Source organism: Lutjanus erythropterus, chromosome 10 (assembly GCF_056507025.1).
Source record: "Lutjanus erythropterus isolate fLutEry1 chromosome 10, fLutEry1.hap2, whole genome shotgun sequence".
In the NCBI taxonomy this organism is placed as follows: Eukaryota; Metazoa; Chordata; class Actinopteri; order Lutjaniformes; family Lutjanidae; genus Lutjanus; species Lutjanus erythropterus.
In genome coordinates this window covers 12,573,626-12,634,596 of record NC_139326.1, presented here as the reverse complement: position 1 = coordinate 12,634,596, position 60,971 = coordinate 12,573,626, and the positions used below count along the sequence as shown (strand labels likewise).

Below are 60,971 nucleotides of genomic sequence, written 5' to 3'. Positions count from 1 at the left end.
GACTTGTTTACTACGACTACTATTAAGCTGTTTTCCTGTGACCCACCTATCAAACAAGCTGTTGACTCTCAGACACCTGTCTTGTGATTCTGTTGTGGCTTTGGGTCTGCCAGACCTTTTCCTGTCAGAGTTTCCCCCAGTTTCTGAGTGCCTTTTGATGGTGAAGGAAACTGTACTCACTGACACCTTGACTTTCTTCGCTGTTTCTCTGTAGGAAAGACCTTCATTTTTAAGTGTTATGATGGTCTGTTTCTCTTCCATTGTAAATTGCCTTTTTCTCATCATTTTTATAGCAACACACTACTTTCTGCAGAACAATACCGTTCAAATAATGCTCATGAGGGTATGGTACCATAGTGTGTTCAAATACTACTTTTACGCAGACAGAGGGGGTTGTAAAGAATCAAGAAAAGTTGGGACACCTGTAGGAATTGGTAGCAACAACTTTCAAGACTTGATCAGCCATCATTGCTACAGAACACCTTTCAGTTGTGTTGCTTGAATTTAAAAAAAAAAAAAGGAAAAATTTGGGTGTTCTAAAACTTTTGAGCAGTAGTATATATTGATGCCAATACTTTCGTATTTTTACTTAATTTCTTTCTATTATTTCTATGCTGCAGTATTGCTACTTTTAAAAGAGTAAAAAGTCTGAGTACTTCTTCCACCACTGCAGATTTCTACAAAAAACAAAAACAAAAAATCAAACAAACTAATGAACAAACAAACACTGGGTCATATAAGTACAACTGAAAACCTCTAAAATGACTTACTGCACCGGTTACAACCAGACTGACATTTGGGAGATTAGTAATAGTTCAGTTATTATGCCGTTATCGTATCTTTTTCTTTCAATGTGATTGAGTAACTTAAGTCCTTGAATGTCAGAGTGGCAGGAAGTAGTCATTGCTGTAGTCAATGCTGTTATGACTGCTGTAAGAAAGAGGCCAATCCTCAGATGATCTCATAGCAAAACACTGAGAAAGTTTCATTAAAACAAAGCAAAGGCTTTTATCATGATGGGAGCTTTTGATATTTGGACTTTTACTTTGAAAAGCAGAGAGAAGGTTGTCTACCAAGTTATGCAGCAAAGAGACTTTATTCACCACAGGAGTGTGGGCAACCTAAAAGGTCTGATAAGTAAGATCACAGCTGTGGCATCTAAATTTGTTTTTATTGACAGAGTTGTGTTTTTGTGATTTGGGTGAACTGACCCTTTAAGCTAGTTACTGGCTCAGAGCCTCTGCTGAATACAGTAACACGACTCGCCTGGTACATACAGTGTTCATTCATCTGACGTGACTCTGAGACGTCCTTGTTCAGACGACATAACAACCGTTATACGATGCAGACAGAAAGTCAGTCACGACTGCAGCTGGACCCAAACACAGCTCAACACCAGCACCACGCAACGCCGCAAAGTAACTCAGTACATTCACTCAAGTATTGTACTTTAGTACACTTTTGATGTACTTGTTTGTCCTTTTTTGAAGTATTATTATTTTAAGGTTGTTTATTTAGTTCCACTCCACTACATGGCAATTAAAATCAGCTTTAAATAATGAAGTATATGATTTGATAACATTACAATAACAGAGGCCATTCTGCTGCCTCTTGCTGATCCTCATGTTGTTATTTTTATTTAAGTCAAAGATCTGAATACTTCCTCCACCACAGGTACCAGAGCAGAAGCAGCAGCAGCTACTGTTTAAAACTAAAATGATCACTTAAAGTCTCAAATAACTTGGACAAGAAACTTAAAAGGTTTAACTTCTTAAAGTTTGTTGACATAGAGTAGATATTTATAGTGATTTATGCAGTTGTAACAATTACTTCCTAGGTTGCGTGCAGACACACACACACACACACACACACACACACACACACACACACACACACACACACACACACACACACACACACACACACACAACTAAGGTGATAGTTTATGGTGTTGATAATACCATTATTCCCAAACTTCAGTTTTGGACTGTACCCCCGTAGGTACTTTAAAAATACTTTATTTCTCTTTTCTTCTAGTTTCACATAGTCTTGTTTAATTCTGCTGTACCTACATCTAAGTACCAATAGGAGCCAATAAGGATAAGTGTTTTATTGATTTCGGATTCAAACAACAAAATTACACTGCAAATTGTGGGCTGTATTATAACGTGTCATCGGATTTTCTTTCACAACTTCCCTTACTTCCAGTGTGCATCATGCAGAAGAAAGTCTTGCTTTTGTGGTCTTAAAAAACAGTTTTTAATTTTATTGTTTGTTTTTTTTAAGTTGTTGAACGGATGCAGTTTGTCTGCATCTTGTCTGGGAATGAAAATAACTTTTTAAATCTCAGTGAACCTATGCAAAATAAAGTTGACGTGCCTGTGTGCTCAGTTTAGCTCGGTTGGTGTTGGGATGCTTGTTCACCAGGAAGCGTTGGCAGGAAATGTTGCAAGATGTTGACAGCCCTGCACCTCCACCCACGGAGCCCAGAGAGTGATCGATGCCCTCCTGCTGTGGTAACATGTTTTCTTCCTCTATGTTTCTGTGTTTTAAAGGAGAGGCCAGATTCACCATAATTTATTCTTTCATCTGACAGGGAGGAAAAACAGAGAGAGAAACACGTCAGCAGACACACAGCAGCAGCAGCAGCAGGAGCAACAAGGCAGAAGAGTTCGCCTACACTTAAATGAGTTTTTGTCAGTTTTCACTCAATTTTTAATTAGTTTTTTTTTCTTTTTGAAATTCAGAGTAACCATCACACAAATATAGATGCATAACAATTCAACTATTTTAATTATGTACTACACATGAGCAGCTTTATTCCAAAATTATATTGTCATTGTTCGACAATGACTTTATGAAAAGGCTCATAGTGGAATAAAAGGTTTTATTTATTCCTGCAAAAGTGATGCGTTACTTTCTTGGGTGACACATTGATCGCAGCTTTACAGACGCAAATGTAGATAAAATTTTGCTTCCAGCGAGAACATTTCTTTGTTCACTGAAAGATGATGTTAATGCATAAATAAATGCATAAACAGTATAAATGGATATACATTTTGTGCAGATTATTTTACAGACAAGATCCTCGACCTCAGTTTTTTTTCAAAACTCTTTTGTCAGTGATGGATGTTGTCAGTTGAGCTCCACCCAATGATTTTAAGAACTGAAACAGGAAGTGAAATTGTCCTAATGTATATTAATGGCTTGTTTGTTCTCTTTTCATTATTGCTATGCTTTTTTCCTGTGGATATTAATTTCATATTATTTTCTGAACCATAGTTTTCTTTCCATTTTTGTTTTGACACTCAAGAAGAACAGATTTTGCTTTGTGAAGATAAATAAAAAATATCATTATAGTTCCGACCATATGGGAGTTAAAATTATGACTCTTCTCTTGTAAAGTCTGGAAAAGGACACAAATATGAAAAATATGTTGTTGGTCACGTGCCTGTGAAACTCATTTGATGAAATAATATGTGACATCTTTTTTTTCTTTTGAGAAATTACATATTTTATACAAATAAGCTCTAGTTCTCCCTTCACTGGAACAATCTGTGCTCATAGATCAAATTCACCAAACAGACTTTGCTTTCAGAAACAGGGAAGTTTGACATTTCTAAAAGAGCACCGAATGATTAAATGGATAAATGAATGATGAACAATTACATGTTTTTAAATCAAAATATGTCAAATTAACACAGCAGTTTTAATGTGTTAACAGTACTTTTGTGTCTGACCACTTCATCATACTTGTACAGTGTTTCATCAGTAGCATGTTGTTGCTGTCAGCGTCCTTGTTTCAGTTCTGGGGAATTTTTGGCTCTAAGATCAGCTATTCAAGCTGAGTAAATTTCCTTAAACCATTTATTTTTATAAATGATGACAAATCATCTTAGTGTTTTTAAAAGTCTTGTGTTATTGAGATACAATAACATGACATTTTGAACTTACTGCAAGCTAAAAGTAGAATCTGAATCTGCGATTTGAACTGCAGCCATCAGATGTAGTTGAATATAAAGTAGAATATTTCCTTTTAAAATGTGACATTTTAAAATGCAGATTTTTTGGACTTGCATAGATCTCAGTTTCACTACTTTTAATACAAAAAAATACTAAAAGAGTGATGATTTATTCACCAGAATGTTCCTGGCATTGTTAAAAAAGTTGATAAATGAACCGAATCTTTAAAATGTCAAACCTTTGATTTCCTATAAGTCCGTCTTTTCTGAAAAGTATGAGGGGAGTGTCTGCTTTGTGGAGATTCAGACTAATGCCATGAGTATTTCTAAAATCCTGTCAGCAGACCTGTTAGGTCAAAGCGTCAACATGGGTTAAATTTAGATGAGTGTCCACTTTTGGTCTTACTTTCTCTTAAGAACTGTGAAAAAAAAAAAAAAAAGAAGTTATTTTTCAGTCCTTCAGTGGAAAGTTTAAACTAAATTATGTCAAAATACTAGTTTCTGCAGAACCTCCTTCGTTAGTGCCTCCTCCTGACTGACACACATTTCCAGAGTGAAGACAGAAAATGACTTGTCACCTGATTGCATCAACATAACATGAAACTGCTTTGAAATGTTCTTCCGCTGCTCAGAAGACAGGAAGCAGATTCATTCTGTTGAGTAAAGAGCATGTGGCTCATTATCACACTGCCGTAACAAGTGGAAGATACAGTTTTTACGAGCGCTCTCTATGTGTGAATGTATCAGGAAGTCTTCATATACAACGTCTGAAACATGAACAAACGAAAACTGAGTAAGTTATATTTTACTTTATGATGCTGTTGTGCAGTATTTTTGGTATTTGTATTTCCACTGAAATAATCATTAAAGAAACCTGACGTCCTTGTAAAATAATATATAAAATCTATAAAATATATGTTGTCCTTACATAGACAACAACAGATAGTGGACTGCTTTATTTTTATTTTATTCATCATTTTTATTTGTTTGTTGTAATAATAATAGGCCAGTCTAGAAAATTATGAGAAGTAGACTATTCACTAGCTGGTACCAGAACTTTAATGTAAAAAAATAAGCCACTTCAAGTAAAATCTCTACATTTAAAGAGTAAAAGTAGCAGCGTAATGTACTCAAAGTACTGTACAGTGAAGCGTACTCTAAGTGTGTCAGTCATGTCTGTTTGTGGTCAAGTTACTTTTAACTAGGCCAACTTTATACATAACAGCTGCATACAGCACTGGGCCTGATAATATACTCTAATTTTGTTTATTTGACAGCTTTGGTTACTGTTTTTTTTTTTTTTTAAAGAGAGATTATATTCTATTCTGTTGTGTTACTCAACACATCGAGATTAGTCTTATCTTGTTCCATCTGTTAGGTCTTGTCTCACAAAATAAAATAAAACAAAACAAAAAAATAGGAAAATTCTTCTTCCTCTTCTCTTTTCTCCTCATATTTATCTTGTGACCCAATCTGGGGGTTGGGAACCACTGGACTAAACTCTTTAACCGTGAATAAAATGTTTACACGCTGACGCATAGCATCATAATTTACTAGAATATATCACTCACTGAGATTTTTAAGATCGTGATGATGATGACTTTAACACTCTTGGATCGGTAGCGTTATCACTAATTTTCATACTGTGTTGGAGGCTCAGTAGCATTTCCACCATAATAGCCACAAATAAAACCTCAAAAATAAAATTATCTAATTATCTAAAAGCTCTTCCAGTCATTAAGAATAACTACATATAAATAGCCACATGGATGGTATGATTGCTTACCATCGCTTGCTTATAGAGGCATCAGTATTAAACTGAGATTTTCATAACCAGCTCTTCTTCTTTGACGATGTAGCAGAAAATGGAAATACTCAAGAAAAAGAGCCTCAAGTACCCTGAAAATGTTAAGTACAGTACTTAAGTAAATGTAATTAGTTACTTTAAACCACTGGAAAATAAATCCTAGTAGAAAGAGGCGTAGGGTTAGATAATGATGAGTCAGGGAAAAGTGGCTATTTAAGTTTATTTGTGTAAACGTATAAAAGAATGTGATCTATTGACACTTGTTTCACCGAGAGTGTGTGTTTGTGTGTGTGCTGGCTCTTTGTTCACTGTTGCACTCACAAACAGTTTTCGGTCCATTGTAAATCAAGCATAGACGTGTCTTTGTGCAGTTTGAATGGACAGCGGCCCGGCTGAGTGCAGAGTTTAGCACAGAGCTGAGCTAAGAAAAGACAGTGAATGTCTGAGAGGGACAACAGCTCACTGTGCCTCTCTTCTTCTGCTGTTTGGCTCGTTAGTTGTTCACAATTTAAGCTGAATTTCACCCGTGATGCATCTGAAGGTTGGTCATTCAGTTCAGTTAGGCCTTAAAAAAAAAGCGCTGTGCTGCTTTTGTGTGAGAGGATGTCAGTGCAACAGTTCGGTTTGTTTGTGTGATCAACAGCAAAAGAAGTTTAAATTTTAGTCCAACGTCAGCTTCTTTAGTTTTATGTTTTCCTTGAAAAGTGACAAAAATATCTTTGAATCACAGCCGTGATGTGATTCTCTGGAGGATGGGTGGAGGTCAATTCAAACTTATTCCTCCCAAAAAAAGATGCACTCTCAGCACTGTGTGTTACTATTTTTGGATTTGTGCGTCAGTTAAGGAAAAAGTAAAACATTTTGGGAAATGTTTTCCTTGTGATAGATACTGATTTACTCACTGTGGGTAAAGTACAGAACATTGTCACAAATAAATATGGACACCGTGGCTCCACTTCCTCCCATAATGCAAAAATAAAGGCCAAATATCCCGGATATGAGCGCAGCCATCTTGTTCTGGTGACATCATTTGGAGCCCTGCTTTTGAGTTCCTGTCCAGACAGCGATCCAGCTCAATCACGAGCAGAGCTCAGCTGTCAATCATGGCCTAAAACCTGCTTTTTATAGCATCTAATAACTAATTAAAACCAAACTGATCAGACTGTTGTGGTAAAACTTAGTTGCACTGGGAAGTGGCATAGCTAAATGAATCGCTGTACTTTGCAAAATATTTGATTGTGGAAACTGGATTAGCGGATGAGGTAACCACTTTAGCTTAGCTTGGGTGCTAACAGGACAATAAGTTCACGTGGTTTATTCAGAAAAACATGTTTGTACTGTCTCATAACTGTGTATAAAAATGTCTCTGTTGTGGAGCAGTTTAAACTTGGTACTGTAGCTTCCTCCGTTTTTGGTCTCTGTTCCCTCAAAGATCAGCTCTGTCAACGCCGCTCACCACACTCAGAGGGCGGCCATTTTCTCACCCAGTGGTTCCCACCAGTGTCAATGGCACAACTATGTCAGCAACAGGTCAACCAAGTTGAAACGGATATTGGTCTGCCAATTGCTCAGAATGGGCCCTAACTGGTCTGCAGCCACAAGCTGGGAACCACAGCTGTGAACTTAAACAAACCTTAAAGACAGACACTCTAAATGTAGTAAAGTAAGAGCTCTCTTATTTGGTTTCTGGTCAGGAGTTACATAAAGCCAGCAGCCACATGAGTTTAGTTTAGCATACAGGCTGGGGGAAACAGCTAGCCTAACTTTGTCCAAAGATAAAAAACTCCAGCTTCCAGCACCATAAAGCTCACCAATTATCATTTGGTGTTTGTTTAATTAGTTAATTCATGAGCTAATCAGCTGGCTGAGGTCTTGCATCTATTTAGTGGACAGATATGAGAGTGTCATCAACCGTTTTATCTGTCATCAACCAGCGAGGAAGCAAATTAGAAAACAGCATGCGATTAAGTGTGTAACCACTATTTTTTTCAACTTGGAAATGAAAAATATGTCTTTTTTTTCTTTTGGCATCTGCACCTCCACCATCTCCCTCCTGTCTTTCTCAAAATCATTAGTCTATATTTAGCTAGGGAAATAAATATCCATCAGTGTTTTCAGAGTCTAATAGGTCCCTGGGGCAGAAACATAATCAAACACTGCTGAGAGCTCGAGAGACTGCAGTTCAGAATAGAAACGATGAGAGTTTCAGCAGACGAGGGTACAACAACATTCCTCAGATGACTCTGAGGCAAAGAAAACTTTTTTTTTTTTTGTTATGCACAGGACAAAGTGAAAATGAAATGCTTGCAGCTGTGGGTGACTTAAAGCTCCCACATTATTCTGCAGTTGTCTTTAAAATGTATTTTAAAATGACTTCATCTCATTGAGGAAACAATGAATAAGCAGGCGGATACAATAATAGACACCATGTCAGATTAGAGTGATATAAATATTTATAATTGTCTTATTTAAACAGTTCTGATAACAAGGTTAATAGTCACATTCTGTGATCCCCTGTTTTACTGAATAAAACATGCAAACTTTTGAAAGAATGGAAGGTCATTTCCTGCATTTCATCATTCGGTGTCACAGCTCAGAGTGTGTCATCATTCAGGTCCGTGGGACAGCCGGATGTATCAGAGGCGATAAGAGATATAGTTCAAATTTTTTCACATTTGTCCTGAGGGTTTCTTGTCAGGCTTGGCTCTGCACTGTCATTTAGCACGTTAGCATTCTGTGTGTGAAAGGGTCTGTATTAATGTTTGGTCTCTGACTGATGTCGAGATTTACCAAGAACTAAATCCTTTTTATTACACCAATGTAAAAAAAAAAAAAATTATCATAGCGGACACTTCAGAACTGATAAACATGAGTGATGAGAGATGACTTGAAATGCTGAGTTGAATGAATGTTCTGTACAGAGTTCAATCAACTCATTAAATTGTGTTTCAATAGAAACATAATCAGCTTGCATTGTGTGACCCTTCTTTTGTTGAAAAAAACATATACGGTGAAACTTGCGGAAACGCAGACCATCTGATTTTAGATTTCTAGACTCGAGGTAGGCCCTGGGTATCCAGGGAGCATGTTAGATTTTTGTCACTTAACACCATGTTTTCACCGTCCAAGTGATGGCAACGGGCCAGGGCAGGGATAACACAGCAGCATGGGTGTGGGAGTCACGAACTTGCCTGCAATGCATCTTGCTACATGTGGGCACTGCTGCATGGCTCCATGAGCAGGAAAACTCAGTTCTCTTGGTGCAAATAGCGCAAACTGAGGAATTTATTGGTTCAATTGAATACCATGAGCTGGATTTTCCCTTAAAGGCAGATATCTGTTTTCCCTTTTTAATTTTAATAAAGTCATTATGTTTTCATTTGTATACTGAGATTCAGATTCATTATAAGGATGTCTCATGATGTTGACACAAGAACATGATTAACCACCTCCCACCCTGCAGGTTTCAAATGGTTCGGGAGCCTCACCAATCTCTCTCCTCGGCGCCCATCAGAGAAGGCCCACATCAAGGCAGCCCCGGAGCATGATGGGATTCTTGCCAATGCCAAATCAGCAGTGGCGTGCCAGTCGGTTGACGACATGGAGCACTGCCTCCACAGCCCCACTTATGCCCACTCTAAGGAGATGTACACACATGTGGGCACTGTGCCCCGCAACCAGAAGCAGAAGAAGAGCTGCAAGGGGTTGAAGGAGAAGAAGAAGAAAGAGGAGGAGGAGGAGGAGGTCGGGGTGAGTGGAGGGCAGAGCCAGTGCAAGGCGGGGGATCATGTCCGCGACTCCCCTCTGCTCAGTGCCCTGTCCAGCCTCAGTTTGACCAATCTTGACCGGTCTCTGCCTGTTTCTGCACCGGCCCGGCCGCTGCCCTCCACCCCGGTACCCAGCTGGGCTTCACCTTTGACCTCAGCACCTGAGACCTGCATTGATGATCCTTCAGCAGACCCCATTAAGAGCCAGGAGGCGTTGCCAAGGAGCCAGGATGCTTTAGGAACTGACAGAGAGCCTTCAAACATGGCAACTAATGGCCCCAAAGTGGTTTCACCGCAGGATGTATACGTGCCAATGGACCCGATAGCTGAAGCAGCTCACAGCCACGTAGACAAGCAGACGGACTGGCGGCGAGGCGTCATAAATAAACAGGAAACCACAAAGACTGTAAATGGCTTACAGGAAGCAGAGAGCACTGACAGGTGAGAAAGTTGACTTTTTACCCTTTTAGAAGATACAGTGATGATCCCAAAAATAGTCTGTGGTTTGGTTTCACAACCTGCTCTACAAACTTCAGTTTCGAAGGATTTAAAAATGCATATCTGAAGCATCACTGCAAGACTTTTTAGTCATTTTTTTCTATGAATCTGCCATTGTGGTGAGATTATTTAAATTTGCTCGAAGAATTTTCAGGAATTTTCAAAATACAACAAACAAAAAAAAATTGAGGATTATCATAGACAGGACTTTATTAATCCATAGGGTAAATTCACAAGCTACTAGCAGCATAAAGACTTGAATAAATACAGTTTTAAATTTAGCTTCATCTTTACCAGCTGCAACATTGAGTGATGAACACATGAAGTCATTATAATTTGTGACATATTGTTATGTAATGTTTCATATTTTTTAGATTTCCTATTGCTTATATTTTTTTTGTATTTTTCCCAACTGTGGGACCATTAAAGGAATATCCCATCATCTTCCACCACTAATCTACATTTTTTTCAATAATAAAAATAATAATAATATTCATAATCCTCTACTTTTTTAATAGCATGTAAATCATATATAAGTGATTTAACAGTTATAAAAATCATTGATCGTTCAAATTGTTCGATTAGACTTAAAAATGTAACCATTTTAATCACAAAAAAATAAAAATAAAAGTCTATTGATTTAATTTTAGCTATTTATATATTGATGACTTCCTTGTATATGTATTCTTTTTGTGAGCGTGGCTGCTATGTTGTGAGATGGGGTCTTGGCTTGTGTACCGTGTTTATAACAATATAAAACAACGATATGTCCTGTCATAGGATGGTTGTGGATTGACAACCCAATATGCGATTTTTTTAAAAAGTAAAAGTCCTAATTGTATGAGATTAAATTGTGTAAACTTACTGAAAAAGTTGTAATATCACAAGAAGAAAGGCTGTTGACTGATATTTCGACGGTAAAATCGTAATATTGCAGTGAAAAGTCACGATAATGTAAAGTTGTTGTGGCAGCGCGCATGCGCAGTGGCTCCCCGCCTGCCCGCTGTGCTGTACTTCAGTCAGCTGCTTGAACTCAGCGGCGGTGCGTGTCGGACTGTACGGGAGGAGATGTGCGAAGTTGGGGACGTTAAGTGTGGGCCAGTCCGCTCCGGGGCGGGACAGAGGAGGTGAGAGAACCCGTATTAATCACTAAACTAATTCTTGTTAATGTGACGTCAGTTGTTTGTGTTGAGGTTTTAACTGAGCAGCTCCTGAACTGCTGAGACAATGAGTGTCAGAAGAATGTGCGGTATGTCAGTGTCATCTGTCATCTGTCATCTGGTACACTGCTTCAAGAGACACCTACAGACGGGACATACAATCATTTCTGATGATATTTGAAGTATAATCTGTTTTTCCTGCATGTGGTCTGTGTTTTCAGCAGACACGTGTTTTAGGTTAGTTTGATGCCATAAAACATGAAAAGCTTCTGAGTTGTTAAAACATTTACAACAACTAGTTGACTTTGAAGTCGGTGGGTTACCAGGCTGGTCTACATGTCTGTCTGTCTGTCTGTCTGTCAGTCTGTTTGTCTATATGGGGGAGTGCAGGCTGAATCTGAAACTGGACTGGACTGTATGTTACATAAGAGGAGGAATTTGATCCTGCTCTGGTTTAAGTCAGAATAGTGATAAGTTTTTTTTTTTCTGGCAGAGATGCAGCAGCATGTTTGACTTCATCCTGTCTGTCTACCTGCTTCAGTCTGACCTGGTTTACACCTGACTTTGACCTTTGACTCTTCTACCCTGCAAGGGCTGACAGGCATTAGTCTAATTACAGAAGCAGTGAAGTTAAGAAAAAAAAAATCATTATTGTACCCACACAGTAGACTACCTAAAAAAATGCAAATACTGCACCCTGGGTTTGAGTCTACTTTTGAAGTGTTGCTGCAGAATGATTTTTTTTTGTCTGCTGGTTGGGTGGACCTATTTTGCATGCAAATTGCATTGATTATATCTATAAATACAAATCCGTATTAGAAATGAAATAATTTATTCGTCCAGATCAGCACAGACACACACCTGGCACAAGACCTGGCATAAGTCACATGCATGCCCACGTAAACACACATAAATACAATGTGCCTATGCTCTTGGTTTTATTGGCCGTTCGGCTAGTTTTGTCACACAGACTTGGCAACCCCCAACGAAGCTAGCCACCTCTATCGTAAGATAGCCACCTAGCAGGAGTTTAGATGTTTTCTTCCCCATCTTAAACTGATTTAGCTGCTGTCTTATTTAATTATGTTTAATAACAAAATGAATAATAAGCAGAGCACCAATATCAGAGGAAAGTATTTTAATTTTGTGAAATATAACATCAGACTTAGGAAGTTTCAGGTGACCAGGGTGCTTTATCTGTCATACACCAAAGACCATTTATTCATGAAGTAAAGTGACTGTAAACAACACAGATGACAGCAGTAAGCTAGATTTGAACATGTGCAGCATATCTATAAATGTAAAGAGAAGATGCATCAGGACTCGCTTCAAGAATTTTCTGATATAACAATTTAAAGTGAACCTTTTCTTGTAGTGTTAAATGAGATCTTGTCATTGGAAAAATAAAATCATAAAACCATGATATGCTCAGTCAAAGCTGGCTCTTCTCAACTTGACATGAAAGGCTTCACAATCAGTCACTTTTGAATTCTTCAACAGATATTCTACTGACAACACAATGCACAAGATATCTTGGATTAGGGTTGCAAATTTCTTTGAATTTTCCTGCAAAACGTGCATCTTTTTCCAGTTTAAGTTGTATTTAAACAGTTCCAGCAGCACATTAAGCTTGTGAAACATTAATTCATGAAGCACAAACAATTTAAATGAACAGAATAATCAGGCTCTTGTGCAAAATGGCTGCTTCTGTCCGCTTGTCCTTATTCAACAAATGGCGCCGCCAAACAAAACACCATCAAATGGGGCAAAATTACTGCCATTGACTGAGATCTGTGAGAAGAACATCTCTATTTGAACTTTCGTAACTTACTTGAGGGTATGAGAGTTCAAGAAGTGCCAACAAAAGTGAAAGTAAAGCATCCTTGTGATGGTCAGACATGTGTTATGTAATTGCAGTGTAAGGGTTTGGACTTATACACTGTCATCATTTTTACTGTCTCCCTGTATTTCTTCCCAGTAGCTTCTAAACTTTCAAAGGAAAGGGAGAAACCAAGTGGTTTTAGTTGTGGTTAAGTAACCAAACAAGCTGAGATGTACTGCGAGTGATGGTCGCTGCCTAGATTCTGATGAGCAGCTGGTGATTTCCTGACCAGATTCGCTGTAAGTGAGGCAGTTCTATTTTCTAGTTTATGAGCCAGTCAGAGCAGAAGTGGATATTGAGGTTAACCCTGACCTTCATTTGAAATGTCACACAGACTTACTGACTGTGTTTCTTTGTGTTTGTTTCTCTGTAGTAAACCTCAACAGTCTCTGGTCCGCTCCACGCGGACACATGTAGGTGGCGTCGCATTTGTTTTGGTTATGGGAGCTTTGAACCACAGCTAGTGTCTCTGTGTGTGTCTGTGTGTGGATGTTATGAGTGTGTCCCACACAGTGCTATCAGAGTTGCTGGCTGAAGGAGCAGGAAGTGCTGTAAAATTTGATGCTGGTTTGGGGAGCGCAGCCCCCAGGCAGAGGGAGTTTCCCCCTCGCTGGGCTCTCAGAACAGCCATGACATCGCTTCAGAAACACACAGTGCAGAGTTTTGGTGACTGTGGTCTCAGTCTCAGTGTCAGTCTCAGTCTCATATACACAGATGTCCTTCACAAAATTCTGAATAAGTTTGTCTAAGGGCTTATCCAGTGATCAAGTAGTCTGCTGAAATGAGACACTGTGAAATTATCCCATCCATGTGCAGATGGCTGTCCGTTTGCACAGACATGATGCCAAACTTTTAAGGCCTGGTCACACAAGTGTTTTGTAAAATACTTTGCTATGGAAGTAGAATTCTTCCAGAAATTTGGCACACAGGACACTGCTGTGAAGAAGCAGGGTCATGTTTTGAGTAGGGCTGCAGCTAGTGATTATTTTCATAGTCGATTTATCAGTTGATTACTTTCTCGATTAATCAATTAATATGTTTGTCTTAAAATGGCAGAAAATGGTGGAAAACGTCAGTGTTTCCCAAAGCCTAAGAAGACAAATGTCTTGTTTTACTCACAACTCAAAGATATTCCGTTTACAGGAGAGTAAAGAAACCAAAAAATATTTGATTTTAAAAAGCTGAAATCTGAGAATTTTGACTTTTTTCTTAAAAAATTAATGAAACAAATCAATAATTTAAAATAGTTGGCAATTAATTTGATAACCACTATCAACCCTATCTGGAAACTAGCTGTCTAACTGCTGTAGCTGGCCAGCTAACGCTCTATCAAACCAGGAACATGCCAGCACTAATCAGTCACAAAAACTCCCTGATCCATCTGTTAATTTTCTGCCACTTATCCAGGACCAGATTGCAGTAGCAGCTGGCTAAGTGAGGTAGTCCCATTGTCCCTGTCTCCTGCTTCCTTTGTACTGTGCCGTCTACTCCTCCAGCTGGTATTATGTCATCAGGATTGTAGGCTACGTGATTATATTCAATATTTTATTAATTTTATGGAGGAGGGTAAAAGAACTTTGAGCTAACAAGATTGTGTCACTCAGCATGCCTGTTACAGTAAGTGTTCTTCACTAACAGGGTGCAAAGTTCAAACAGTTTTTTTCAAAAAATGTGTGTCTCATACCTGTCTTTAAAGCACTTCTCTTTTGTGAAGCAGTTCGTACTCCCACATAGGAGTTGAGCTGGATGGTGTGACACAGCTAACTGAGCTTAGACTGCCTCCTCCATTTAAGACTCTTCGGCTCTCTGTTCCCTCAGAGTCGCGCTGCTTGCTGTTGGTCAGTGGTGCAAATTCACCTGTCAAAGTTTACAGAAGCTGAACTGCGATCGCAGCGATTCCATGAAATTCTTCCTACAGTTATTGACAGTCAGTCGCTGCATACTGCCACCAGTGGTGGGTCTACGTTCAGCAACCCACCAATGGCAGCTGAACTCATTTATTTTATTTGCCAGCGTAGATTTTTACTTGCATTTTTTGAAAGAGGCTTGTGCTAATTTTGATCCAATTTGCTTTTAATGCCAGTAAAGTAAAAAAAGCTTTTTTTAAACTTTAAACATGGCTACTGTTTTTGACAATATAGAAACATAACATACTGTATATATACATACTGTAACATACTGCAAGCCAATAATAAACTGAAAGTCTATATTTTATGTGCAACCATATTAATACCATCTGAGAGTAAATACTCTATGTTAAACCAGTGCGTCACTTGTAATGAGGACCAGATGATAAAATGTTTTAAGATATTTTCTCATGATATCAATAAATCAAGCTTGTTTTCTTTAGAGTTCGGATTGTTTAACAATCTATTTTCTTTTTTCCTGATGAAATAATTATTTCATAATCACAAGAACAGCAATACTTGTTTTGAGAAAACAAAATGTCAGGAATAACTACATGCACGTCCTCTCCAGCCTCACAGAGAGTAACCCAGGGTGTACCCCAATCATGAAATCATTTTAAAAATGAGCTCCATGCAGATACAAGCAGCAATCCAGGAAAAAAAATCAGCAACATAAGGTTTGTGACCATGGCTTTTGACTGTTGGGGAGTTTCTCACGCAGTGTGTTTAACTTGTGTGTTCACATCTGTTTGTGTGTGTGAGTGTGTTTGCTGTCTTCTCTCAGAGTTTATGTTTGGGAACAAAAGGTCACCTCCCCTGACTCTTAAAAATATGCAGCATGTTGAGGAAGAGCAGAGTGACCAGGAAAAAAAAGCCATTGCCAGCGTGCCGTTTCACTGACACAACACATCACTGCTGTCAGACAGAAACTGCATTTTGACTGTTTTTCTCTTTTTCTAACGTCAGTTGAAAGTGTCTGTGCTCCCCCGTGTGTCGAGCTCAGTTTTATGACTCCCAGAGCCGTCAGACTTGACGCCAGCTGCTGTGATTGCTGGATGGACATCGGGGAGAAAGGAAGTTTCCTTTGCTCCGGTCCAGACTGTTTTGCAGATAGGAGGTTTCAAACAGCAGTAGAAATCTTCCCTATCCTCCCTGGAACAGTTTGTTGTGTTGCAAGCTGTTGCTGGGTGGTGGCGGCTTAAGACACTGATGCTGTCAGAGAGTTGTGCAACAGACAGACAGGAGATACAAAACTGTACTACTACTGTTACTACCGCTACTACAACTACTATTAGTAGGGCTGCGTATCACACCTCATCAATACTTCTTTGTTATGAACCAAAATGTGTCTGTAGAATATCAAATATCTCAACAACTGACCCCAGTTGAACAGACTTGGTACCTCACTAAACTTTCTAGTATTTGTACACATCTATAGTTCCCTAATTTGAAGAAAACAAGCAAAACCCTAGCTAACTAGCTAGTTAAAAATGGTGTAATCCATCTTTAAATTTTGGTTTTCTTCTCAATATAGCATGTTTAAGTTAACTGTGTGAGTGCTGATGTAGCTCAGAGGAAAACTGGCATTGGTGTCAGCTAATATATTTATACTTTTTTTGTAGAGATGGGCAACATTTTACATAGAAAAAGAAGCAAAGACTTCCACATTCTTATATGACTCTGGGGGTGGTTATTGGGTAAAGTCAAACATAAAACCTTGGAAGTCATTTAACATTATTTTAACAAACTGTGTTCCCAATCTTTTTGGGTTTTAGTTGAATCCAGTTAATATCTAACCCTAAGGTTAATGCCAGTGGACATAAGTTTGATTTTCCTTCTTTGATTGTTTGATTTGTAGGATGTTTAGCAGTGTTGAAAGTGTCTAGTAAAGAAAAAAAGCAAACTAATAGAGACAAACCTCAAAACATAATGACAGGTTTGGTGTGACGTGGGTGCAGTTGGAAAAGGTGATGTCAGAACTTCCCACACGCCAACCAGGATTGAGTAATACAGAAATCTGATTAAAGTTGTGTTGCTTGCTTGTGTTACTAGGGGGACGTCATCGTCCATCTGATCAAACCACACCCACACAATCAGGACGATAAACTCTGACTAAATCATTTTTCTAGATGTCTAAATGTGATTGTTGCTGATCACTGAACTCAACTTGACTTTGTTTATGTAGCACCTGTCATACACAATAACATAACATACTATTTTAAAGGAATCACATAAATATTTTCCCTAGAAAGTTTCCTGGAAAGATTTACTGTTGATATGATTCTAAATAAAGGCAAATTAGGTGTATATAAAACTTCACTTTCAATTTCAGTTAATTAAAATCATTGCTACTGTGACTGTGAGTCTTTTAGTCAGTGCTCGATAATGAATGAATAATGAATGAATATTGCTTTTGGTTTAATTAGAACTGTTCTCTCGAGTAAATTATTTTCATCATAATTAGTATTTACATGCTCTGGAGGTAACTTCCCTACGAAATCATTTTCTTTAACCTTTATTTAAGCAGAAAAGTCCCACTGAAAAGGAAAAATTATATACAAGAGCAATTTAAAACAATAACTTTATCAGACAAAAGCATCACGATTCTAAAATTCCACAGCGAATCTGCAGCCAGAAGAAGAGTTCAGTTTCTGTAGTGAATGCTCAGAAGAAGACTTCATGCAAGAAATTACAAAAGGTTCCAGGGAGGGAGCAGAAAACTGTTAAAGCTCTTACATAACCTGGATAAAACACATCAGATAAGATAGCATTACAAGTGACAGCGATTATGCTGTTGATTAGGGCTGAACAATTAATCAAAATTTTATCCAAACCCAGTATGGCTCACTACAATTTCCAAATCGCAGGGGTCACAATATTTGTAAGAGGCAAAATGTGTGCCAAAATACCAATTTAAATTAAATATTGTCACGCTGCAGAGATGTGCTGGCCTGCACATCATATTCTATAGACTTAAGGAAGCATCTTTGTTTGGTACAGATCCCTGTATAAATCACAATCACAATAAATCACAGTCATTTGAATATGTTTTCCAATGAAAATGAGAATAGTGAAAGTAAAAAATCATCATTCCCTCTATTGCAAATATAGCTAGACTGCATATACTTACACGCCAATACCTGATCCAACATTTTAGGCATTTATAACAGAGGCATTTGTGATGCTGGTATTGGTATCAGGACAATACTATTCAGTAAAACGGGAAGTGTGTGCCAGTGCTTTAGTGTTTGGTACAGGGCCAGTGCCAGGGGTGGAAGTTACTAATTACAAATACTCAAATTATTATAATTAAGTAGTTTTTTGGGGTACTTGTACTTTTATGAGTAGATTTTCAAGTCTGTACTTTTACTCAAACTTAAGTGTGTCACTTTTCATATGTTTCTTTTGTTTTTCAGCCTGCAAGACTTGAGAGATAGCAGTGGAGAGTACGTGAAGGTAAGCTTCCTCTCTACATGACATCAAAACTATTTTCATTTCACAATCTTATCTTGTTTATCTGTGACTTCCTTTTACTGCGATGCTGCTTTTCTCTCTTCCTCTTGTCAGACAAGACACATTTTGTTTCCAGCAGCAGCAGCAGCACCACTTTCAGTAAAGGTTAAATTAAAACTCTGCTGCTGTGATCCTCTACACACGGCACTCAGCCCCTAATTCAATCAGGACGGATGACAGAAAGGACTCAGGGAATGTGGCCCTCTGCGGCGAAATACTTTGAAGCTGCCGCTGTTGCCGCTGGTAACCGCAGCGGCCTCGATTCGGCCCAAAGCTCTGCCTGGAAAAGGTGGAAAGAGACACAGAGAGCGAGAGAATTTCCAGTTCATTGACTTATAATTGGATACTTGACAAACACACTTGTCTGAATGGGACAAGCTGGCAATGAATGATAATGCTAATGAAATTAAGGCTATTCATTAGTGGCTTCCAGGTCTTTTCCCCCTCCAAAACACACACACACACACACACACACACACACACACACACACACACACACACACACACACACACACACACACACTCACTCTCCTATTTTGTTTTGAAGTGGTCCTGGCCAAGTGCCCAGCTCTTGATTCACAGTCCAGTGGGACAAACCATTCTATCAAAAAAGAGAGGGGTGGGAGTTGTCAAGGAGAAGAAACAACATGTCACCTATATAACAGTGTAATAACAGTAACCAGTGTGTGTGTGTGTGTGTGTGTGTGTGTGTGTGTCCCAAAACAAAAGCATTCTCAGCCCGTCATCAGTGTAAACTCCTGATATACAGTATCTTCGTTTTTTTCTTTTGTGCGTGCGTGTTTGTATAAAGACGTGTCAAACAAAGCACCACTGAGTGATGACCCCCATAGCACAATGACGTTGCCACAGTGATGAGGCCAAGACTCCAGCATGGGTTTGGGCCTCGGGCCCCTGGTGCCGCCAGTGTGGATGCCAGTGTGGGAATGCCAGAGCCATCCGTCCTCCCTCCTCATCCCCCTCCTCTGTCCTCTCTTAACGCACACACACATTCACACAAAAACAGAGCTGAGAAGGCTGCAGTTTGACTAGATTTACCCACAATGCTTTCTCTTTCCAGAGGACCAACATTTCAAGCAGCTTTTTTTTAAGGAAACATAGGAGTCTGATTTGCTTTTAATGAAAGAAGCAGCAGATTTGGGATTTGAGCCCAAAGTCAGATGTTACATGATGGTCTAAACTTGTTGTTATTGTTTTGTTTGTTTGTTTTTTTGTGTCTGACTGTGCGCCTGTGATGCCCTTTAAGTTCTGCAAAGAAAAGTTCTGGTTGGAGCCGCCAACGGAGAAACTGAAGAAGCAGCTGGAGGAGGAGCTAAAGCTGAGCGGCACCAACCTGAAGAGCCACGCCTGGTACCATGGACGTATCCCCTGGGAGGTCTGTCTCACACACACACACACACACATACACACACACACACACACACACACACACACACACACACACACACACACACACACACACTGAGCAACACTAAACTGTAGTTACCATAAAGCGCATCCTTGTTTTTTCAAAGTTAGGAAAGTGTGAAAAGTCCCAGGAATTTTTGTCATGCAGTGGTTTAACCAGAAGAGGGAGCTCTGAACTCATTCTTAGTTTAAAGGCAATTCATGTTGAGTAAATCTAGTCAGACAGTCAGAATTACAGACAAGCAGATAAATAATTTCATGATGCTATGATGCAATATTACAGCTGCAATTATCAGATTACATAGCAGGTGAACGCAGATGTAGCTGGAATAATCTAATTACTCTTTGATCATCCTGTGATGCCCCAAAATCAAACACATATTGTTTCTCTTACCTGTAGTGCTATTTATTCATCTGGATAGTTTGGTGTAAGTTGCCAAATTTTGGAGATATCGGCCATAGAGACATCTGACTAGTCTCCAATTTAATTGAACAAGATGACACTCAAAAGCAATTTGTTTCAGAAAAGAATAGCTGCTGCTATGCAGAAGCTAACTGGGATCTTAATAAAGAAACAAACAAACACTGGTGTTAATGTTTACGTAAAAATGCCTCATAGTAATTTCAGTAACCAAGGAAGATTAAAATGTCTCCTCAGGTGTCAGAGAGCCTGGTGGTGAACCATGGCGACTTCCTCATCAGAGACTCTCAGTCCAGTCAGGGCGACTTTGTCCTTACCAGCCACTGGGAGCCGAAAACACTGCACTTCCTCATCAGGAAGACCGTGGTTCAGTCCAGTGAGACATACACTCGAGTCCAGTACAGCCTGGAACGCGAGGCCTTTGACTCGTTACCAGCTTTAGTTCACTTCTACGTGGGCAGCAGGGCGGCTCTGACCCAGTGGAGTGGAGCCCAGATTCACCGGCCGGTGAACAGGACGCTGCCTCTTAGCTACCTGGAGACAGCCTTCTGCACAGCCATCAGCCCGCCGTCCTGCCACAGAGGGCTGAAGAACAGCAGCGTGAACGCAGAGGAGAGGGTCTGTCCGAAAAGGTGAGTTTTCACTTAACTTTAAAATGAAACTGTGACATTCAGGCCTCTCAGGAGTATCCCAGTAACATCTGGTCACGGGAGATTTCTAATGACTCATATGTTGATATTATTATTAAACCTTTATTCAGTGGAGCTGAGATGTACAACAATGCATGCAAAAAAACATAAAAAAAAAAAAAATGAGTGTATAATAAATGGCCAAATTAATAAATGTGTCATGGACCAGAAACGGTTGTGAAATCCGCAGTTTGGGGTGTTGCCAGTTTGGAATTAATTTAGGTCATTTCAAACAAAGGACACATTTAACACAGCAAATACAATACAAGTATCTCAGTTAGTGTAGAAAGTGTTTCAGTCTGTTCAGTTTGTCATACAGGCCAGTAGGTTGTATTTTTTTCAAATGCTACAGTAATAAAACTTTGGAAGACATAACTCTCTTTGTGTTGTTTTATTAGTCTGAGAAAATAAACATGATGATGAGGCAGAAAATGAAAATGAAATACTATTTCCTGCATCATGATAACCATCTGCCATTTCTCTCTGTCTCTCTCTCTCTCTGTCTCCATACAGTCCTTCCTCTCTCCACCACATGGAGGCAGATGTAAACAGGGAGCAGGACGACTGGCCTCTGCTGACTGCTGGAGACTCCTCTCTCTCTACTCCGTACAACAACAGTGAGTTTAAAACTCTTTCTCTAGCTCTGTCTCTTTCACTAAACTCTTTCTACTCTTTGTTCTGATGCTTTGCTTTCTATGTTAGCCAATAAAATAGTTAAACCATGCATAACCAAGGAGTAGGCGCTTTAATATTTGGGTGGATCATTGTACATTTATTCCCCAGGGGCAACAGGATACAGGAAGAGTTAATCTCCAAGTCTAAACTTGTCCTTTGTCTGAAGTCTGAAGAAATGTTTTGGTAGTTTTACTTTGGTGGTGAAAAGTAACAATCCAGACCAGTACAGAAATGCCACATAAACAAAGCAGACAACACAGATAAAACATTAAATTTAATAATGACGCTCACACTACACAAACAATTTCATCAAATGTTTGCATTTTTGATTTTGGGGCGAACTGTCCTTTTAAATTTCCATTTATGGAAATTGTTACCATTATATTTGCTGATAGTGTCACAGTTTGGTTAATTTATATGCCTCTATGACAAGTTTGCAGGAGAATGTTTTCTAGTAAATTGGAGTCATAGATTATAATATAGGTAAGTGAGCAGGTCATGATACAGGTGCCTCATGCAAAGTGTGCAAAGTCATTCAATCCCCGTTCAAATTCCATACTGCTTAGAAAGTTTCTACACCCCGCACAGCCATTATCTGTTGAATGGTATGGAACCTGTAGCCAGATTAAGGTGCACCTTTAAATTGCTGTTGTTTTCCTTACTGGAACAATACGTAAACAATCTCTGAAACCAAATGGTGTCCTAATGGTTAAGGTGTATTAAACATAATGCAACTTTCTTGCATTCTCTTTCTCTGTATTTTGTGTCTTTCTACACTGTTGGCTCTCTAACAGTTATCTTAAACTGGACAAGCATCAAAGCATATACATACAAAGATACAAAGTCTAAACATGATAACAAGCTTACTGGGATGTAAAATGGTATTTGGGGGCAGTGGTGGCCCAAAGGTTTGAGAAAACAAGCTTGTGACCAGAAGCTCATTGTATGAGCAGCAGAATAAACCTATGTTGGGAAAGTGAAAGGCCTTGAGCTAGAGTGTATATGTGTTACTGTGTGAAGTTGATCAGGGTGTTCCTGAAGAACAGAGCATTGCTCTCAGTGAAACGCCCCTAAATAAGTAAGTGAAAAAAACCCGAACGTGAGAAATTAACAGAAACACAATGGCAGTGTACTACAAGTGCTATCTGATTACAATAACCCAGAATTAATTCAACAATAGTGTAAGAAAATACCAATAACCTGATAAACTTTGATAATTCTCCTCATGATACCACCTGCTTCAAGGCACAGAACAGTAATTTAATATGCCACCAATTATTTTATTTATCCTTTATTTAACAAAGACAATGACCATTTTAAAGCATTTACACAAAATGCTCTTGTTGCTGTGCCTCAGTGTCCTTCCAGTAAACACACACAGGTAACACTGTCATTATGTTTGTATGCTGCATACAATGTATGGTCCAGTGGTTATATATTACTGTCTGAATATATTGTCCAGGGAGCAGACTCAAAATATGTAGACTGGTGGCACATGATGATGCATTTATTGAATCCTTAAACTTGTGCAAAAGTACATACAAAATGATCAAATGTTGCAGTACACATGACCAAACTGACATACAGTGCACAACATACATTTGTGGAACAATAACATGACAACATCATATCATCATTAAATGTCATTAGTAACATTGCCCAGGGAGACAATCACAAGATACATGTGGCAGTTTTTTTTAAATAAAAAACTAAATCAAAGACCTGCAAGAAATCCTTCACAATATTCCTGGATATGGATTAAAAACAACTCTTTACTTAAGGTCAACTTCCACCAAGTAGCATGTTTAATTATTCACAGATGTATGAGATATCCTTCTAACTAACTAACAGACACACAAGCAAAAAGAACAGAAACATAACCTCTGTTGCAGAAGTCATTAGACAGAATAAGGAGTGCATTCAGCTACATGCCCTCAGACATTTTAGGATTCCAGTGACTGTATCAGTGCTCACGACTCTAAATTCAGAAAGAACAATTTACTAATGTTATTGTTTTCTTGAAGCACATTCATCAGTCTTTTTTTACTTTGCTTCTAGAAAACACTCTCCTCCACAAAAACTTTACTGCAGAAATAAAAATGATAAACAGTAGCACAATAATTGCCAGCAGAAATGCCACCACATCAATTGAGTGGTACTGGATCCTGGACATCTTGTAAGACTCCGTCCTGAGATGCTTCGCTCCTTTGTGCCTCATGACAAACTCGATCCAGAACATGGCACGGTCCAGTGGTTTCATGGGCTGATCTCTATGCAGGTTGGACAGCGTTGTCATTTTCTCTCTGTAGGATGGTTCATAGAGTACCTCCTTCACTGCCTCCAGGAAGTTGTGTTTGTTCACAGTAGCAATGTCCAGGACTTTGGCCACGCCTCTTGCTTTCATCCTGAAGAAGTTGTCCTGCTGGTCAAACATGAGGGGTAGGCCAACAAGGGGGACGCCATGGTAGATGGCCTCCTGCATTCCATTGGTGCCCCCGTGGGCTACAAACAGTCTGGTCTTTGGGTGACCCAGAAGGTCATTTTGAGGCAGCCAGTCCAAAAGTAAGGTGTTGTTGCCGAGGGTAGATGGTCTTTTGCCTTTGTGCCTCCAGATCACCTTCTGAGGAAGTTGTGCAAAAGCAGCGGCAATGTCCTCAGTGATGTCCTCAGGAAGTTTTGCCACCAGGGTACCCAGGGTCATAACAATGATGCCATGTTCCCCTGAACTCTGGACAAAATCCTCTAGTTCTTTAGACAGGGGCTTAGAGGGTTTGCACTGAAATCCTGACATGTAGACGATGTTTGGCATTGTGGGTCGTGGGAACTCAAAGGTAAAATCGTTCCTCATCAGCCAGATGTCTGCTGCTTGAAACAGCTCCATGTAATGTACATGTTTTCCAAAGTAATGATGGACAAATGGCATGTAGTTTGCATCTGTGACATACCAAATTTGAAAACAAGTGAAGATATAGTAAAGAAAGTTCTTGACCCGCTGGGAAAATGTCATTTTGTCAGTCAGCTCTGTCCCTGGTATTGGGACATAGGAGAATGGAGAAGGTGCAATTGCTTGATGCCCCTCCCCCTGAATAGTCCACCTCACATTTAAGACAAGTGGAAGACCCAAACGGTGAGCCAGGAGCACCCCTCCACCAATCGCAGGGTCCGTCAGAACCAAATCATATTTGGCATCACGGAGGCTTTGCATCAGTTTTGTATCCTCAAACATCCCTCCTACCATCTGAAGCACCTGCTTATGCATCTGATAGAACTGTTCCACCAGTTCATACTCCAGAGAGATGCGACTCCAAAGTGAAGCACCTTCCCGCCGCAGGTTCAACATTGTGGTTACAAATGATGCAAAGTGTTCTGCATCAAAACCAGCAGTGGAATTTATAGTGATGGACTTGTAGTGTGGGGACTCTGGCTTGATGTACCAGCTGTCTGATGGCCGCACCACTGTGATTTCATGGCCTCTGGAGTGAAGCTCCTCAATGAGGACTTTCATGTTGATCCAGTGGCTTCCATCCACAGGGTACACAAGGACTTTCCCTCCGTTTACCAAGGGTGACAAGCAGAGCAGCACCACAAGCACCACCAAGGTCAGTCGATGCATCTCTGAAAGAGATTCTGAGAAGAGAGGTAAGGGTGTTAGATCTGTCAAGGCTTTACAGTTCTTGAGTTCAAGAGTATGCATCAATTTCATAAACAACTGAACCTAAAGAACTGAAAAAAGAGTACAGAATCGTCTAATTTCATGCAGTACATAATGTGAGAAATGTTTGTGTTGACTATGAGCAGTCCTCTCAGATATGACTGATATTTTACTGAAAGAAGATTTTAGTCTGAAACACAGCCACTGATGAATGATTGAGTCCAGCCACTGGAAGATGGACTCATTGGCAATCTCTAGTTGGTGATTTGAATTAATATGTGACTTGTCGTCTTGCAAAAAATCCTGAACCACACAAGGATGCTCTGATGCACCCTAATCTGCAGGTGTAGTTGTTCTGAAGGTTCAAGAACTCTCAGCCCCATGCAAAATGTGATTAAATGAACCTAACATCTGGAAGATGGACTTATTTGGAAACTTGGTTCAATGGCTTATAAAATGACATGACTTTTTACATATAAGAAGATGCTAATACATCACTGAGCTTTGGTGGTTGTCTTTAATGATACCACTTTCTTCAAGGCACAAAACAGTAATTTAATTTGCCACCATTTATTTTATTTATTTTTCCGTTTCCATTAAATGACATGGCATTCACTGCTCAGGTAGAAGTTGGGAGACTGGTGGCCTATGATATTGAATCCTTAAATGTATGCAAAAGTACAAATAAAATACTCAAATTTTTGTGCAGCATTGAACAGTGCAGTACACAAGACCAAAGTCTTGTGTGAAACAAACCTTAAAAAACTTCAATAAATCATTTTGTTAGTTTTTATTGACAGCTTACTCAAAATCATTATTTAGACAATATAAATTTACAGATGATAACATAGCAACATCATACCATCACTGTAAAAGTCATAAGCAACATTGAATCATTGGTCAGTTCTGAGACAGTCACAAGATACATACTCCAGTTTTTATAAAAAATAGTCTTATTTCAATTTAATCAAGTAAATGCAGTGATTTATGAGAATAAAGAAAACATCCAGAAAACCTTCAAGAATTCATAAATGTTTCTGGCTATGGGTTAAAAACTGATCTCTACTCAAGGCCTAATTTTTCACCAAGTTGAATTGTCTATTGTTTACAGATTTTTTGAGATATTCTGCTACCTAACAAACACACAAGCAAAAAAAAACAAACATTACCTCTTTGGTTGAAGTCATTTGACAACATGAGGGGTACATTCAGCTACACATACTCAGGCATGTTAGGATACCAGTGTTAGACCGTTTGTATAAAACTGTACAGAACAAAAAAGTTAACAATTGTTATAGTTATCTTTACAAGAAATCAGGATCAGACAATGTGACACAGCTGTCTTATAGAACATTCATCATTCCTTTTTGACTTTGCTTCTAGAAAACACTCTCCTCCACAAAAACTTTACTGCAGAAATAAAAATGATAAACAGTAGCACAATAATTGCCAACAGAAATGCCACCACATCAATTGAGTGGTACTGGATCCTGGACATCTTGTAAGACTCCGTCCTGAGATGCTTCGCTCCTTTGTGCCTCATGACAAACTCGATCCAGAACATGGCACGGTCCAGTGGTTTCATGGGCTGATCTCTATGCAGGTTGGACAGCGTTGTCATTTTCTCTCTGTAGGACGGTTCATAGAGTACCTCCTTCACTGCCTCCAGGAAGTTGTGTTTGTTCACAGTAGCAATGTCCAGGACTTTGGCCACGCCTCTTGCTTTCATCCTGAAGAAGTTGTCCTGCTGGTCAAACATGAGGGGTAGGCCAACAAGGGGGACGCCATGGTAGATGGCCTCCTGCATTCCATTGGTGCCCCCGTGGGCTACAAACAGTCTGGTCTTTGGGTGACCCAGAAGGTCATTTTGAGGCAGCCAGTCCAAAAGTAAGGTGTTGTTGCCGAGGGTAGATGGTCTTTTGCCTTTGTGCCTCCAGATCACCTTCTGAGGAAGTTGTGCAAAAGCAGCGGCAATGTCCTCAGTGATGTCCTCAGGAAGTTTTGCCACCAGGGTACCCAGGGTCATAACAATGACGCCATGTTCCCCTGAACTCTGGACAAAATCCTCTAGTTCTTTAGACAGGGGCTTAGAGGGTTTGCACTGAAATCCTGACATGTAGACGATGTTTGGCATTGTGGGTCGTGGGAACTCAAAGGTAAAATCGTTCCTCATCAGCCAGATGTCTGCTGCTTGAAACAGCTCCATGTAATGTACATTTTTTCCAAAGTAATGATGGACAAATGGCATGTAGCTTGTATCATTGACATACCAAATTTGAAAACAAGTGAAGATATAGTAAAGAAAGTTTTTGACACGCTGGGAAAATGTCATTTTGTCAGTCAGCTCTGTCCCTGGTATTGGGACATAGGAGAATGGGGAAGGTGCAATTGCTTGATGCCCCTCCCCCTGAATAGTCCACCTCACATTTAAGACAAGTGGAAGACCCAAACGGTGAGCCAGAAGCACCCCTCCACCAATTGCAGGATCCGTCAGAACCAAATCATATTTGGCATCACGGAGGCTTTGCATCAGTTTGGTATCCTCAAACATCCCTCCTACCATCTGAAGCACCTGCTTATTCATCTGATAGAACTCTTCCACAAGTTCATACTCCAGAGAGATGCGACTCCAAAGTGAAGCACCTTCCCGCCGCATGTTCAACATTGTGGTTACAAATGACCCAAAGCTTTCCTCGTCAAAACCAGCAGTGGAATTTATAGTGATGGACTTGTAGTGTGGGGACTCTGGCTTGATGTACCAGCTGTCTGATGGCCGCACCACTGTGATTTCATGGCCTCTGGAGTGAAGCTCCTCAATGAGGACTTTCATGTTGATCCAGTGGCTTCCATCCACAGGGTACACAAGGACTTTCCCTCCGTTTACCAAGGGTGACAAGCAGAGCAGCACCACAAGCACCGCCAAGGTCAGTCGATGCATCTCTGAAAGAGATTCTGAGAAGAGAGGTAAGGATATCAAGACTTTACAGTTCCAGAGTTCAAGAGGCTACATCAATTTAATTCACGACTGAAGACGAAAGAACTGAAAGTAATTCATTTGCGAACTCCAGTTGTTTTTTAGATAACGACACAACTTGCACTATCTTGCAAGTCTTGAACCGTGTGAAGACCCTGTGATGTACCCTAATCTACAGGCCTAGGTCAGTACTCTGTGTTGAAATGAAGCTGGACTTACAAACTCTGATTTGTGGTTTATAAAATGTAAACAACTTTTTACAAAGGTCCTGAACGTTACAAAGGACTAAAACTGTGGAATATATTATATTGTGTATAACACAATTAAATTAGAAACAACATGCAGTTGCAGTACCATGTGTCCCAACCATGACAGTGTGTGGCTAGTATTGTTTTCACCTTTTGAGTCTGTGTGTCCAGGGTCCAGGAGACCTACTGTAGCAGACATAGTTATGAGTATTTTGACAGGTGTTATTATGTTGTATGACAGATTTTGTCAGTGAGATAACATCAGAACAATGCAATGTACATTTGACTTTAACTTGCCAAGAAAACCCACCTTTTTAAAGTTCGAAAAATCAAAAGGTGAGATGAGGCTACTCAAATGAAAGGTCTAATCAAGCTTAAAGGTCAGGATATACAGTACAGTACTTGAAAATGGGCATGGAAAGCAGACACACATGCGCATCTTTTTATTGTAAATTTGCTGTCTGCATACAAAGTCGTGTTGTCATGTATGGTGTTCAGTTTTTGGCTGCGTTTCAGACGTCCACACAGAGGTTCATAGAGACATGGGCAGATGAATTTTACATCGCATAGATCCTCGTGATATGAAAGTATCATTGAATTTAAGGATTCATGTTGATTTCTTTGCAGAGGAGAAGATGCTGATTAACATTTTATTTGCAATTATTTTTCAGTTGTTATTTTACAGTTGAAGTCATTGTGCTATAAGCTCAATACCATCTGAGCATTGTCATTTAGCAATGGGGGTAAGTCTGCAGTGTGCTAGACAATACAAAATAGCACCACTGCTCATGGTAATTGGTATTAGTTGCTGCCATATACATATCCCTGATAAGATAACAGATACCACCTGTTCACAGTTGAGAGCAAAGACTGCCTGTTGTAAGTTTCAGCAAAGTGCAGCCAGAGCATACCTGATGCATACCACTAAAATTCTTTTCACAGAGGATTTTCGTTATTCTTTCAGCAAAATGAGGCACACTGATCCAAGACTTACATAACTACATAACACAGCTCAATAACAATTTTCTGATTGCACAACTACACTGTGTGGGAATTCCAGCTGCTAAATCCCAGGAGGTTTATAAAAGCTCTTTGCATTTAGCAGATGTCCCCTCTCTCAGGTTTCACAGCTTTGTGCTCGTACACGTGTGTCACTCAGTAATGATTGGTGTGCAACTTTCAAGGAGATTTAAGAGCAGCTTTGTATTTACATGGTCAAAGGTTAAAGGACCTTCACCTGTTATATAATTTTTTGTGAAAAAAGGTTATTTTGTCTCAGGTCTATTAAAGATACAACTACTAATACTACAACTACTGTTACTACCACTATTAAATAACAAATAATATGTATGCTGTTGTGTATGACACATTTGTATTAGAAAAATACTAAAAATATATGAACTATTTTAAAAATGATAAAACTGCAGAGCCTGAAAACCAGTCGAAGATAACCAGTGCAATTAAAACTACTCCTACTACTTTGTTATGATTTACAAATAGCTTTGTGGGGACCTGAGAGTTGAGTGCAATAGATTTAAAAGCTAAGACTACCTGTGATAAAAACAAGTACATGTTCTCTCAGTGTATGGAGAGAAAATGTCTAACCCTTCTGCTGTTCCAACAAACAGGAAACATGAGGCTATTTTATGAAGTGATAAACATGTTTCCAGCATAGTTACTTCCAGGAAACATCTGAAAGTGGCTATCTTGTGGCATTTTGAGACTTTGAGACTGTAGCATCTATTTGCAAGTACTCAAGGTTTAGCTGTACAGTCCATTCGTACACAAAGTAATACTTACACCATCCAAGATGAACACAAAAACAACTGCACTGAAACACGAGTAAAAGTTTTTTTTAGCTTCATACCACCAGCCTACTTTATCTTCTAAAACTCTTTAACTGCTCATGATTATTTGATCTAAACACTTACCAAGAGCGTCCTGATTGACAGGTTTCACGTGTCAGCGCGAGCTCGTTGTTTGTGCTTCCAGCCTCCTGCAGAGCAGACCGCTGACTGACTCTCATCGAGCTCTGATGATCGGAGTAGCTCAGAAGGCGTTGGCGCTGAGGCAACATGACTAAAGTTCAGAGTGTGTGTGTGTGGTATGCAGCAGCAGCAGCAGCAGCAGCGGCGGCAGCAGCAGCAGATTGGTTACACAAAGGCGAGCTGAGTGAGAGAGTCACATGGAAAACTTTGAGTTTGAACTTAAGATGTTATGAGATAAGACTGATCTTTGGCTGCAGGTTAATGTGGAGCAAAGGTAAATATACCTGACAAGAAGACTAGAAAGATTTCTTGTTTTATTTTTTATTTGATCTTAAACATTTTTTTATTTTATCCCTGCCCGGCTTTTGTGCTGCTGAAGGCAGCCGTGACCAGAGGCATTATGTTTTCTGGTCATCCCATTCTTGTGAACGTGAAATCTGAAGAACGCCTTGAGGGAATTTCTACAAAATTGGTACATGTCCTATTGGACTCAAGGAAAGAATTATTAAATTACTTGACTTCATGGATGAACTGATTAGATTTGGGTGGTCAAAGTTCAAGGTCTTGGTGACCTTATTAAACCCATTTTTGGCCATAAATTTTGTCAAAGTCACGCCCCATAAACAGCAGCACCTGCAGCAAGTTTCACCCAGATGCATGAAAACTGGGAGGCACATCCGGACACATAAACAAGCCTCTTTGAACTATAGCTTAAACCCAAACTTGGCCATTTTTGGTGATTTCCAGGCATGGTACTTTATCTAACTTCTCCTGCAGAATTAATCAGATCGCCTTTAAAATCAAAATGTGCCATCTAGAGACCTTTTGATGAAAAGTGTTTTAAGTTTTTGTTGAATGATTTTGTCGTGATGCAGGAAGTTGTTGTAACTTGAGTGTACATCGTCAAAGCTGCTTCATGTTTGATAAGTCCCACCCTGAAGAAGACATCTACATGCCAGTCTTCAGTCATAGCTACAGTAGAATGAATACTGCAATAAAAAAACTTGTAAAGCTGGATTTGTTTTTTTTAAAACCTGACAAAAGAACTTCAGCAAACTAAAGAAGTGAAGAAAAAGGACAAGAACATCTAAATGTGGATAGAAGGCACTTAAAGTAAAAAATCTTAAAATTGCCCCTTCGTTGTTGGTTGTTATGGTCAGGTCAGTGTGATATAAGCTGAAGGTCACCACAGTGTTTAACCAAACAATGTGCTCATGGCAGATGCACATGAATTACATAACCCCGTTCAGTGACTTCAAACAGTCGATATGTTCTCTTACGAGACAAATCAATTACACAGTAAAACAAATGTGTCCCACAAATCCTTAGGTGAAGGGAGGATTTTGTGAAAAAAAAGGGATAATTTGCCTTTTAAACAATAAAAACAGTTTTGCTTTTCTAAATGGATAAGAATTGTAATCAAGGAATCTTTTGGATATTTATCATTCCACAAAAACAGGGTGTTATATTAAAAACACATCAGTAAGCCACACCTTCAGGCGTCATGTTTCTTATTCACCAAGACCACACACACTGTAGTTTATTTTGGCTCAATCCCAAATATGCAAGCCTGCAGAGCCATATACTCACCAAATGTGGATTAATCCACCACTGAAAATAGTCCCAAACAAATCCACTTTTTCCTGACTCGCTGTTGTAGGAAATTACTTTTTTTTATGAAACGAAATTATGATTTTGTGAGCTGTTTTTTTAATTAATGAATATAGTTATGTCTTAAGGTTGAACCATTTTTTAAAAAACCTGCTTTTCCTTTCTATTCTCCTTTTCCTTCTCTTCTTCTATCTCCAGCTCCACAGTCTAGAAGCCCTAGCAGCAGCCGTGCAGCCAGCGTAGCTCCATCTCCATCCCTCTCCAGGCGCTTGGATCCCTCCGTCCCCCTGCCCTCTCCCAGCAGCACCCTCCACAGACAGTGCAACGACAGACCGCAGCCTAATCTGAGCTCGGACTCGCCGTCCTCTGATGAAAGTGGAAGCGGCTACACAGAGCTGTACCCCAGCTCTCAGAGCTACGTAGAGAGGCTGCGGGTGGAGGAAGGCTCAGTGGGTGTTGATCCACTGAGGGTGGAGGACGGGAACGTGTACTTCTCACCGGTGGTGGAGACGGTCTCTTCTTTCAAACCAACCAGGTACCAGTCGCCACTGATGCCCAAAGAGAACAAGCCTTTGGAGGTGGGAATCCTGCGGAGGGTGAAGGAGCTGCTCGCCGAGGTCGACCCCAGGACAGCGGCGAAACATATCACCAAGGCTGACTGCATGGTACTGTTTAAAGCTGCTGTAATTTGAGATTTATCACCTTATTCAACTCTACAGAACTTTTTAGCAGCTTTAGCACATGTAAGGCTGCACAGAACATACAGATACTGTGCACAGTATCACCCACCAAATACAAAGACACAGCCAGGAGTGGACCAGTGATCATATGTCTGTATTTCCCAGGTGGCCAGAATTCTGGAGGTGACTCCGGAGGTGCAAAGGATGATGGGAGTCAGTTCTGGGATGGAGCTGCTCACGCTGCCACATGGCCAGCAGTTGAGACTGGACCTACTGGAGAGGTGAGTGAGTGAGATCAAAATTCCTTGACACTTCCATCTCCAAATGTGAAGACAACCTTGTCCAGCCAGTAGTTTGGCAGTCCAACGGTCCACACAGTCAGTGGTGTGTGACAGAATGGTGTCACAAATAAAACAGACATGAAATAGAATATGAACCTGCTATGTTACAAACTCACTCCTCAACAACTTCAGGCCTCCTGAACCTGCCGTGTCTTTATCGTCTCAGTATTAAGACTCCTGATCAGAGGGGCTGTAATATTAAATCACCTCTGTACTGTATTCTCAGTCATCAAACTGGCCTTAGAGGCTGTGTTTCAGCCTAATAAGATGGCTAAGTGAGCCAGCTAGCTAATAGCAGCTTCAGCACAGTTAGCAGCAGTGCACCAGTGACTTAAGTGCTACAAGAGAGAAGGTCTGTGTTGCAACAATCCCTCAGGATTAATGGAAAGGCACAGCTCCCAAATGGAGTTTGAGACAAATAGATTAACAAATAAAAGGTTTAGTCAACTATTAAGGGCAGCCCTAATAAATAGGTCGACAAAGCACAGCTTAGAATGATGCAAATTGATTGAAGTTGCATCAAGTCTGACTGTGTAAAACTGAAACAAGCTGAGTCTGAGATAAATTGAAAAATCATGGACTCAGCCTGTCAGTACAGAAGACAGATGCTTTGCAGTGACATGACCTTCCCTCTAGTGCCACTTTTAGGACAAACTTTATATTTTTTTGTGGTAAAAATCTAAAAACAGCAAGACTAACAGTTTTTGTGTCATTGTGCTAAAGTGCTGATATAACGATATAAATTTCAAAAACCCTCCTCACAGGTTCCAAACCATGGCGACCATGTTGGCTGTGGATGTGCTGGGATGCACGGGGACGACTGAAGAGAGGGCCGGTCTGCTGCATAAAATCATCCAAATCGCTGCCGAGCTCAAGAGCACCATGGGCAACATGTTCGGCTTCGCTGCCGTCATGAGAGCCTTGGAGCTGCCGCAGGTACGCATGCATCACACAGGCTGAACGGGTGGAGAGGGGGGGTGGCGTGCAACAAAGGTCACTGGCTGAAACACATTATGTGTCATTAGGATAATGATATTGATTATCATCACTGCCTTAATCAGAAATATGCAATATGCATTTGCAGTAAAACCAATATAACCAGTATAACCCCTTTCCCTTTGTACATAGAAAAAATGAGCACTGTCATTCATTGATAAAAACTTATCTTTGATTAGCGTCAAGAACACACAATGATTGCTTATCAATTAGGCAATCTGTGTCCTCTGTTCTTTATGTGAAAGTTTGTCTCATGACATGACAAGTTAGATATCATAAATGCCATATCTTTACAGTAGGAAAGCAGGTAACTCTGTTTGTAGTTGTGTTTGTCATTAATATTTCTGTCTGAGTGCCAGTGCAACTGGGAGTGTAAAAAGACAGGAGCAGGTTAGAGGTTTTCTTACCTCAGTTTAGAGTGACATTTAGGATTCTGGGTGTTACAGAAACATGTTTCCAAACTGCATGTAGGAAAAAAACATATCTTAAGATAGCAATATAGCTATTACAGAAAAGTCCTAACTGACTTCTTTTCAATTCAAGTGGTTGAATTGATTGGTTCTCTGCAGTAATGGGGTGTATTCACATTACGTACAATTGCTTTGTACCGTGCCTAAGCACAATGGCCCCCCCTCCTGCACAAACTATTAAACAACAGAATCGTATCAGATCTCTCAAGACCAAGTTTCTAATGTTCACTTGGATGTGGAGACACATGAGAATAATGTGGGAATGTGGGAAATTCAAAAGCTTGTGGCCCTGAATGCATTAAATCTGGATTCATAATGGCAAGCAGTGATGCTGAAAGCACATTGTGTCAATTGTGGTGGAAATTCTGTCACAGTTCTTCATTTCCTTCTCCATTTTTTGAGCATGTTATGTTTTTCAAACAGTGATTTTGAAAGGTGGCAGAACTTACAAAAGGTTGAGAAACCTTGCTGTACAAACAAATTACACACAACCAGTATCCTCAGAAAACATTTGGTATGAGAAACTGAATCTCTCTTTAACATAAAACATACAAAAAATACAGTTTTATTAAAATATATATATATTAAAACTACTACAATGAAATTTAATATTTTGTTTAATTTGGAGCCTCCTATGGACAAAAGCAATAACCACAAAATTTAACAGCAAAAATGAAATGATCAAAATAAAAATCTCATCCTGCTTAATTTTAATTGGCGTTTGTCATAGTCACTGTAACTTCATCTGATTTAAAGGAGAATCAGACCTGATGGCAGGCACTAAGAATAAATATATAGAAATAGCCAATCTTGTCACTGATGATGTTGATATGTAGGTCATTTGGGGCATCAGTAATAAATTGAGACAGTTTGATAAGCTCATATTACAAAGAACATGCCAGTCCCAGTAGGAAAATAATAATACTTCATTATAAACAATATTAACAAAGATAAAGCGGTAAGGTATCAAATAAAGACTCTGCTACACATGTCACTCCTCAACACCATTCTGGTCACTGCATCTGGAAACCATTACTGCCACTGGTTTTAACGTTGATGTTTTTGTGTCTCTCAGGTGTCCCGTCTGGAGCAGACCTGGACGGCATTACGGCAGCGACACACAGAGGGCGCTATTCTCTATGAGAAGACTCTGAGGCCGTTCATGAAGAGTCTGAACGACGGGAGAGGTATGTCTGATTTCTGATGGTCCATTTGTCGAACACAGCTTCCCCCATACAAAAAAATGACTGTCTGTGTGTCTGTCCTACAGAAAGCTGTCCGCTGTCCAACACCACCTTCCCCCACGTCCTACCCCTCCTGTCTCTGCTGGAGAAGAGCATGGCGGTGGGTGAGGGGACGGAGCCATGGGAGACGGTCGAAGTCGGGGTGGACGTGGTCATGTTCCACCTGGGGGCAGCGAGGACCATCGCTCAGCTGGGGGGCATCTACCACTCCAACGCTGAGAGCAAACTCCAAGGTAAGACAGCAGAAAGAGGAGAAGAAATTATTCGCTGCTCAATAACTGATCAATACTTGTCAGAGGACATTGTGACATTGTGTTTGCCAATAGAGAAATATTCTTGAATGAGCCATTCTTTCCTGGATAGAAAATTTCACGTAAGTGCATGAAAACTTTCAGAAAAAAAATATATTTGACATATTAGTTATATTATATTTTTAACATAATGACACAGGGCTGAGGGAGGGGGTGAGAGGCTACAAAAGGCCCCCAGGATGCCAGTTTGACACCCCTGGTCTAAAGGAAAGTGCCGCAATTTAATATACCAACCAAAATTTAACCCATGGCTACTTGAAGTACAGAGTGATTCGTATGGATCTTGGCTTAGCTTAAGCCTGGGCTAACAATGTGTGTGTGTGTGTGTGTGTGTGTGAAAAGGGGCTAAGTAAGCAAGGGTTAACTCTTAACCCAGGGCTAAGGACAGCATTGGTCTAAGAATACGCAGTGTGAAAGCCCAACTGGCTTTTGAGAGGGCATTTTGTGTTTTTTGCAAGTTTCAAGACGCCTTCTTCAGGCTTAGAAGGGGAGGGTCAGGCAAGTTGGTTGCAACCTGCAAGCTCACCACTAGATGACAGTAAATTTTACACACTGGTCCTTTAAAGTGAAAAAAAAAAAATCAGTTGCAACAAACTTATTATGAACAAATTCTAAACTCTGTTGTTGATGCACTGATAACGTGATGTGATGTTGGTGTTGCAGGCTTCCAGGAGCAGGCGGAGGTCCTGGAGCTCTTCCTCACTGACTTCCAGATGAGGCTGCTCTGGGGGAGCAGGGGAGCCGAGGAGGTCCAGGCTCTGCGATACGCCAAGTTTGACCAGGTGCTGACCGCCCTGTCCAACAAGCTGGAGCCGCCTGTCAGACCGCGCTGAACACAGACCTGTTTTTAGTAGCTTTGTCTACGCAGGATGAGCTCCTTGTCATGTTCTCACTCCTACATGGGGCAGTCTGTTGGACGCGGAGCAGCTCCTCCTCCCAGCTGGGGTTCTGAGCACCCTTGAGCGTGGCATTAAAAGGGAGAGCGTGAGGTTTGAATCGGCAAGGCTGTAGCCACAAACACACTTCACAAGCATGCAGACGTGTGCGCCACCTTTGTCTGTTAAAACCTGCCCTAATGTGACAGACTGTGATAGCTGAAGGTGAAATTAACCAGGTTCTCTGGAGCTCGTTGGGATTCAGATTCTTGTTGAAAAGCAGGTCAGCAGGATGAATGTTACATTCTGATATGTTCTCATGCTAAGCGGTTTATTTCTAATACTGTACCAGAGTATAATACTGAGTGCAGCTTTCATTATACACCGTTACCTTAAAGTTAGAGTGGCTGCAGGATGGTGGAGGAAGTGGAAATATAAGGTAGTAACGTTCCATTGATCTGGATCAACGTATTGATTTAATGATCAACAATCAAATATCATCAATGCAGAGTGAAAACATCGATCCATATCAACATTTTTAAAGGAGAAAACTGTAATATATTCACTGTAATAATCATAAAATGACCACAACGTGTCATCAGAAATTAAGGCAACATGTTAAGTTGAAATACTTGTTTCACTTGACTTGAACGCCACAGCCAGTGTTTGAAATTTTCATTCATTATTTTGTATGTCCGTTTTTCAAATTAGTTCAAGTTAATGCAGAATTTTCGCCTAATGACAAAGGGTATATTTAGGAGTTGTAATCATTAATAATCTTGTAGAAGGCGTAGATGTTTAATAACTGTTAAATTGAGCAAAATGTTAATGGAGTTTGGCAGGCAGTGAGACAGGCAGCCACTTAACTCATCGTCCAGAATGTGTTATGTCAAAGCAGTGGGATTTTCAGGATACTTTACAAATGACAGTTATAAACAGCTGATCATCTCTACAGCTCCAACTCACAATTTGGACTGCAGTACTCATTTTTGCGCACGCAATGGCTACATATTGCTCCTTTAAAATACACTTTTGTTTCAAAAGTCTCATGGAACGTCTATGTCTATGAGATTTTGCAGTTAGTATTATTATTATTGAGCCGAATTTTATACCTTTGTTCAGCCATATTTTATGTTTGTTAGTCACATCAATTTAAAGTAAGCTTTACTGCACTTAAACGGTTACAATTATTTATCTGTTGTTGGTTGGCCACTGGTTGTGTTAACCAGCGGGCATATGATGTTGTCTCATATCATTTATATTATTTGCAGACCCCTGAATTGAATCGAATTGAAATCGTCATGGCAGACTTTGTAATATCAGCAAATACTGGATCATTGTCCGAAGAATTGATATAATGTCATAATTTGATAAAACTTGTGATTTACACTTCTAGTAGTACTGCACTCCGATGGACAAAAAGTACAAAGAAAGAAGCCACAAAATACAGTTTCATGGCACCACAGGTTGCTGTATTATCATTAACCATCCTTATCACAAGCTTATGTTTCAATGTGCCAATGCCAGAGTCAAAAATTAAGTGTAGCCTGGGGCATCTTTTATTTATATGTAACAAATTTCTTAGCAGAAGACTTTATTCTGTTCCCCAATGAACCAAAATGGAAACTTGTATATCAGTGTAAATATGCAGTACTGTGCCAGGTTCTGCTGTGGGACCGTGAGTTTGTTGTGTTACAGAAACCCTGAGATCTCTTTTCATTAAATTACTGAGATTTTACTCATTTTACTCAGATGAGGCTGGGCCTCAGTCTGTTTGGTTAATGCATAGAAATGTGTTTATATCTGCTGAAGGCTGGACCTTCCTTAAATCTACAACTGTATGAATTGTATGTCTTATTGTACAGGACAATAACAGAATAACATTGTATCTACATACCCATATGTTGTATTATGTTTATTACCATGTGTTAATCATTAGGATTTTCTAATTTGAAGTAAATATTTAATGAGTGCTGTAGTCAGTGTTGGTGTCAGTTCACTTTCAGTTCAGTTTTGTTTGTCTTTGTTTTTTGCTCTTTGTTTCCTTTTCTTCCTGTTTCCTTCAAAATTAAAGCTGTACAGTTCTTCACATTATCACACATACTGAATCTCTCATTATCACTCATGTCAATGAAGTGAGTGAACTGAAGTGAACTGACCCTGTCCGCACGAGTAAAGCACACAGGTACAGAGCATTTCTATTACCGTAATACATATTAATGTCTAATGTTTATTTGAAATGTGAAATGTAAATAAACATGTTTACCTCACTGTCAAGCCAGTTTATTGAATAAAAGTCATATACATCTGCCAATTACATGCCTGATGATTATTTCTCAGCGTCCACTAAAGCTAACTCATTCTGCTTACTGAGAAATAGAAAGCCCTTAAAGATTTCTAACACATATTTGAAGAAATCAGAGATGTTTTAATGATAACCAAGGTGTTATGAAATTTGAGGTTGCAAATTGTGTTTTAGTGTAAGAAAGATGGTGTAATCACAAACGTATGTGTGAAGGAGCACACAGTAAGTATATATCACAGCAACCTTTTACAAACTGAGGTCACATCTACTGAATCTCTGAAGTGGTAATTTTGTCATTTTACAAGGTTTATTACTCCCCACTTGATTATAAAACCATACATTTTTTTCAGTTTAGCCTGCTAAAAAAATCGTATAATACTCAGTTGCACTATGGCTCCTTAATGGACTATTTCCACATTAATAGCACCCTCTACTGTATAAATTACATTTTCTTACAAGTTCTGCTCTACTGTATTTTATTTCTATATAAGATTACAGTTCGTTACAAATGCAAATGTTTTGAGTGTCTAAAAGTTTATTTTCTGTTGCATTACTTGCTAATAAAAAGCTGTTTCCTACAACATTTCTATTCTATTCTGCCCAAATATGTCCAGTATGTCCACATCAATTCAAATTTAAAGATAGGCTATCCCAAATTAAATACTGTTTATAGAGAGATTTAAGGAAAAAAAAAGTTATTTTTCCAGATGTTTACCGCTGTGGTTTCTGGACTGTGATCCTCCAACGTGTACAACACACTACGACCCATGCCACGTTTTCTTTCTGGGAAATGTAGTCCTCCTTGTCACTTCGTTGCCTGTTTCCGGGCGCCGTCCTCGAAGCAGAAAAACTACAGCCTGCGCGGGAGGAGAGGTGCAGGTTTCATCTGTCTGCCAGCGGGCAGCCAAAATGTTGGTCATCCTGTCTGTGCTGTTTTTATACCTTTGTAACCCGGTTTTTGGCGTTTTTCAGAAACTTTATTGCACGATATCAGACAGCTGTGACTGCGAATTTAAGCCAAATATCAGAGGTAAGACGAAATGTCTGTCAGAGCTAGCTAACGTTAACTAACGGATGTTACTTCTTGTTAGCCAGCTAGCTAGGCTGAAAAGAGAAAACACTGCTAACCTAGCTAGTTTGTCCACTTAATGCTAACTTAAACATATTTTATACGTTTTGTTCGTGTGCAGAAAGAGTTGGTTAACTGGTCTTTTTAGTCTACAGTGCTCACGAAAAGCTAACTGATGCTGTTATTATAATAACTGTTTTGCTAGTTGGCTATTATGCTAGCTAGCAAAACACAGGAAGTCATCTCTGCTATTAAACATTGAAGGCACTGTTTGAAGAGACTGGAATAAAACATTGCATATCGTTTTGCAAGCTGTAAACTGTGGGGAACTTTCGTAATATCAGGTTTAAAAATATGACATACAATGTCACTCAAAAACAAGTTGTCATAACTTGCCTACTTGTCCAAACGTACAACTTATTCCATGTTAATACACAGTCCTGGCAATGATAGACTAGTGCTCATCATTACTAATGATGACGTTTGAGAGCTAGAAAATGTGGCAACCATATATATTGGGTGATTTTTTTCCCTTAAACTTAAATGCCAACATAAGCGTTTTTAGTAAGGATCCCTTATATGGTTACCAGTGGGTACTCCTGTCACCTACCAGTGCACAGATTTAAAAAAAACAAGGATAAGATGTCATGAACGGAGTAGAGCTGCAACAACTGGTCAGTTGATTGATTAGTTGATGAAGGAAAATCAGTTGCCAGCTGGCTAGCTTTCAAGGGGCACACCTTACGTGATATATGAAGCTGCCAGCCGAGTAGGTGTTGAGGATGATTGGTAAAATTAACATCATACGTCTCTTTATTTTCTGACTACTTACCAGACCTGGAGTGGGACCTCTACAAAAATGTTTACGGACAACATCTGGCCCAGGACATTGTGTCAGAAGAGGTTGTGAGGTTCCTTAAAAATGAAAGCCCTGAGCAGCCCCTGGTGCTGTCCTTTCATGGCTCCTCTGGGACAGGAAAGACGCTGGTCAGCTCCATGCTGGGAAATCATCTGTATGGCTCGGCGATGAGCAGCCCGTACGTCCACCAATTTATTCCCACGCTGCACTTCCCCATACCTGAGCGGGTCAAGGAGTACAGGGTGAGTTGGCGATATTTATCTTAGTGTAATCATTTGAGAGACAGTCATGAGTAATTATAGTTTGTCACAAAACGCTTTATGTAAAACAAATTAAATGTGTCCAGAGAAGCAGGATTTGTTCATTGTTATGGAATACCTAATTTTCCTAACATGCAAAAAGAAAATTACGGTGGACAGAAGAGAAATGTACATATTATTTGCAGCCTTTGGATCTTCTCTCAGAAATAACAGTCCCTCCATTGATTCACAGGAGGATTTGAAGCGCTGGGTGCAGGGGAACCTGACGGAATGTGCGCGCTCTGTCTTCATTTTTGATGAGATGGAGAAGATGCCTCCAGGTCTCATTGATGTTTTGGAGCCCTTCGTGGGTCCTTCTCACGTTGTGTTTGGCACCAACTACCGCAAGGCCATCTACGTCTTCATTGGGTACGTACACAAACACACACACACCGGTGGGGGCATGTTATTTAGAACATAGGCTATTTAGAATATAGGTAAAAAGATTAAATACAATCCAGGAAGTGTCGTTTGAGTAAGAGATCCTGAAGTTTGAAAGTTTATCAGATGCAGAAACACTGCACAATAGTTTGAAATATTATGAGACAGGATTTCACAGCTCTGGAAAGTAATCACACTGACAGTGATTTTATCCTCCGTCTTGAGAATCACCAGGTACAGTTGATTGAACAGTATTGTCTACAGATGTATTTTTTCATGCAGTGCTAATGTCAGTCTGAACATGACTTTGGGAATCTCAATGGGGAAGATTTCTCTGAAACTGCTGTTTGAGACCAAAATTTACAAGCCACCGTGGTTTCTGGTAAACAGAGGAAACCCTAGAGAGTAAATCTAATATTTATGAATGATTATTCTGTAATCTTATAATGTGACGAGCTACAGGAATTAGACTTATCCTCTCACCTTTGTGTGAATCTCAGTTTAAGTTGATATCAAAGGAGGAAACAAACATTGAGTTTGTCCTCTGACTTCAAGTCAAGAATAGCTCCTTAATCTATCAAAAGTTAATATTCAGGAGTTAAAATTCTCTCTGATGGACACTGAACTAAGTTGTGGGGACTGTTTTGTTTTGTGTGTTTTTCCTGCAGCACCACAGGAGAAGAGGTCATTAACAAAATGGCGCTGGAAAACCGGCAGTCTGGACAGGACAGAGAGGAGATCAAATGGGCCGACTTGCAGGAAGCCATTGCACAAACAGTGTACAACAGCAGCACAAGTAAATGTCTTTTGCAGTTAAACTATATAGTGTTCATCAAATAGTGCTTACTGAATATTTGCCACAAAAAGAATGATGAAGTTACACCACTGGTCAGTTGACTCTTGAGTAAATTAGTAGTGGTTACTTACCAGAACCCCAGATTTTGTGACTATAGGCTGCTGGGTTCATCCCTCATTCGCACTAACATAGGATTGTAGACTTTTAGTCTGTGCCCACTTAATATCAGATACTGTACTTAATATTCATCATAAGGGAATGAAACTGGAAAACAACATAAAAACCTACTGCTCTGAAAAGTGAAGATAATGGTCACAAATTAACAGTCCAGCACAGAGCAGATAGAAAAAAGTCATAGAAAAAAAGTATTGTTCTTGCAACTGCATTCATAGCATTTTCTGAGGAGATATCAGCTGTAGAGATTTCTGCCTTCTCTCATATATAATGAGACTAAATGGCACTCAGCCTTTCTTTTGGCTGTGGATAAAACTTTTGAGGATGTCCTCTTGGGCTCTGGGAACCACTGATCAACATTTGTCAATATTCTCATTTCAGACATTTTATGGCCCAAATAAATAATTGATTGATCAAGAAAGTGATGAACAGGTTAATCGATAATGAAAATAATCAGAAGTTGCAGCTCTAGAAAAAATAAACAACTTTAAGATTTGACCTTGGACTTGGAAATATGTAATGAGCACTATTCACTATTTTGTGATGTTGGGTCTAAGGATTGAACTGGAATAAGTGTGTGACTTTTCCCGTTTTATCAGTTCATATTTCTTAAAAAAAAAAAGAAAAAACTAATTAGTTATGTAGGACACAGTGAGATGAAACAGCTGCTTGTCTTTGTTCAGTTGATCAAACAAGCTAATTTGCCAGTGTATTGCAGGCTTAAGTACTGTTGCGTTACTGTCAGATGAAGGAAACTGAAGTGAGCCTCTCTCTCCAGGCGGCTTCTACCACTCCAGCATCATCCAGCAGAAGCTCATCACCCGCTTCGTTCCCTTCCTGCCGCTGAGCCGACGCCACGTGGAGCGCTGTGTCCGCTCGCAGCTCTGCCAGCGCGGAAGCTGCGCCCGCAGTGACGTGGTGGAGGCAGTAGGGGGAGACATGACCTACACTCCTGTCCAGGGACAGTACTTCTCCTCTACTGGCTGTAAGGCTGTCCCCGCCAAAATCAACCTCTTCCTGTGAGTCGAGGGGTCTGCTGTTGATGTTTCAGGACAGAAAGGGAAACACTTTCTTAAGGTGAGTCGATGAAAAGAAACGGATCTCCATGTCTGTTTCTCCATCGTGGAGGTCAGAGCAGCATCTTCAGAGTGGAGGACGCCTCGTGCACTAGAAATAAGGGGAATTGGGCTCACAACTCCCAGAATTCAGAGCAGTTTTGTGCTGCTCAGTTTCTCTGAAGGCATCGCTGCTGGAGCAGTCAGTACAACCGCAAGCACAGGAGAGTTTATTCCCTGAGCATATTCAGTGTTTAAATCTGGAGTAGTGCCATGCTCTACCTCAAACCCAACTCTGCCTTTAATTTATGAACTCTTAAGTTGGTACAGTGTGGTTTCAGATTTCAGCTGCAACTGGTTTGCCATCAGTGGAGGCCATCGATTTTTTTTCTTTTTTTTTAAAGTCTATTTATCCAGTATTTATTTCTCAATACCACCCCCTTTCATACAGTCACACTATTCATTGCAGAAAGCTTCCCAGTTCGCCCACAGGGGGAGAAAGAAGGAGGGACTCAGCCTCTTGTCTCACTGATGCGGAGGGATCAGAAGTTCCCTAAAGCCTGAAATGTTTGATTGAGTATCAGTGACTACATGAATCAATCCCATATCATGTAATTTATTAGTATGTATTTATGTTTTTTTTAAACACGCTGATATCCGGTCAGTGCTCGGGTATCAGTTCATATCAACTGGTACTCAAAGTTCAGGTATTGGAAACAGTATCGGGAAGGAAAATATGGTATTAGAACTCTACTTACATGCACCAATTAAAGAGGGAGTTGAAATTTTGTTTTGTATGTTGTCCAAAATGTCAATTTTACAGGAGGGAAGAAATTGTGTAATTTGGGTTGAGTAAAATGCAATTGTGGATTTATTTTATTTTATTTTATTAGTTTTTTTAAGAGGGTTTGAAAGTGAACTGATGAGCTCAGTCTTTTTGTGTCGAAGTAGAAAAAACCCCACTAAAATAAGAAATACAAGGTTTTCACTGAGCGACACCTTGAGTGGTGGGGAACTAATCATATAAGATTGAGAAATACACCAGAGCTTTAAGTCAGAAATTTAAGGCAGATGTTTTAGCTCATGCCATCACTGGTTTTGATCCAAATCCAACCAATATGATTTAACATTTTATAATAATTATAATATGTACCAGTACATGTCCTTAAATAAGAAGTGAATTTTCATTGAAATATCAGCTCCCTCAGTTAATGCATCTTATGACTTCATTCAGCAAGTTGTAGTTTTCCTCTAAATGATCAGCATCCAGTATGTGCTGTACCGAACACTACTTACAGTATGTTAAAAAAATGTACGTCTTAAAATATTTTCCTCTAGAAGGCTGTATTCAGATTCCAGCGATAGAGAGGGCCTGTCTTAAGAGTACCATGTCTATTTTTAAAAAAAATGGGAGTCAATGGATTTTACTTGAAAAAAAAATAGTATCACTTTGCAACTGTCCAGCAGGGTCGATGCCATAGTTTAATGCACATCATGAGTTCTGCCATCGGGTGGCAGTGAAGACTTCATTTGGTGAGGAGTGGAAGAGGTGAAGCAGAGTTCACCTGCAGCTCAAAGCATCTCATGAGTGAGTTCTGAAAAAGATTATATCATGTGTTTTATTTCTTAAGTGTAAAATGTTTTGCTGGTGTGTTTCAACACACTAAAAGTGCACTTTACTTTTATAATTGATCAAATGGACCTGATGTATTATTGATATGAAGTTTTACAGTTTTTTGTGATGTTAAAGTATACAAGAAGTCAGTACGCTTCTGCCAAAATTAATACTTTGCCAGAAATTGTTAACAAGTAATTAATGATTGTAAACCATTAATTATTTGATGTATTGAGTGGTGGCTATATGAAGGTCTGTGGCAGCAAGTCCCACATTTGAAATGCAACAAAAATCAAGCTTAATTGAATTTACACATGCAGCATGAAGAAGATTTTGTCATCAGGGCAAAGACTCATGGACACAGTGGCGGAATAAATATTGACACATGGTACAAACATAATATTCAGAGGTCTGTAACATACAGGCAACATGCATGAAGCCATCAGTTTTTAGATTGATTTCCCTCCTTCCAGTACACAGAGAAGGTAGCCTGCAGACTTTCACCAGACTCTATAGTAACATCAACTGTTTTTGGTATGTAGGTTTCACTGCATCCAGAGGCCAGAAAGTGAATATATTATCAGTGTTAATCAGACTGCTTATCCATCCATGTTAAATTGACATAATTTGCCTTTCATGCCACAATAATCACTATCAGAAGCAACCTTAATTTTTAGGGTTGTTTATGTCTCTTTTTTGAAGCTTCTGGTATCTTCCAGGGCTGTGTGACCACTAAATTAATGCTGAAGTGCCTGAATGTTGATGACTGAAGCTTACTGTTAAGCCAAATGCAACTTCTGTTTATACAGTGTAATAAAAAAAAAATTACATACACAACAAAACTGTTATTCTGTTCTTTCATACTTGTTAAGATAAATGTTCAATAAATACACTATAACATGTTTCTGTCTACACTGTGAAATGGCACACTGAGTGTCCTTTTCTTTGAAAGGATCATTTTAAAACCGTATCATTAAGTTAGCCTATACATTTTGATCATTCTGGTTATTGTTTGTATAATTCCAGTTTTCCCTCTGCAGTTTTCAAAATCTTTACAAAGGCTTTGAGGCGGTGAAATACATAGTTTACGGTGACAATTGCTTTTTTCTTGTATTACAACACATTACTGGCACCAATTATGTGGGATTGCATGAAACTATGGGACATATCTTTGTTTTTTAATAGACTTCTAACATGAAAGTAATGTGGTCAACTGTTTATCACAGCTGAGCTGATCACGGTGCACTCAGTCAACAGTAAGAGGAGCTCCACAGCTAAAAGCTACTGAATTGTTCAGAGATAACAGTAATTCAGTATCGATTCGTTGTTAAAAATTTGTTTATACGTGTGCTGGATACTTTTAGGAACAGGGGTTTACTGGCAGAATTAACATGTAATCACCTAAAAAGAAGAATAGTTATGTTTTTTTAATCTTAGAATGAATAAGCTCACTGCTAGATACCACTAAAACCTGCAGACTGGTCCTTTAATGTTAATTAACTGTAACCATGAACAGACTGTTGCTTCCATATGCACCGGGGTGAAAAACAAATGGTCTGTAATAGCCTATAAAGTTAGATAGTAACACTCAGCCTTTTTTTTCCCTCCCAAATTATATTGTTTCTCCTTGACCCAGAAGCAAATTTTCAGAGGCCCACAGCTCAGTGCTTAGGGACCTCTGCTCTATAGGACCACTAGTTACCAAAAACATCACAGTGTCATTAGTGAATATAATATAATATACACAATATAATGTAATATACACAAGTACTATTTTAGGCAAAACCCTCATGCTGACCAAAACAGATCCTGTCATTTATATCTATGATTTCAAAGCTTTTCCATAGGCCTAATGTTTTTTTTTTTATCAGGACATAAAGGGAGTATGGGTGTCTGTAAACTGAGTATTGATACATGCTGTTGTTCTCCACCTGTCACTGACGGAGAATGCATGTAGCTGCTGTTCGTCACCTCTTCTGAGTGCTGAACAGGAGGCAGGAGAGATGTGATCGCTCCAGCAGAGATGTAGCTCCACTATCAGCTTCAGCAGGAAATTAATAGTTTCTCCATCGGAAATGAACAGGTGTCAGAGGTCTTCAGTGTTCTGGATATGAATGAAGAGCTGAACAGAAGTTAAAAACACTTCCTCCAGAGTCAAAAAAAACAAAAAAAAAACCCCTCAAGTTGTTTCTTCATTGGACTGTCATGCTGGCAGTAAAATTATTTATTTTTTATTAATTAGTTATTTGTGCACAAGATTTAGCAGATACCTGATCATATATATTGCATTAAATGTCTACCTAAAATCATAAATGTTTCACAAAGTTGATTTGGCCACTTGCTGTGATGGGATCTGCAGAACCTGCTAAACAGTTGCTTTTTTTTTTAACTGAACCTGTAAGTAGAAAGTGGTTTTAATACCTTATAAAAATGAAAGAAAACCAAGGAGCCGTGCTTCTTTGTTCCTTCAAAATAACTTTTGCATTCCCTCAATCAGTGATTTAGTCAACATTTGGAAAGAGATGGCTGACCAACTCCATACAGAGCTGAGTTAGGGCTGGATTAAACATGTTATATTGCTCCTGATGTGTATGTATGTAGAGGGAAAAAATAACTGCAACATCTGCCAAATTAATATAATGCTGTATTATGTTGTTTCATGAAAAATTATATCAAGTTGCATTATACCAGTTTACCATAAGTTATATAATGTTACTTAGATATATATCACACTACAGTAAGCAACATTGCGTAACACAAAAACATCTGCCACATGAATGTTAACTTTGTTAGTTTACGTCTTACACTAAGTTATGTTACACAAACTCATCTGCCAAATGAAGAACCCAGTGACTTGAGGACAAGGGAACCGGAAGTGCTAATATGCTAACTCACTTCCGGGTCATTCCTGCCACACTCGGTACAGGATTTGTAGTGAAAATGCAAAGACACACAAAAACACTGATTTGGGAGTCTGGAGGATAAGACGATGACCATGTCATTTCAACATCCTGTGAGGGAGACCATCATGTGTCATCATCTCTTTCTATGCCATTTAATAAAGACATATAAAGCAAAAAATTCTTTCCTCCAGAAAACACTGGTTTGGTCCGTTAAGATTAAAGTTTGTCCCTCAGCATTAAGAAACCCTCCAAAAAAGTAAACACCTGCCAAACTGCACCAGCTACTTTGATTCTCAGCCAACTCAGTTTCTTTGTCGGCGTCCAAATGTTGACTTGCTACCTGCTGGATGTGACCAACTCAACCGACGTTCTGGAAACATCTCCTCATCCTCTGATGGCACCCCATCGCCTCCTATATATGCCACATCTCGCCACGATCCTGCCATGATGACTTCATTAACCCCTCCACCCTCTAACCCACCCACCAACCCACCCACCACCACAGAGGCGGTGTGAGGAAGAGGAGGGGTTCGAAGGTCAGCTTAGAGGCCTCTTCACCCCAGCTGCTGTATCGTCATCTCCATGCTTCTGGACAATGAGGCACACACACATACATAATAATGCCACAGTGACCTCTACACACACACACATATATATGCACGCACACCTCTTGCGACCTCTGAGCCTGTTTTCACACGCTCCCGAACAGCTGGAGCAGGCTATTGGACAGAGCGAGCGGGCGATAATTGAATATATATAGAGACAGGGGGAGTTGAGGAAAGAGAAGCTGGTCCATCCTTCTTTACAAATCTTTCTTCTTCTTCTTCTCTGTTGTCACTCCCCTTCATCTCTCTCTCTTTTCCTCTTCCTTCTCCTTCTCTCCCTCCTTCCTCCCCCATCACAAATCGGGTGTAAAAAGCCACTTTCACCTCCTACTTTACCTCCTCACCCCTTCCCAGCCCTCCCTTTTTCCTCCCCTCCATCGGGGGTGGGAGTTGGGGGGCAACAATGGGACGCTGCTCCCTCCATTCCCTCCCCACCCACCTCCACATCTGTGAGTGCCCCTCTGTCTCCTCATTCTTCTCCCTAACCGCTCCATTATTGGGCCTCTTTCACTTGTAAATGTGGCCAGCGATACTTCTGATGGGTCTTTTATGCACGCGGCCGGGGTCAGGAGAAAGGTAGGGGCAGGAGAGGAGGGGGGGTGTATACAATGAGGGGGTGGGTCAGGGTTGAGGGTGGCGAGGGGAGGGAGGGGGTTGGTTTAGGGAGTCTTGTGCTGTTTTTTCTTGCAGGCCAGAGTGTGAGGGGACAATTGTGACAAAGAGTTAAATCCTTTTTTGTGTGTGCAGTCATTTGGGACGGTTGGGACGGGCCCAGCTCTCGCCTCACATTCCTGCAGCCGGCCGTCCCCCGGCAGGACGGAGAGGACGGGACAGGACAGGAGATGGAGGGAGAAGGCAGAAGTTGTATACCAACCCCAAAGGAAGGATGTGTCATATATTAAGCAAATTAGTGTGTGCAGAGGTCCTCGAGAAAGCATAACAAAGCATAAAATTATAATCCATAGCAAAGACTATTACAGCAGGTGCTCCAGCAACATGTTGAAGGAATCACTCCTTCCTGAGAGCTTAGGTTCACCATCTTAATTTAGCCTCTTAGCATGCAAATATTTAATGCTAAATTATGCTAATGATAATTAGCATTAGTATTGCAAGGATTTGGTAATAAAATTAAGTATATGACAAACTGAAATGGAGTGGTGAAGAGCAATGGTGACACTACAGGAAAAGTCAGGGGATCAATAAAGCCCAAATGATTCATCCTCTTGGGAACATGAGTGTCTGTACAATATTTTATCGTAATACATCCCATAATTCAGTGAGAAACGTGGAGCAGACCGACAGAACAACATTACTATCCATAGCCATGCTGCTGGTGTGGTAAAAAATATCTTTATATATTTCATATATTAAATGTTTTTGCTTTGGATTTGGTAAATATGTTAGGTTGCCTGTGGTATGTTGTTGGCATTTTTTTTCCAGTCTGGGAGGCTCTATGTTCTTGTATCATACAGAAGTCATGAGGCAGTGATCAGTGTGATTACAAAATACAGGTCTTTGGCACAGAAGAGTGGGGTCCTGTGTCCCCAAACCTATCCCTAGACATGAACCACATCATCAGACAAAACTAAGGAAAGATTATGTTTCAGTTAAATATTGCATCAAGTCACTGTTGAAATCTTTCTCACTTTGGACCATAACCAAGTGTTTTAGTTTCCTAAACAGAACAATACAATCATTTATCATGCTTTAGTTTCCATGAATGGATATTGATGCAATGACTTGCAAAGGTTTTGTAGGTAACAGATGCAAATACAAGTAGATTGCAATGAATCAAGTTTTACTGTGTCAGTAGTTCAAAGCAGAGTATATCAAAAGTTGCCCAGTCAATACAGACTAAGCAGTGGGAAAGAGGCTGCAGCCAAGCAAGGGTGTCATAAGTTAAAAGGCAGGTAATGGACAATCTTGCAGTGAGAGGTTGGGGAAGCTGATTTGGGCAACGAGGGGCAGGTGAGTAGTCTGGTCTGGTGTTTGGAGGAGCTGAGGGCTGTTGGTTGCTGAGGGGGTATCAGGGTCTGACAAACTGGCAACAGTGAGAACTAGGAGATCACACTCATTAGAGAGACAGTGGAGATTTGCAAAGTTCCACCAACATTAACATGATCTTCACATATGTCGTCCTGATCTGAAACAAGTTTTCAAACTGAAGCAGTTGTTGATCACGTGTAAGAAGAGTGAGAGGTCAGCTGTCAGTGGTCATATCAAACCCGAGCAGTCGAAAAATAGAAATACTGCCTCTCAGCTGTACGTCTCCACCAACCAGTCAAGTTACAGTTCACATCCATGTCTGTTCAGACTCATATAATGTGTGTAGTGATGACTTTGAAGAAATTTAATATGAAACTTGCCTCTATATTGACCTGCAACTCTCTTTTCGGAAAAATGGAATTTATCACCATATGTGTGATTCCAGTGAATTTTTTCAAGTGAGAAACATGCTGTCTTCACTTACAGACTATTTTTTTTACAAAGGAGTACAGAGGACTGATAGAGAGCTTAACATTATGATGTCAAAGTGAAGCTGACCTTTGACCTTTTGGATTTAAAATGTCGTCACCTCATCATTTTATCCTTTTAGATGTTTGTGTGCAATTATTGTATGAACTCCGGAGGTTTTAAATTTTTTCAAGGTGCTCTTAAGAAATCATGTTCATAAGAATGGTAAGACCTGAAAACATAATGCCTCATACACCCCCCATATGTGTGGGTGTGTGTGTGTGTGAGAGAGAGCATGTGTGCTTATGTCTGGCAGAGATAATAATGCAAATGGTACAGCTTGTCCTCCAAGCATGTAGGAGAAACAACGGTTGTTGCAAAAGTTGTGCAAAAGTGTGGTGCAACATGGCGGCCACCATGGAAGAGTACCCACACCTCCTGTACATATAAAGGACTCATTTTAATGTAACACAACAATTCTTTTTTTCATGTGATTATACACTAATGAAAACATACTTAGACATTATATTAAATATCTGCAATATTCTTCTAATAAATCCCTGTAAATTTAATGCACTGCACCTTTAAGAGCTGGTTGTACTGTAGTTATGACAATTACAGGGGAAAAAAATACAAAGTTGCTGCTGATCATTTAGCAGGTATGTTTAGTCATTGCAACTTACACTGTAAAAATGTTTATAATGCTGACAAAATCTAGGCAGATGATATTCCTTTCAAAACATATTTGCTGTATCAAATTAGTTGCTCATGAACTTAAATTTTAGGGGACAGAGTTGTGTGAATGATTGCTAATCATCTGAAATTAAACTGAAGCAACTTATTCACTAATACAAACTAAGTGTCAAAGAACGAGGCTGAGTGGTGACTCTGTCTCCTGTCTGTCTCCGGGAGGCAGAGACAGCTACATCAGGACAAGTGCACTGGCCAGCCCAGAGACAGAGAGGAGGCAGAGATAGTTGAAACATGCTTTTAGGATTCGTAACGGACCCCAAACGTGACCTGGTCATATCATGGAGGAAAATTCCTACACAGCTAGATTTTATTTATTGTATCCATAAATAATCAGAAATGTAAAAGTGACAGTTTGTGGTTTTATAGAGAACCAATTTCTTGACAAACAACTTTTTTTTCTCCAGCTGCCCAGCTCGCCATGTTGGCAGTGTGGCTCCTGTGATGGCATTGTTGTTCTTGACTGAAATATCTCAACAACTATTTGATGGGCTGGCATGAAATTTGGTTTAGGCGTTCATGGTGACCAGATGATGAATCTGACTGACCCTGGTGACCCCCTTGCCTTTCCTGCCAGTGCTACCATGAGGTTCACGAGTGGATTTGAATGACATGTCTCAACAATATTGGATGGATTACTATTAAATTTGACACATGTTCATGTTCCCCTCAGGATCAGTTGTAATCACTTTGGTGATCCCCTGAATTTTCATCTAGTGCCATCATCAGGTTCCCATCAGCCTCAGTTGTACTTTGTGTTTAATGCATAGGTATATTATAATGAATTAGATACACTACCCAAAGATGGCGCCTATTCGGTCCAGTGAGAGTTGCTCACCTGGCGTTGAAGCCAAAACAGTTTTTTAGCTTCCAGGTTTACTTCCTGGTTATTCAGCCCATTGAATATATGCAGTAAAGTTTCCCCCCTTCCCTCTGCCCACAAAATCCCAGTCGGCCCGTAGACTTTACATCATAATAACATTGCATATTTTTAAACTGCCTTTCTCGGCTCAAGGAAAGTTCTATAAATAAAAACTTAACAGATCCAAAAATCATCATAGAAAGAGTCATGACTGACCTTGCATGCAGGTGTTCTGTTTATAATGGTGGCTTATGGGGGCAAAGCTGAGTGGCAAGGTCTTATTTAAGATTCTGTATTATCTATGGTTTAATGCTAATCAGCAAATGTTAGCCTGCTTATTGTAGCAATGTAAACAGTGGCAAGAGTGGTAGTTTTTGGTACTAAACTGGGAGCATCACCTGACCACGCAGTTACAGGAACCTCTAAATGAAGGCAGGTGTGCTGTATTTAGTGATTGTGGAAGATACCATGGAAGATACCATGGAGATACAGTTCAACTTTACGTACAAAATTACTGCCAACAGATGCCATAACTTAAAACATAAAGGGGACGGGTATTTTGGCTATTTTTGTTTAATGAATTAGTTTATTCCCAGCTAATTGTTTTTGTAAATGGCCTCTTTATTTTGATGATGTTTTGTTTAGGGCAAAGTCAGCCAATGAAATCTGCAGCCTCCCAGCAACTCTCAATACGAACCACTGTTGATCATCAAACAGTGAGTACTAACAAAAAGACAATGCTTTGTTTAAAGTTATGTGTTGGGAAGCTTCAATAATGCTAAACTATGATGAACACTGTAAATATCATACATGCTTATGGTTAGCATGTTTGCATTTTTGTTGTGAATGTTAGCAAGCTGACATTAGCATGTAGCTCAAATCATGGAAACAAACTGTCTCATCTTTATACTTAATTGTGCAGCTTTTCCGTTGTAAAATGTTTCCACACATTATTTCTCTCTTTATGTTATAAAATTTACATTTAATTATGTGTATATTATGTATATATTTTGTCGTGAGTTCGGTTCTGTGACTTTCTGTGTGTCGCTGATGTTGTCGCTGAGTGGCCTCCATGGTGTCATGGCCTGACCAGTGTTCTGTGGGATTATCTGTTATTTTAGCTTCTGTTCTGACCTCTGCCACACACACAAACACACACACACACACACACTCTGCCATCGTACACAGTAGAGGGGTGGTCTCAGTGGCAATCGAGTCTCCAGGACAACAGGTGAACAAAGGGGACGCGGCGGGGGGAATGTGAGGCGAGGAGGGAGGCTGAGTGTGTATGTGAGGGGGTGAGGGGTGACTCCTGGAGAGGGCTGATGGGAGATGAGATTTTGGGGGTGTCAGGTTGACCTTGGCCTCTGTGCGGTGGTCAGATGGGGTGCGAAGGCCACCGGCCGTGAGGGAGGAGGATGAAGAGCAGGGAGGAATAAAAGCTGTGACGCCTCTCACTCTCTTCAAACTTGGAGTGATTAATGGCAAAATACACACACACACACACACACACACACACACACACATACACAGACACACAGAGCAGCCCGGCTGACCCCTGTGAGCCCGCTGCTCAAACAGTGGCCCCGGGTCTTTGGCGTGGTCACTTTCCCAACACTTCTGATTGATGAGCGATTCCTTTCCCACCACAAATTATGGTAATAATGCTGAAAGAGACGAGGAGCTGCAACTTTGCAGCTGCTCTGCACAACTCTCTGATTCCACCGAGTGAGTGGAACGTCAGCATTTACTTTTTAAAAAGTAAATATAGTCTAAGGCAGTTTTTTTTTTTGCTTGGATTCCCAACATTTCAACAGGCTTCTACATGCAGGAATGACTTCTAAGATTGTTTAAGAGTCAAAAATCACAAGTGTGATTCAGTAAAAAAAAAAAAAGTATAGAATTTATCATCAAATTTAAAATACTGAAGTCATGAATCCAAATTCTCCTCCAGTGTAATTTATGTAACTAGCTCCCAAAGACACTTTAAATGTATGTTCAGACTGAGTGGAAAGCAAATTGGCATAATTTTTGCACAAATTTTACGGGCTTTTTTTTTTTTTTTTTTTTTTTTTGGCTGCTTTCCTTGTTTTCTGCCTTTTCTGTTTCTTTAAATGAATAAAGTGGAGTAATCTGGAAAGCCATAAGAGAATTTAAAATCTAAAGAAAACATTTTATGTATTAGAATTTATCCATTCAAGCAATGTTTCATTAATGTTTTCTGTAAATTATATCTTGCACAGTTATGGTCTAAATGCTGTTTGTGTATAATTAGGCTGTAAATTCTTCCTTGGGTCATTGAATCCCTCAGTATTATTGAGGATATTTCCTCAGATGCAGCTGTGATCCTATTTATGATACGTCATCTGTCCTGGAAAAACTTGTAGTTTCTTTCTGTAATTTTGCAGAAATAAGTTGGAGTGGCCGCCCCAAGTCTGCAGAATATGCTGCTTTATTCCAGAATTGTGTTGAAACAAGCTGAACATCAGAAACATCTGATATAGACTCCAACATTGTGCTCAAAAAGTTGTCATGTCCGCGTAGAGTACAAGAATGACAAGATAAGATGAACTTATTAAAACTAATCCCATGAAGAGAAACTAACGTGTCACAGCAGCAGAAGAACAGATGCACAGATACAGTTATTAGTGTGATTGACTGGCTTTTTGTGCAAAAGATGAGGACAGGATTCAGTACTAGACCAAATGCAGACAGATTTGAAGATGTTGTCTCAGAAGTCATTTGTCATTTAATATTTCTGCACTTCACACCCCTCAGTGAACCCATGTGTTTATACCGTATTTCAGTGGTTCCCAAAAAGCATAACATTAAGCAAGACCAGATGTGCTGTGGTATTTTGTGACAACCATACATTATTATTGCAATATACAATACACAAAGTTGCGTATGAATTTTTGATATGCTATTTAATTGTATTCACTCCTTTCCCAATTCAGAGGCCCATCTATACCATAAAAAATCCTTTAAAAACTTTCTGTCAAATTGAACCCAGTTTTTGCTGTATGCATAGTTGCTGAATGGTCGGAATAATTAGAGTGTGAAGGCCTGATTCACTGACATCCTCACCTCCAATAACTCTGCCTCTGACTGGCTAGGGCTTGTTGCCTCTTTTCATTATGTTGGTGGAGGCCATTTTGCACAGATATGAAAATAAGTGTGCTTTGAGATTTTGGCTTTCCTTGGGCACAAAAAAGTTTGAAAACTGCTGCAGTATATGGACGTGTTCAAACTGTTTCCCTTCCTGACTCCTGGTTTACGAAATTCAATTAAACAAAAAAGGGCAGAAAGTAATAACACCAACACATACACACATACATGGTATGTTGATGCACCAGACATGAGAACATTACGAACTGGATCTTTGGTGTTTAGAGAAACTGACTGAAGAACTTAGAAGTAGCGCACTGTTTCTGTCCAGTGAAAACAATTTATCAACAATTGCTCAAATGAAAGAGGTAAAGATTGTTATGAACCCTCAGACAGAAACAGCAGTGATTCATCTAGAGAGTGAACTGACCTCAGTTTGGCCTTTCTGCTGCAAGCAGGTCAGTCTGAGCTGTTGCATTGAGACCAAACGTCTCCAGTGTGTGCAAGTGTAAAATGAGTTATCAAAATGTTCCTGCAGACTGACTATCTGTGTGGAAAGATGTTATTTCTACATTTGAGGTCGGTTTCAGAAGATTTCTCTAAAAACTGCATAAAAACTTGTTGATGTCTTTTTAAACTCGTCTTTTAAAGCATCACCGCTTCTCGTTACAGGATCTGTGAACGACAGGACAGCAGAGACATGGCAACTTCCAGCCAAACAGCCAACATGTCCTCCTCTGGCCAGGCAGAAAGTGTTGCTTAAAATAAACAAAGCAGACGATTGGCCGGGAGGAGGCGGTGATGTCAGGGCGCCCCTGCTGAACCGCAGCTGTGCGTCTGCAGCTGGGGCTGAACAGTGGTGCAGTGTGGGGGGGGAGATAGTGTGTGGGGGGGACCACCGGCTGCTGTTTGGTACCAATAAGAGTGGTGATCGGGGTGGGGGTGGTGATGGCGGGTGCAGACGTCCTAGCCGTCCCCAGCCGGTGTCAGAAGGCAGCAACAAATGGCGGGCCAAAAATGCGTGCAAACTCCCACTCACACAAGTCTGAACGTATGTACTTAAACGTCGAATGCGTGGGCATCATGTCAGCTCTCAGCATCAAACATGGTCGCCTGTTCTCGCATCAAAACGCAGCAGAACAAACTGCTGGCGAGCAGAGCGGCAGTGACATTTTGCAGGAGGTGATGGGTCGTGATGATGATGTGAGTGTTTGCATGTGTGTGTGTGAGTGCGTGGAGGTTGGCGAGGGACTGGGGGGAGTAGAAGAAGGGAGCGTGCTACATCATATGGACATCTGCAGTCCCTCACGCACCCCTAACCCAAAAAAAATTAACCCATTTCAGGCAAGCTAGCACGAATCGCCTCCAAATGTACCTGTGAACAACCGACCGACACTGCAGACTGTGGATGATGTACATGTATGGAAACACGCACACACACACACACACACACATACACACACACACACACACATTCAAATGGCCTCTTTGCTCGTTACTAAAAGAGATGTCACGTGTCTTTGTGGAGTCACAGGAGGTCATTTCCAGCGATGGACCTTCAGCATTCTCGCACGATTCTCAGACGCCTGTGAGATGCTGCCACTGGAGTGTGTGTGTGCATGCGTGGGTGTGTGTGTGAGCGTGTGTGTGATGGGAAGGAGGGAGGGAGGGATGCTGGGAAGGAGGTCGTGATGTGACGTCACCCGTGCGATGCTCCCACACCTCCTCCTCCTCCGCCCACATCCGGTCCCCTCCCTCCTTCATCTCCATCCTCCATCCTCCCTTCCCTTTTACTCTGCAGCGGTGTGTGTGTGTGTGTGTGTGTGTGTGTGTGTGTGTGTGTGTGTGTCACAGTGATGACACAACCCAGGTCATGTGACTGTGGAGGTGGTGGTGGTGGTGTTCGGTGGGAGGAGATGAAGGAGGAAGTGAGTGACCCGGAGCAGAACACAGCAGGACGAGAACTGCTCGCTCTGCGCCGTTCAACATGGAGGCCGAAACCGGAAGAGGAAGCATTTTCAAACGTTTTAACGCTGCGTCAATGTCCGTAATCACATTTATCTTCAGCCAAACCCCCGTCAACTGATATATAGACCTCTGATGAAACATGGAGATGAGGACAGAAATTAATTTGTGCTTTTCTTTTGGGATATTCGCCAAGTATGTCTGCTTTAAACAAAGAAGGTGTTTCAGGCAGTCAAAAATGTCCATGAACTTGCATTTTTAAAAATTTAACCCTGAATTTAGGCTCACAGGCTCATTCTGACAATGTGAGATGCTGCAAAGGCTCGGAAAAGTTTTCAGTCAGAGAGGAAATTTGCCTCACAGGAGGTGATTTCATGAAAAAGATACATTCAGACATTATGGAGACAGAATGAGCAGGAGGATATGTGATATTATATTTCAGCTGTAGACAAAACAACCCAGAGTCACTGATTATAAGCTTTCATGACTCAAAACCACAATAAAAAAGACCAGTGATCAGTCCATACCTCATCAGCAGATGCCAGCAAGGTTAAATGGCTGTAATGATCTCTCTAATCATTACACTGCTCTCCTAATTGTTTCCTCAAGATATCTTTGTCATCAATATCACTGTCGATACTGATCAATTCCTCGCTGAGGCGCCTGAAGTAAACCTCACTGCAAGAGAAAAGCTTCAGCCACAGCAACACTCGTGCTGCAGAGGACTTGTGATTTTGTTTGGTGTAAAATAACAAGAAATTCTGATTGTTTTTACAAACTGATGGGAAAATAAACAGTGTTTGGTTTGATATTCGATGCTTCATGCTGCTGAAATAATGTTTTTTGTTCTGCTATTTGAATCTTTCATCACTCAGTTTTGTTCAAAACGTTCATGCAAAATCTCTTTGGTAAATCTTGAGTTATAGCTTTTCAAATATCAATTTTAAAGGTTAAATTATTGAAAATTAAAGATAGTTGAAAAATAAGCCTGATGCAACAGAACGTTGGTTCCCAACCTGAGGGTCAGGACTCACAAGACAAATCTGAGGGGTTGAAAAATGATTAACAGAAAAATTTCTGCAACACAAATTACAGTTATGTTGCCATTTCCTTTTGTTACTGGATTATTTTGAAACTTCAGGTCTCTAAAAATAATATTAATATAATTACAATGAATAAAAGATTGCTTTTTAGTCCAATTAGTCACAACTACTGATGAACAGTAGCAAGAAAGTTATTACTTTGTTTTAAGCCCAACAAATATGGCAACCAATAAGAGATAAAAGCTACATTTAAAAACAAACTACGTTTTTATGTGTTTTTACATTCTTTGTCTTAAGTCCTTAAATTGACTTTGCAGTTGCATTTTATTTAGTTGAATTTTAAAAACCCTTCAGGTAATTATAGTTCAACAGCAAAGTCACCAGAACTTCAGCTAATGACAGAATTTAACAGAATTTTGTTTAGACTGTATTATATTGAGGCAAAGTTCTTGTTTCTTTAACATTTAATATTTGAGAACTTTTACTTTAGATGAAAAAGGAGTTTTGTAACAGATAAATATGTCTATCAGCGAAGTATCTATTTGAAACCAAAACTCAAGCGTTTCATGTTGACATTTTTTTTCATACAGTACTAAACTGATTTTGACATGAGAAGTGCCTCCTGTCATCCTCTGAGCCAGTCACGATGGGGCGTTCAATGGCACTCGGTCAACAGACAACCTGTGTGTTTTTCTCCCCCAACTTGGGTGGTGGTGTTTGGACTCGGCACACACACCTCCCCAAGTTTTTAATCCACTGTTCTGAGGCTGAGCTCTGTCCCAGGGCTGCCCAGCTCCTTGGGCAACACGCTGAGAGCGGATTACAGCAGCAAATTAGTCTGAGGGAGACCCAACGCATCCGTGCCGAGGTGATGCTGTGGTGTGAAAATCAAACAGACCCCTGTCCCAAAACCCAAGGAAGCCAAAGTCAAACTGAGGGTTTGGTTTACCCTGCTGCTGAAAGCTTCTCAGGCTCCTGTCATGACACAGCCAGACAGTCTGTGACAATTTATAAAACACAAAAACACAATGAATCTTCAGCAAATAGTTTCACTATAATTAAAAAAAAAAAAAAAAAAAATCTTTCTGGGGAAATGAGCTCCTGAAAAAAGTGAAAGTCAGTCAGTTTTTAATCTTTCTAAAGATGCTTTTGGACATTAATTGCACTTAAAATATAATTTTGTAACAAAACCTTTGACCATCCATCCAAACTTCTGCCATGAATTAAAAAGAAAATAAACCAAACATATATTTATATTTCATGCAACTTTTGATTTCTGATTAATAATGTCAGGATGGTAGAAGTCACATGACTAAAAAGCAATCTAAAGAAAACTAAACGTAAAACCTGTTAGACCACACAAAAAAATGTGCTTCTTTTCAGAACCTTTAACCTCTTAAGTTGAACTTTTGCACTAACAAATAAAATTTAAATAAAAGAAGAAATTTTCCTTTTTTTTAAAAAAAAAAAAAATATATATATATAAAATGCACAATCATTTATTTCCTTTCAGACCTTTAACCTTTTCAATTTTAACTTTTGCACTAATAAGTACAATTTTAATAAAATATTTCCCTAATAAAATGCACAATCATTTGTTTCTTTCCAAACCTTTAACATGCTTAGTTTTAA

The 60,971-nt window shown here is 39.9% G+C and overlaps 2 protein-coding genes and 2 pseudogenes across 2 annotated transcripts; 2 read left to right on the top strand and 2 right to left on the bottom strand.

Annotated features, from left to right (window-relative positions):
* The first annotated feature begins 4,395 nt into the window (after positions 1-4,395).
* On the top strand, positions 4,396-37,773 carry sh2d3cb (SH2 domain containing 3Cb). The gene is made up of 12 exons (XM_084728229.1): positions 4,396-4,755; positions 9,233-9,977; positions 18,400-18,439; positions 19,761-19,889; positions 20,580-20,974; positions 21,545-21,648; positions 32,378-32,844; positions 33,025-33,140; positions 33,965-34,136; positions 35,742-35,853; positions 35,937-36,143; positions 36,885-37,773. The coding sequence occupies exons 1-12, from the start codon at positions 4,737-4,739 to the stop codon at positions 37,052-37,054; spliced, it is 2,676 nt and encodes an 891-aa protein (XP_084584355.1). The 5' UTR covers positions 4,396-4,736; the 3' UTR covers positions 37,055-37,773.
* On the bottom strand, positions 23,196-25,424 carry LOC146320111 (UDP-glucuronosyltransferase 2A2 pseudogene; annotated as a pseudogene).
* On the bottom strand, positions 26,302-28,988 carry LOC146320110 (UDP-glucuronosyltransferase 2A2 pseudogene; annotated as a pseudogene).
* A 2,471-nt stretch (positions 37,774-40,244) lies between the features above and the next one.
* Positions 40,245-44,868, top strand: tor2a (torsin family 2, member A). The gene is made up of 5 exons (XM_084729476.1): positions 40,245-40,431; positions 41,306-41,571; positions 41,822-41,997; positions 42,678-42,805; positions 43,758-44,868. Exons 1-5 carry the CDS (start codon positions 40,311-40,313, stop codon positions 44,000-44,002), a joined length of 936 nt encoding a protein of 311 aa, XP_084585602.1. The 5' UTR covers positions 40,245-40,310; the 3' UTR covers positions 44,003-44,868.
* Positions 44,869-60,971: the final 16,103 nt, after the last annotated feature.

Excerpts from the sequence above, each read along its gene's own strand:
- sh2d3cb (XM_084728229.1), top strand. Across the intron at positions 9,978-18,399 it reads GAAGCAGAGAGCACTGACAG|CCTGCAAGACTTGAGAGATA; the intron begins GTGAGAAAGTTG and ends TTTGTTTTTCAG. Across the intron at positions 20,975-21,544 it reads GAGAGGGTCTGTCCGAAAAG|TCCTTCCTCTCTCCACCACA; the intron begins GTGAGTTTTCAC and ends GTCTCCATACAG.
- tor2a (XM_084729476.1), top strand. The coding sequence starts at position 40,311 with ATGTTGGTCATCCTGTCTGTGCTGTTTTTATACCTTTGTAACCCGGTT. Across the intron at positions 41,998-42,677 it reads GCCATCTACGTCTTCATTGG|CACCACAGGAGAAGAGGTCA; the intron begins GTACGTACACAA and ends TTTTTCCTGCAG. Across the intron at positions 42,806-43,757 it reads AGTGTACAACAGCAGCACAA|GCGGCTTCTACCACTCCAGC; the intron begins GTAAATGTCTTT and ends CTCTCTCTCCAG.